General features: G+C 45.8%; 1 protein-coding gene across 6 annotated transcripts; it reads right to left on the bottom strand.

Annotated features, from left to right (window-relative positions):
• Positions 1–29117: 29117 nt before the first annotated feature.
• LOC123058866 (proteasome subunit beta type-5-B) lies at positions 29118–58577 on the bottom strand. Of its 6 annotated transcripts, none has more exons than XR_006427313.1 (6): positions 58039–58577; positions 54416–54514; positions 54223–54325; positions 29958–30090; positions 29622–29698; positions 29118–29532 (listed from the first exon to the last, which is right to left on the bottom strand). XR_006427313.1 is itself a non-coding variant. In XM_044481551.1 (4 exons), the coding sequence occupies exons 1-4, from the start codon at positions 58083–58085 to the stop codon at positions 30025–30027; spliced, it is 315 nt and encodes a 104-aa protein (XP_044337486.1). In that variant the 5' UTR covers positions 58086–58577; the 3' UTR covers positions 29738–30024. The 6 variants fall into 6 exon arrangements, 1 of the variants encoding a protein (XP_044337486.1); XR_006427314.1 differs by having other exon boundaries at positions 29118–29505; XR_006427315.1 differs by having other exon boundaries at positions 29118–29441.
• Positions 58578–72089: the final 13512 nt, after the last annotated feature.

Genomic DNA, 72089 nt, shown 5'->3' with positions numbered 1-72089 from the left:
TGCACGTGCATACTTACTAGTTCTAAAAGAAGTTGGTGTCATTGGAGGATCAGATGCATGGACACCTGCAGGACATGCTGCGGCCTCCCAGTCTCCCAAAATCTCCACTATATTGTGAACCAACCTCTGGTTGATTTCAGTGGGAGGAGACGTTCCCGTCGACTACGAGGCGCCTACGGTGACTTCGTAAAATCTCGGGATGATATGCCGGCTCAGTCTCTCGAAGGTGCTCATAAGGGTAGGGTGTGCGTGTGTGCGTTCATAGGGGTGAGTGTATGCGCGTGTATATGAGCGCTTATGTCTGTACTGATGCTTAAAAAAATCTCCACTATGTTTGCTCGTTTTTAATGGTTTTTCAACTGTTTTTATCATCTCCACCGAACGATAGTAGTTGTGCTGTTGTCGGTGTCCGAGTCCGCGGTGGGGCCAGACATAGTATCTCTGGGCGGCATCGCAAAGAGCGGTGAAAGCTTGTGAAGCCATGGCTTGTGATATGCATATAGTAATGACAATTGGGATGTGGATTTCCCTTTTGCCTCTGTCTTATGTCAGATACGTGTCGCATTGAGATGATGGGGGCGATGGCATTGCTGATGTGCGTTGGAACCATGGCTCGAATGTGTGTCGCAACCTTTATGAGACCTGGCCCTTAAGCATATCCTTCAACGCTTCAGTGGTGGACTAGCTAGGCTACACATGTGATGCGGTCGCCCATCTTCCAAGAAAGCAAGAGCAAGTTTTTTCATTCAAGAAGGATGATGTAGTGAAGCCTCAACTTGCAGTCCAATATGATTCAAGAAGCAATACCACTAGAAACTTTTCTATCATTGGGTGATGTAGTGAAGCTTCGACTTGCAGTCCAATTGCTTACTGCGTCTCCACTTGCACCGTAAAAAATTGCAGATGGACTGATTCAAACTTATAGAGTTCAATTGGTCTGAAGGTGTTGCTGTTTTATACCAGATCGTGAGAAAAAGGGGACGCGGTTCAGATTTGACTACTATGTGCCCTTAGATAGCTGACGTAGATGTTAGTTTTTTAACTACAAAAGTTAAATTCTTGGGAGTTTGGATATCAGGTATATACATTACTTCCATGTTGAATCAATCAACATGCCTTAGACAATAACATGTAATTGGGTGTTTGCATCCTGGTCTTTTCATTTCTTTCATTCCATGACCGTTGGAGCACCAGGTAAGACAAAGGCGTTTTCAAGTAATTCATCTCATCCAATAGCTTGATAGGTTTTTGCAGTAAGTCATCTCGTCCAATAGCTTGATAGTTTTTTCATTATTCCAAAAAGTGATCTGTGTAGAAGACTAAAAACAACATCATCCAGTAGTTGATATTTTGGTCGTTATTAAAAAAATTGGTATGCATTTTTATTGAAAACAATTGAATGTTGAAGCAACCGTGCTCTGAGGGTGCTTTCTATCCATGCATAACTTTGTAACGAAAACAAATCATATCTCCTTTACCCAATGATTTTTATCCAAAACTAACAATATTATTTCCTTTTTGTGGGTACTATGTCGATTATTAAGAGATATCATATTCATGAGACCTGCAAAGGGTAGACCTAGGAAGAATGAGAGATGCATGAGTTTATCATCCAATCCAAGCATAACAAAATGTGAGAATTACTATGCAAATGGGTGAAGAATTAACATGTTAATCATTTTTAGATAATAGTTAATATCTGACAGAATAACTTTGAACTAGCTACTGTGTTTAAAATAGAGTGTGACGTGGACCACTGAGTCTTGAGCGATAGGACTAGGAGTGTGTGATTTTCATTATCCCGTTGCAACGCATGGGCATGTTTACTAGTGACTATAAAATGATTATAAATCATCCAAGATTGATAATATAACAGCATGAAACAATCAAAAATTATAGATACGTTGGAGACGTATCAGCATCCCCAAGCTTAACTCCTACTCGTCCTCGAGTAGGTAAGTGATAAAAACAGATTTTTTGATGTGGAGTGATGTCTAACATGTCATATCATATTCTTTTCTTTATAGCATGGACAATTGGACTATTTATGTGATTCAAAGCAATAGTCTAGTGTTGACATAATAATTTAGATACTCAATCATATCAACAAGCAACCATGTCTTTCAAAATATCAATGCTAAAATAAGTTATCCCTACAAAATCATATAGTCTTGCCATGCTCTATCTTCTTAACACAAAGTATTTATCATGCACAACCCCGATGACAAGCCGAGTAATTGGTTCGTACTTTTTAATGCGCTTCAACTTTTTCAACTCTCACGCAATACATGGGCGCAAGCCATGGATATAGCACTATGGGTGGAATAGAGTATGATGATAGGGGTAAATATAGAGAAGACCAAAAGTAAGAAAGTCTCACATCGATGCGGCTAACCAACGGGCTATGGAGATGCCCATCAATCGATATCGACGTGGGGAGTAGGGATTGCCATGCAACGAATGCACTAAGAGATATAAGTGTATGAAAGCTCAATATGAAAAATAAGTGGGTGTGCATCTAATATGAAAATTTTCCACTAGTATATGAAAGTGACAACATAGGAGACTCTCCATATGAAAAACATGGTACTACTTTGAAGCACAAGTGTGGTAAAGGATACTAGCAATGCCCCTTATCTCTTTGTTTTTTCCTTTTTTTCTCTTTCTTTTTTTCTTTTTCTCTCATTTTCCAGAGTCTCATCCCGACTTGTGGGGGAATCATAGTCTCCATAATCAATTCCTTACTCGGGCACTGCTCTAAAATGAATAATGATGATCATCACACTTCTGTTTACTTATAACTCATAAAAATTACAACTTGATACCTATGACAAAATATGACTCTATAAGAATGCCTCTAGCAATGATCTAGCATAACATGTATGAAAAATTATGAACGGTGGCTGAGCCGCAAAAACTATGTCAGCTATATGATCATGCAAAGCAATATGACAATAAATGCTCAAGTCATCAAACGGAAGCGGTGGAAGTTGCATGGCAATATATCCCGGAATGGACATGGAAAATCCATAATAGGCAGGTATGGTGGCTGTTTTGAGGAAGATATAATGAGGCTTATGTGTGATAGAGCGTATCATATCACGGGGTTTGGATGCACCTGCGAAGTTTGCACCACGTCTCAATGTGAGAAAGGGCAATGCACGGTACCGTAGAGGCTAGCAAATTGCGAAGAGGTAAAAGTGTGTATATCCATGGACTCATATTAGTCATAAAGAACTCATATACTTATTGCAAAAGTTTATTAGCCCTCGAAGCAAAGTACTACTACCACTGGTGCGCGTCGGTCCTAAACAAACGGTTTTTAACCCCTTTCCACAACGGCATATGGAACCGTCTCCAAGTGAGTGTGGGCGATAGGGGGTCCTTCCCACACGACCCAGAAACCGTCGGGGATAGGGAGCCTTGATGCATACAGTTGTCCCTGTATAACCGTTTCCGATATCTCGAATATCCCAAACACTTCATCCTTGCTACTCGTTTGTGCTCGCATTGCCATCGCAGTCGGAGTTTTGTGGTTCTGCCTAAAACCAGACAGATTCTAGGCACAGGAGCTTTTCAGGCAGATTCTAGGCAGATTCCAGGCACGGGAGATTTACGGTGTCTGACACGTCACAAACAGTTCATGATTATAAACCGTGTGCGATAGGTAGACAATCACACACATTTAGTTTTCCCGCACCATATGTGATAGTGTCTGACATCACACACGCTTTGCGAACGAAAACTGTGTGCATGCTTGCACACGTTTCCTCTCTGTGAACCATCTCGGATTATGGTGTATATCGCAAATGTTTGTGTTTTACCAACCGTGTGTGCCGTAATGACCTGCACAATGTAATTTCGCCCTAATTTAATTGTTGCTATTTAAAATTGTACCTAATTTAAACTTGAAAGTAGGCTATAGCTTTTTTCATATCCATCAGGTTCAAACAACCAATGCATTATTTGATTCATAGGTACATATGTTTAAGAATTACATAAGCACCAAATAAAGAATGGTGTACCAGGGTTCTATACTTGTACTATTACATATTGATGAAGCTATGTACCTAGGGTAGGGTCATGGATCTGTTCAAGATACCCTCCCCAAGGACATCTCTAAAGGTACCAGGAGCATTCGAAGAAAAATCATCATCCACTCGACCATGAAGTTATGTTCCACTCGACAATCCTGAAGACACTCGACGGTATAGATAATCACTCAACTATCAGAAGATCTAGAGCCTCTCCACTCTGCAACGGTTGGGAATTAAGTCGTAGCTTTAATGGTCATTATGTATCTTTATTGCAGGCGTTACCAGTAACGTCTCCATCTTTATGTACCTTAAACCCTTTGTAACTGAGGGCGGGAGGGGTCTGGTGAACTCTATATAAGCCACCCCCCTCTTCAGGGACAGGGGTTCGCACTTTCTGTAACACACATGCATATAATTCACTCGACCGCCTCCGGACTCCGAGACGTAGGGCTGTTACTTCCTCCAAGAAGGGCCTGAACTCGTAAAACTCCCGAGTACAAGTCCTCCATAACTAAGATCTTGCCTCTACATTCCTACCCCCCATTCTACTGTCAGACTTAGAACCACGACAGTTGGCGCTCACCGTGGGGCAGGTGTCTTAGCAGCTTGTTGGAGAAGTTGCAATTTTTCCGATCCCCTTCATCATGGTTTCAGGCGGAGGTTTGGCTGAGGGCCGCGAGATCCGTCTCGGCGCGCTCGTATTTGTCGCCGACGACTCCGCTTGGCTTCAGGAGGCTCCACTCGACGTCGACGCACTCCCCGTTCGCGGGGCAACGCACTTTCGCGCGTGCGTCCGCGGCGTCCTCCTGCGGCAGCCGTCGACCCAGTATCGGTCGGCTCCTGTAGCCTCCCCCTCCCTGCAGCCAGCCGGAGCAAATGTTCCGGTCGATCGAGGCTTCAGCGGTGGGTAAGGCATGCGGTGGCTCGCCAGTCGGCCACCCCCCAGATCGCGGCAATTGAGCCCGACGAAACTCTACGGCATGTTCGATCTGTCAACTGGCTCCGTAGAGACTGCATCCGAGTGCGACAGCAGCGACCCAGCGGCGGAAGTTTTGATGGTCAATGGACCACACAGTCCTCCTGGCTTCACCCGTGAAGACGGAGGCGATGTGGGCGGCGATCCGTCGTGTGTTCATGAAGAGTACCGCCCCGAACCCCTCTCTTCGCAGCGGAGAGAAGAACTTCGCCGCCAGAACATGGATGCACTTCACACTCCTATCTTTGGAGAAACCCCTGAGGCCCAGGCCTTGGAGGAGGCGCGCCTGGCCAACTTGGCTGAGCGCACTCGACTGGAGAACCTCCAGCGCGCACTCGACGAGCGTGCTCCCAAATCCAGTCGACGTCAACTTTTTCCACTTCCGACTCAGGTACACCGAACTCCAATCCAGAATCTCGCAGCTGCGGCCCGAATAGCGGAGTCAATTCAACCTTCCCAGTCAGAAGTTGGTCGAGGTTTGGTGCAGATCCGGGCCTTGCTCCGAGCCGCGGGTGAGCAGAACACAGTAGTATCTCAGTCGCGGACTAGGATTCACAGCAGATCCGTGGTTGCAGACACAGTCCAGTCGGCTCACAGCCCAAGATCGCCCCCGAGGCATGAGGGACGTGGAGATCGACGAGATCAGTACAGAAGCCGCGAGCAGTATGATCACCGACTCGATCACAACGATCATCGTCGAGTGCCCACGCCTCCCCCAAGGAGTGGATTGTACGTGCCTCGGCAACAGGATGAAAGACGCCCTCACAGTGGTGGGCGAAGGATTCCAGTCGACCCCAGGGAACCGGGCTTTGATGCGATATCTATTCTCGTTCAGGGTCTGGTCGACAGAAACAGAGCTCACAGAGAAGGTCCCGACAGAGATTTTTCAACCAGCAGCAGAGTGCATGTCTCAGGTCCAGAGTGCTTCAGCAGAGCCATCAGGGATGCGGTGATTCCTCCCAACTTCAGGTTGGCGACTCGAGTCAGTAAGTTCACTAGAGAGTCCAAGCCTGATACTTGGCTTGAAGATTACCGAGTGGCGGTTCAGATCGGTGGTGGCAATGATGAGCTGGCCATGAAACACCTTCCTTTGATGTTGGAGGGCTCAGCCAGAGCGTGGCTGAATTAGTTAGCACCTGGTAGCATTTATACTTGGGAAGATCTTGCCCGAGTATTTGTCAGAACATTTGAAGGTACTTGCAAATGGCCGGCAGGGCTGATAGAATTACAATGTTGCGTTCAGAAACCGAATGAAACTTTGAGATATTATATCCAGAGATGAATCACATTGCACCACACGGTGGAGAATGTGTCTGATCATCAGGAAATTTGTGCCTTTAAAGAAGGCATCAAGTATCAGGAGTTGAATCTGAAATTCGGTCGGACAGGAGATATGACTCTGACTCGGATGATGGAAATTGCCACCAAGTACGCCAACGGTGAAGAAGAAGACCAACTCCGGAGTGGCAAGCACAAAACAGTCGCCCACGAAACCGGAGGAGGAAACTCCAGTCGGAAGCAGAAGCGCAAAGCCGAGCCAACCGCTTCTGGTGAAGCCTTAGCCGTGACTCAAGGAAAGTTCAAGGGGAAGCCCAAAGGGCCGTGGAACCCCAAGAAAGTAAAAGATCAAGATGGAAATGATGTGCTGGATTTACCATGCCACATTCACACCAAAAAAGATGAAGAGGGTAATTTCATTTACCCGAAGCATACCACTCGACAGTGTCGACTCCTAATCCATCAATTCCGAGAGAAACAGCCCAAGGAAAAGGAGAAAGAAGCAGACAAGGTTGAGGACGAGGAAGAGGATGATGATGGTTATCCCGATGTGAATTCCACTCTGATGATTTTCGCTAACGTTGAGAGTAAAAGTCGATTGAAAGTCATCAACAGAGAAGTGAACATGGTCGCTCCGGTGACCCCCAGTTATTTGAAGTGCTCCCAGACTGCCATTACATTTGACCAGTCCGATCACCCAATGCACATAGCCACCCCTGGGAGGCAAGCATTGGTGGTCGACCTAGTAGTCGAAGGCACCCGACTGACTAAGGTTCTGATGGATGGTGGCAGTGGCCTAAATATACTGTATGCAGAGACGTTGAAAGGAATGGGCATTCCGATGTCCAGACTTAGTGAAAGCAATATGAGTTTCCATGGAGTCATTCCCGGCAAGAAGGCTGCATCACTCGGTTAGATCGCTCTCGATGTGGTGTTCGGTGACTCCAAGAATTACCGCAAAGAAAAGTTGACATTTGAAGTTGTGGATTTCCAGAGTGCCTATCATGCTATTTTGGGCAGGCCAGCTTATGCACGTTTTATGGCTCGACCATGTTACATGTACCTCAAATTGAAGATGCCTGGTCCCAAAGGGGTGATCACTATCATTGGTAGTCATAAGAAGGCGGAAGAGTGCTTCCAGAAGGGCTCAAAGATCGCCGATGCACAGATGGCCGTAGTGGAATTGCAAGAATATAAAAAAATGCATATTCGAGTGATTTGTTGCGAGCCAAGAAGCCTGCCACGGATTCAGGATTCCAGTCGTCTGGCGAAACAAAGTTGATTCACATTCATCCGATGGATCCCAATGTTGCTCCGACTCACATTTCAACAACACTCGACTCCAAATAGGAAGAAGCGCTCATCCAGTTCCTCTGTGAGAATTGGGAAATCTTTGCATGGAAACCTTCGGACATACCAGGTGTTCCCAGGGGACTGGCTGAGCATCGTTTCCGAGTCGACCCAAAAGTGAAACCAGTCAAAGAACATCTTCGACGGTCCGCCGTACAGAAGAGGAAGGCAATCGGTGAAGAGGTGGCTCGGCTTCTGGCAGCTGAGTTTATCCGTGAGATTTACCACTCCGAGTGGTTAGCTAATGTTGTCATGGTCCCAAAGAAGGACGACTCACTTTGCATGTGCATCGACTTCAAACATATCAATCGGGCCTGCCCGAAAGATCACTTTTCTCCCCCTCGCATCGACCAAATAGTCGACTCGACTGCGGGGTGCGAGCGTTTGTCCTTTTTGGACGCTTATTCCGGGTACCACCAGATCCGTCTGTACGGGCCTAACGAGATAAAAACAGCTTTCATCACCCCATTTGGGTGCTTCTGTTATGTCACTATGCCATTCGGTTTGAAGAACACTGGAGCCACATTCGTGCGGATGATTCAGAAGTGCTTGCTCACTCAGATCAGTCGGAATGTGGAAGCATACATGGATGACATTGTGTTCAAGTCACGTAAAGGTTCCGACCTACTGGCTGACCTTGCTGAAACCTTTGCCAACCTCAGAAGGTATGATATCAAGCTTAATCCATCAAACTGCACGTCTGGAGTTCCAGGCGGAAAATTACTCGGTTTTCTCGTTTCTGAACGAGGGATCGACACCAACCCAGAGAAAGTGGGTGCCATACTCCGGATGAAACGCCCTGTGCGTGTGCATGATGTCCAGAAGCTTACTGGTTGCTTGGCCGCCCTAAGTCGATTCATTTCTCGCCTCGGTGAAAAGGCACTGCCCCTTTACCGACTGATGAAGAAGTCAGATAAGTTCGAGTGGACTCCTGAAGCTGATGCAGCATTCGCAGAGCTTAAAGCCCTGCTTTCCACCCAGCCGGTGCTTGCTGCTCCAATCAGCAAAGAGCCTTTACTGCTTTACATTGCAGCCACTGGACAAGTCATCAGTACAGTACTTACGGTCGAGCGGGAAGAAGAAGGAAAAGCTTACAAAGTTCAGCGCCCAGTATACTATGTCTCTGAAGTTTTGACTCCATCAAAGCAAAGATATCCACATTATCAGAAGCTTGTTTATGGGATTTATATGACCATGAAGAAGGTTGCACATTACTTCTCTGATCACTCCATTACAGTCGTCAACGACGCCCCATTATCAGAGATTCTGAACAATAGAGATGCAACTGGTCGAGTGGCAAAGTGGGCGATTGAACTTCTTCCCTTAGATATCAAGTTTGAGGCAAAGAAAGCTATTAAGTCCCAGGCAATAGCAGATTTCCTCGCCGAGTGGATTGAACAACAACTGCCGACTCAAGTTCACTCGGAGCACTGGACCATGTTCTTTGATGGTTCCAAGATGCTGAATGGTTCCAGTGCTGGGGTGGTTCTGGTATCCCCCCGAGGATACAAGCTCAGATATGTCCTCCAAATTCACTTTGATTCCTCCAATAACGAAGCAGGATATGAAGCACTCATGTATGGGTTGCGTATGGCCATCTCACTCGGCGTCCGTCGCCTCATGGTCTATGCCGACTCAGATTTGTAGTCAATCAAGTGATGAAGGCGTGGGACGTCAGAAGCCCAGCCATGACTGGTTACTGCAATGCGGTGAGGAAGTTGGAAAAGAAGTTTGAGGGGTTAGAGCTCCATCATGTACCCCGACTGAAAAATCAAGCAGCAGATGTTTTAGCAAAGATAGGCTCCAAGAGAGAAGCTATTCCCAGCAATGTGTTCTTGGAGCATATTCATGCACCTTCAGTTCAAGAAGATCCCTTCTCTAAAGAGCCCCCGCAGCCTAGGGGTGCCACAGATCCGACTGAAGTCGAGGTTCCAGCTGTGGTCGACTTAATCATGGAGGTATTGGTCATCACCCCCGACTGGACAGTGCCATACATTGCATATATCCTTAGGAAAGAGCTCCCAGAGGATGAAGAAGAGGCTCGGCAGATCGTCCGTCGATCCAAGGCCTTTACTGTAATAAGGGGTCAACTGTTCAGAGAAAGTGCAACTGGAGTCAACCAGAAATTCATAACACCTGGTCTGGCCCTTTGCTGTTTGGGGATTGGATATGGTTGGACCACTGAGAACTGGTAGGAGCGGCTTCACTCATGTGCTCGTAGCAGTCGACAAGTTTACCAAATGGATTGAAGCTAAACCTATCAAGAATCTTGAAGCCAGCACCGATGTCAGTTTTATCAGAGAATTGACATTCAGATATGGAGTTCCACACAGCATCATCACTGACAACGGGTCGAACTTCGATTCTGATGAGTTTAGAGCTTTCTGCGCTTCTCAAGGCAACACGAGTCAACTATGCTTCAGTCGCTCACCCGCAGTCGAATGGACAAGCAGAAAGAGCAAATGGCCTAATTCTCAAAGGTCTGAAACCCCGACTGATGCGTGATCTCAGACACGCAGCAGGCGCTTGGGTCGATGAACTTCCATCAGTTCTTTGGGGTTTGAGGACAACTCCTAATCGGTCGACTGGGCGAACTCTTTTCTTTTTGGTCTATGGAGCCGAAGCTGTTCTACCAAGTGACCTGCTCCACAACGCACCCCGAGTCGAGCTCTTCTCTGAAGAAGAAGCAGAACAGGCCCGGCAAGATTCAGTCGATCTCTTAGAGGAGGAAAGAGAGATGGCCTTGATCCGGTCGACCATTTATCAGCAAGACTTGCGTCGATTCCACACTAGAAACGTGAGGGGTCGAGCCTTTCAAGAGGGAGACTTGGTTCTTCGAGTGGATAAACAGAAGCCACACAAGCTCGCCCCTACTTGGGAAGGCCCCTTCATCATCTCCAGAGTTCTCCACAATGGAGCATACCATCTTTACAATGTCAAGCATCAGAAAGACGAGCCACGAGCTTGGAATGCGGAGCTGCTCCGCCCCTTTTATACTTAAATACTCGTTCGAATAAAGTGTAATAAGAAATACCTTTGTAATTTGTTTATCAAAGACAAGAGCTTTACAGTCCTCTGGCATGATTGTTGTTGCTTTTGTTTACGTCTGAAAACCCCCAGTGGGTGACTTAGCTGTGAATATGTTTCGCCTAAGTTTTCAAACAACCTACCGAGTGGTGAGCCAGCCTCCCACTCGGGGGCTTAGCTGCGAACCCGTTTCACCTAGGTTTTCAAAATCCTACCGAGTGGTGAGCCAGCCTCCCACTCGGGGGCTTAGCTGCAGTCCAGTACTCGCCTAAGTTTGTAAAATCCTACCGAGTGGTGAACCAGCCTCTCACTCAGGGGCTTAGCTGCAGTACAATACTCGCCTAAGTTTATAAAATCCTATCGAGTGGTGAGCCAGCCTCCCACTCGGAGGCTTAGCTGCAGTCCAGTACTCGCCTAAGTTTTAAAAGATCCTACTGAGTGAAGAGCAACCCTCCCACTCGGGGGCTTAGCTGCAATCCAGTACTCGCCTAAGTTTTTAAAATCCTACCGAGTGGTGAGCCAGCCTCCCACTCGGGGGCTTAGCTGCAGTCCAGTACTCACCTAAGTTTGTAAAATCCTACTGAGTGGTGAACCAGCCTCCCACTCGGGGGCTTAGCTGCAGTCCAGTACTCGCCTAAGTTTATAAAATCCTACCGAGTGGTGAGCCAGCCTCCCACTCGGAGGCTTAGCTGCAGTCCAGTACTTGCCTAAGTTTTAAAAGATCCTATCGAGTGGAGAGCAACCCTCCCACTCGGGGGCTTAGCTGCAGTCCAGTACTCGCCTAAGTTTGTAAAATCCTACCGAGTGGTGAGTAATCCTCTCACTTGGGGGCTTAGTTGCAGTCCAGTACTCGCCTAAGTTTGTAAAATCCTACCGAGTGGTGAGCAATCCTCCCACTCGAGGGCTTAGCTGCAGTCCAGTACTCGCCTAAGTTAGTAAAATCCTACCGAGTGGTGAGCAATCCTCCCACTCGGGGGCTTAGCTGCAGTCCAGTGCTCGCCTAAGTTTGTAAAATTCTACCGAGTGGTGAGCAATCCTCCCACTCGGGGGCTTAGCTGCAGTCCAGTACTCGCCTAAGTTTGTGAAATCCTACCGAGTGGTGAGCAATCCTCCCACTCGAGGGCTTAGCTGCAGTCCAGTACTCGCCTAAGTTTGTAAAATCCTACCGAGTGGTGAGCAATCCTCCCACTCGGGGGCTTAGCTGCAGTCTAGTACTCGCCTAAGTTTGTAAAATCCTACCGACTGATGAGCAATCCTCCCACTCGGGGGCTTAGCTGCAGTCCAGTACTCGCCTAAGTTTGTAAAATCCTTTCCCTAAGAGCTGCACCACAAGTACAACGTACGCTCCATCCCTACCCGCAAGGACGACGAGGTGCAGGTCGACCGTGGCCCTCTTCTCCGAGCTACGCCACAAATACAACGTGCGCTCCACCCTTGTCTGAAAGGAAGACGAGGCGCAGGTCGACTGCAACCCTCTTCTCTGAGCTATGCCACAAATACAACATGCGCTCCACCCTTGTCCGCAAGGACGGCGAGGCGCAGGTCGACCGCAACCCTCTTCTCCGAGCTACGCCACAGATACAACATACGCTCCATCCTTGTCCGCAAGGAGGACAAAGCGCAGGTCGACTGCAACCTTCTCCTCCGAGCTACGCCACAGATACAACGTACGCTCCATCCTTGTTCGCCAGGACGACGAGGCGCAGGTCGACTGCAACCTTTACCTCCGAGCTACGCCACAAATACAACATGCGCTCCACCCTTGTCCGCAAGGACGGCGAGGCGCAGGTCGACTGCAACCTTCTCCTCTGAGCTACGCCACAAATACAACGGAGCAGATCCCAAAATCAATCACAAGTATACTCAAAAGCAGTTCGGATAAATCCTAAAGTTCCAAGCAACAAATCAAAAGTATTCGAGCATCAAGCCCGAAGGAGTTTAATGGTTACAGCAACCACTCGGCATTCCAAGGCAAATTTAAGACAGGTTTAAATCTCATAGTTTGTTCACTCGGCAGGAGGAGGGCTGGCGGTTTCGACGAATTCGTCCAAGTCGATTCCATCTGCTATCCGAGTGGCAGCAGCGATGAAAGTCTCCATAAAGGACTAGAAGTCGTGCCTTTTGGTGTTGGCGACCTTGATCGCCGCCAGCTTGTCTTCACGAGCTTCCTTGAAGTGGACTCTGACCAAGGACAACGCCACGTCAGCACCACACCGGGCAGAGGACTTCTTCCATTCTTGCACTCGACCAGGAATCTCGTTGAGCCGAGCCATCCGAGATTCCAGGTCATTTTGAAGTGTCGCCCCTGGCCAGAGTGATGAGTCGATCCGTGAAACTGCCACCTTCAGGCGTGCGAGATAACTTGTGATGCTGGCGACACGGGATTCTAGTCGAAGCACGTTCATGGCAGTCTCGTCGCAAACCGGAGAAACGATAGGGTCTAGACTAGTCTCGATCCTTCCGGTTTCCTCTTCAAAGTTTTGGCAGAATTCTACAGTCAAAGAGTTAGTGAGTCGACTGGATAGGATTAACTTGCAAGCAGCAACGCAGTCGGATTAAAAGGAGTACCTTCTATCATAAGATAGAGCTTCTTGGCAAGAGTTCTCAGATAGGCTTCCGTGTCATTTCTCTTGCAGACCGTAGACTCCAGCTTCTCATTTAGGGCAATCTTATCCTTCTTCAGACGACTTACTTCTCGGTTAGACTCATTGAGACAGGACTTCAGCTTGTTCACCTCCCCTTCCAATGCTCCGACCGAAGCCAGCTTCTGGTCTACAAGGGCAGTCTTGTCTTGAGCTTCCTTCTATGCAGCTGCAAGGTCCAAGTCCTTCTTCTCCAGAGCCAACCTCATTTTCTCTGCAAAAGAAGCAATCGGATCAAACAAGAGATCAAAGAAATATCTTAAAAGATTATCAACATGAAGAGTCGACAGGCAGCTACCTTCCATACCAGCAGCTTCATCTTCGGCTTTCTTCAACTTTTGTCGGGCCAACTCCAAGTCGAGGTTAAGTTGCCTCTCCTTCTCCTCAAACTCGGCAAACTTAGAAATGAGAGAACAAGATTTCTGCAGGAGGTAAAAGACGTGTCAATCAACAAGATCAAAGGTTATTTACTTCCGAGTGAATAAAACTTAAAAGTTCACTTAGACCCCAGCCGACTGCCCGCAGTCGACTGCGGTCTCGGGGACTACACCCAGCGGGTGCACTTGGCATGCCCCCACTGATTGAGACCCAACTCGACCGGTCCGCCTGGGTCAAGTAAAAAAAGAAGAGAAAAGAACTATTCAAACCCCGGCCAACTGCCAGCAGTCGATCGCGGTCTCGGGGACTACACCCAGTGGGTGCACTTGACGTGCCCCCACTGGTTCAGATCTCATTCGACCGGTCCGCCCGGGTCAAGTGGAAGAAAAGAAAGAGAAAAGAACTCAGACCCCAGTCGACTGCCCGCAGTCGACTGGGGTCTCAGGGACTACACCCAGTGGGTGCACTTAGTGTGCCCCCACCGGTTCAGATCCTACTCACCCAGACCGAGTGGAAGAGCGCAAATACCAAAGACAACAAAACACCCAGTGGGTGTACAGATTCGACGCAAACAATAAGAGATTGTATGGAAGAAAATATTTCAGGTAGCATATCCTAATAGAACAAGGTCAGTCGAAAGTTTTCTTACCTGGACATTGGCCCGGAGAGCAGCGCTGGCGTCATAAGCAGCCTGGCTATTCTCGTGCACCGTCTTCATCCGCTCCATCATCATGTTAGCCTGACGGATGGCTTCCGCAGCCGCGTCCGATTGGTTTTTCGGAACGTGGTAGTTGGTGAAGAAGGGGGCAGACAACCCAGGTGCGGCAGCTTGGAGCTCCGAAGCATGAGGTTGGACGACTGAAGGGAACACCGGTACAATCGACGGTGCACGGCGCTCACTCGACAGTGGTACAGCGAAAGTTACAGAGGCCCCGCCTGCGTCTTCAGATTGTCGGGCGGTTGGTGTTGTCGTCGGTCCCTGCTGAGACGTCTTGCCACATCTTCATCATCATCTGGAAGATTGATGACGTTGGGTGGAGCTGCAGAGAAATCAGTCGACCCCAAGTGAATCGCTAGAAGTTAATCGACCACGTAATCAAGAACAAGATCATAAGAGTTTTTACCTGGGTTGGAAGTAACCGCGTCCTCCATCTCCTCATCTCGATATTGGTAAGAAGAAGTTCCAGATGTAGCAACACTGTAAATGTCAACATTCAGTCGGTTATGTTCTGTTGCTCGAGTCAACCAAAAGAACGGATCAGATGATTACCTGGAGATGGTGGGGACGGTCACTTTGATTCTAGGCAAAGCCTTCGGTGGTTTAGAGGAGGTGGCTTTCGATGCTTTGGGCGCAGGAGGTGGCACAGTCTTGAGCTGTTTAGATACCTTCTCAGTCGGCGCTGGGGAAGACGTCCGAGGGTGCTTCGAAGAATGCCTAGTCGGTGCGGCCTCCAGGACCGGGGCACTCGCCGGGTCTTGAGCGTGCTTGGACCTCCTCTCTCTGCGAGGAGGAGAGTTGACCTCTTCATCATCATTCGAGTCGTCGCTCTCCTCGTCCTCCTCTGCATCCGAGTGCCACTCGCCACTCTCGCCCCCGCTCGCCCCTTCCTCGACATCTTGCTCCTGCACTCCATTGGGCATCGAGTACATATCAATGAGAGCCTGAAAAGACAATGAACGAAAGAAATACAGTCGACCGTCAACAAGGTGTTACACAGTGAATCGAGAAGATACTTGACAATGCAGAATCATACCTGTTCCGGCTGGCGTGAATGGTCGAATGGAATCACCCTCCTAGACCCCCGGGGATTATCTTTGTTGCTGGTGATTTCTCTCAGCCATTTCTCCACCGTGTCTTCACTAACGTCCTCCGGGTGGATCCGAGTGGTGTCCTCGAGTCCCGAGTACATCCACATCGGATGGTCACGGGCTTGGAGTGGTTGGATGCGTCGACTGAGAAAGACCTCCAGCAGGTCCATTCCAGTCACCCCATCGCGGACAAGTTGGACGACCCGCTCGACCAATGCCTTCACATGTGCCTTCTCTTCCGGGATCACCCTCAAGGAGGAGGGCTTCTCCACTCGAGCCAAGGAAAAGGGGGGAAGTCCAGTCGACTGACCCGGGGTCGGCTGGTCCTTACAGTAAAAACCAGGTCGACTGCCAGCCCCGGACCGAGTCGGGAAGGATCATAGCTGGGAAGGTGCTCTTGTTCCTCATTTGGATTCCAAGGCCACCACACATCTGGATCACGTGTGTCCTCTCATCACTCGGGTTGGCCTTCTTGACCGACTGGGAGCGGGATGTGAATATGTGCTTGAAGAGACCCCAGTGCGGTCGACAACCCAAGAAATTTTCACACATCGACACAAAGGCAGCAAGATACACTATGATGTTTGGAGTGAAGTGGTGGAGTTGAGCCCCGAAGAAGTTCAAGAAACCACAAAAGAAATGATGGGGAGGCAAAGAGAACCCGCGGTCGACATGAGTGGCGAGGAGAACGCACTAACCCTCCAGCGGCCGCGGCTCGGTCTCGTTCTCTGGGAGCCGCGCAGATTCGTGGGGGATCAATCCCCCCTCAACCAGGTCGTCGAGGTCGTCTTGGCTGATCTCGAGCAGATCCAATCGCCCTGGATCCAGCCCGGTGGCAGGCCGAACCTTGACGAGGATCCACCCCGGCTGGTCCTCTTTCCTTTCGCCTTCGCGATTGCCTTCTTCACGCGCTCCAACGCCACCGTCTTCCCTTTCCCATGGCAGCGGACCGAGTTCAAGCGAGGCTACGACGCCGAGAGCGGAAGCAGGTGCAGTGGAGAAATCTGAGGAAGAAGAAAGAGAATGAGGGCGCACTGTTTAAAAGCCCGGTCCGGTGCCTTTTATAATGTCGCTTCCGAGTGACTGACTTGTAGGCCCGGACAATCTTATCAAATCCCGCAACAGTCGCACGCGCGATACGTGGCGAAAAAGGTGGCCTGGGAATCAAGACGACCTGCCTAATCCGTCCCGATTACCATGGCCTTGCCTGTTCGGCGCGCTTCCCAAAATTCGAATCCCGCGAAATCCGCGGACAACAGAACAACTTGTCAGATGGAAGACATCCTCTGCATCATCATTCGGAACTCTTCCGTAAAAGTTCACTCGACAAAGACTAAGAATGGAGCAAGGCGACTGAAAAAGAAGTTGGTGTCATCCCCTCAATTCATTGATCCAGAGCAAGATATACTCATAGCATGAAAAATGAGTCGGAAGTGTTCTCAACTCCTTCACTCAAACCCCGATCCATTCGGGGGCTAATGATGAAGCTATGTACCTAGGGTAGGGTCATGGATCTGTTCAAGATACCCTCCCCAAGGACATTCCTAAAGGTACCAGGAGCATTCGAAGAAAAATCATCATCCACTCGACCATGAAGTTCTGTTCCACTCGACAATCCTGAAGACACTCGACCGTATAGATAATCACTCAACTATTAGAAGATCTAGAGCCTCTCCACTCTGCAACGGTTGGGAATTAAGTCATAGCTTTAATGGTCATTATGTATCTTTATTGCAGGCGTTACCAGTAACGTCTCCATCTTTATGTACCTTAAACCCTTTGTAACTGAGGGCGGGAGGGGTCTGGCAAACTCTATATAAGCCACCCCCCTCTTCAGGGACAGGGGTTCGCACTTTCTGTAACACACACATATAATCCAGTCGACCGCCTCCGGACTCCGAGACGTACGGCTATTACTTCCTCCGAGAAGGGCCTGAACTCGTAAAACTCCCGAGTACAACTCCTCCATAGCTAAGATCTTGCCTCCACATTCCTACCCCCCATTCTACTGTCAGACTTAGAACCATGACACATATGGTAAACAAAGAGGCGACAGACATTCCAGTTGTTGAACAAGGTGAAGCGGAATGGCCTATTGTGCTCTCCTAGATGCAGAAGGCATGCAGGACTCTAGTCCAACCCCTTGTGATGGTCGGCCGCCAATCATGTAGTTTGAGAGGTAATCTTGAGTAAACTGGTTCAGGACCCACTGCAAAAGAAAAAAGATTCAGATATTGTCACCTAACACAACTCATTACGGGTAGTAAAAAGAAGGCTGCGGGGTTCTTACTGCAGTTCACTGTTGTCTTGTATAAAGTGTAAACAAATAGTTCGATTGACATCTTTTGACCAATTTTAGTAACAGGCAGAGGTTGAGGATGGAGGCGCCGGCGATGGCACGACCTACCAATGGTTTCGAGGGTTGTGTGTGTCTGTGTGAGCGGAGGTTGTGTCTGAGGAAATACTGCGACAACTGAAAATTTTACTAGGCGGGAGTAACAAGGCGGGGCTACTGAAAATTTGGATCAAGGGAGAGCAGATATTTTTGAGATTGCGAGGGATGCAGAGGCAGGAGTAAAATGCCGGGGCTACTGAAAATTTGAATCAAGGGACTAAAGCAGAGAGGGATGCAGAGGCGGGAGCTTTGGGGGAGCGAGCTAGTGTGCTTGACAGACCGGCTGTGTACTGTAGCCGACGCACCTTCTCGCGTAAGCCATAGGCGTACTATACACTGACGGTGCTCCAAGATATTTTTTACTACATCTCACACAGTTGGTGAGAATAAACTGTGTGGGATCTACTTGATTTGAATTACAAAATGGGGTCACAGTGGCAATGGACGGTGTTTGAATTGCTAGACATTTTATCTGCAGTGAACATGCAACTATATGTGTGTCATAAAAGAATTGGAATTATTCAGGGTTTCTTTGGACATTTCATACATTAAACTGGTTTTCTAGCCATTTCAGGTGCACAATTCAAAATTAAACTACATGCACATGCTCCGGTGCATACAAATTGGTTCAAAATCAAATCTGTGTCCTTCAGTGCATGCTTAGGTCCCATGAAAGAAATGAGAATGAATTTTTCGAGGTTCGTTTGGCCTTTTTTTATACATTAACTGGGTTTTCTAGGCATTTTATGTGCATAATTCAAATTTGAACTACAAGCATATGCTCCAATGCACTAAAGTTGGTTGAAAAATCACATGTGTGTCCTTGGGTGAATTTCTAGGTCCCATGCAAGAGATGGGAATGAATTTCAAATACCAGGGCACTGTTGATTGCCTGCAAAACGTTGAGATACCTGGTTTTTAAATTCTAGTAGATCCACAACTCTTTTGAAATTCATGAAACTTGGCATGCTATCATGGAGCGGCATCAACATGCCGTGGTGAAAATTTTGTCCCATTTGGTGCAGGCTTGGGTATAACCTTCTCACAAACCAGAGCTTCTCACAACAAGATGATGGTTTCGATAGGGAACGCACCACCTTTGGGGACGAGACAATATCCGTTGCCTCTTATTGTTTTCAAAAAATTTCTAGTGTCAACATAGAACAATAGGAGTGTTGTGTTCAATCTTGGATTTTTTTCGGGGTTTGTTTGGCCTTTTTTATACATTAACTGGGTTTTCTACGTATTTTATGTGCATAATTCAAATTTGAACTACAAGCACATGCTCCAATGCACCAAAGTTGGTTGAAAAATCACATGTGTGTCCTTGGGTGAATTTCTAGGTCTCATGCAAGAGATGGCAATGAATTTCAAACACCAATGCACTGTTGATTGCCGGCAAAACGTTGAGATGCCTGGTTTTCAAATTCTAGTAAATCCAAAACTCGTCTAAAATTCATAAAACTTGGCATGAGCGGCATCACATGCCGTGGTGAAAATTTTGTCCCATTTTGGGAAGGTTTGGGTATAAGCTTCTCACAAACTAGAGCTTCTCACAACAAGCATGATGGTTTTTATAGGGAACGTACCACCTTTGGGGACGAGACGATATCTATTGCCTCTTATTGCTTTCAAAAAATTTCTAGTGTCAACATAGAACAACAGGAGTGTTGTGTTTAATCTTGGATTTTTCTGGGGTTCGTTTGGCCTTTTTTATACATCAACTGGGTTTTCTAGGCATTTTATGTGCATAATTCAAATTTGAACTACAAGAACATGATCCAATGCACCAAAGTTGATTGAAAATGACATGTGTGTCCTTGAGTGAATTTCTAGGTCCCATGCAAGAGATGGGAATGAAATTCAAACACCATGGCATTGTTGATTGCCGGCAAAACGTTGAGATGCCTGGTTTTTAAATTCCAGTAAATCCAAAACTCGTGTGAAATTCATGAAACTTGGCATGCTATCATGGAGCGCCATCAACATGTCGTGGTGAAAATTTTGTCCCATTTGGGGCAGGTTCGGGTATAAGCTTCTCAAAAACCAGAGCTTCTCATAACAAGCATGATGGTTTCGATAGGGAACGTACCACCTTTGGTGACGGGACGATATACGTTGCCTCTTATTGCTTTCAAATTTTTTCTAGTGTCAACATAGAACAACAGGAGTGTTGTGTTCAATCTTGGAATTTTTCGGGGTTCGTTTGGCCTTTTTATACATTAACTGGGTTTTCTAGGCATCTTATGTCCATAATTCAAATTTGAACTACAAGCACATGCTCCAATGCACTAAAGTTGGTTGAAAAATCACATGTGTGTCCTTGGGTGAATTTCTTGGTCCCATGCAAAAGATGGGAATGAAATTCAAACACTAGGGCACTATTGATTGCCGGCGAAACATTGAGATTCCTGGTTTTTAAATACTGGTAAATCCAAAACTCGTTTGAAATTCATGAAACTTGGCATGCTATCATGAAACGGCATCAACATGCCATGGTAAAAAAAATTGTCGCATTTGGGGCAAGTTCGGGTATAAGCTTCTCACAAACACTACAAGAAATATGTCAACTTGTGACCCTCACTATTGGCCGCTGAAAGGTCATAGTTTTTCATTTGCGACCTTTTTGTGACCAAAAACAGAAGGTCAAAAGCTGGCGGTCGTAAACTGAAATTAGCGACCTTTAACAGAAGGTCGTTGAACCCATGACCTTTTGTTTTGGTCACTGGCGGTCTGCCCAGGCCACGTCGGATCCGACGTGGCAATCTGACGTGGCAAAATTACGACCAATTGAGAAGGTCGTTGGTAAGATTCAGCCCGGTCCAGTTCAACGCTTTACATGGGCCGAGCCCAACAATTCAGCCCATTTAATACATTTATTTCTGTTATTTTTTGTCAGCTACATGGGCCAAGCCCAACTGGTCAGCCCATCAATTTTTATGCATGTTTGGCTTTCAAGAATATAGATCAATTTTGTGCAGCCCATTTCTGGTTTACATTCGGCCTTTTTATACATTCAAATAATAATTCAATCCTGATGTTGGTCCAGTACTCTTTTCAGCCCATTCACATATTCCTACAAATGATCCTCCTTTTCGACAAATTTTGCAAATCATTTCATATTTCAGCACTAAATATGTTTACATCACAGGCCATAAAGCCGTACAAAATAGTATCACTTGTTCCTATACAAAACTATCAAATGATACGTACAACAAAACAGAATACAGAAAATTTAGTTCAGCAAAAATAAGTTTTCTTCCTCTTCCATCTTCCAGAACACAAAACACCTGTGAAAGTAAAGATGCCACAACAAAAATGGAAGGATCAGCCAATAGAAGCATATTGAGTACAAGGGAAACACGCACTGTGAAAATTTTGAAAGCACGAATATTTTTTATATTACCATAACAAACAGAAATGTAATCTGATTGCATAAGGCATATGGCATTATCAACAAGACAAAGCAAAATTTATAGTGCCAGCTCGGGAATAAGATAAATCAAAATTTATAAATCTATAGCATCAGACACAAGGTCTAAATTTATACTATGTTCCTTTAGAAGCAAGAGTTGGTTCATGTCTAGCTTTTATTGCAGATAACTAGTACATTTTCACACAAAAAATAGGAGCGACATATGTTTTAATGATCAACTCTGGTGTTTGCAGTATATATTCACAGCATGTAAGAATACTTTGATTAACAGACTAACCAACCATCAACTAACACTTCACAGTACCAACTAACACTTCATAGTACCAAAAAATGGGGTGGCGCTCACCACTTCAGATGTGCAGCAGCCATGAGGGCTTCTTCCTGTTCCACCTACAGCAGCGGCAGCTTCTACAAATCTGAGACACAAAACAAACGCAGGCAGAAGGAATCAGAGGGAGGGGAGATGAAGAACATGGCAGGCATTTATATGATGGCAGTACATATGAAACAAACAGCAGCCCATACTTACATCATCATGTGTATAACAAAATCACGGTCGCCTCTACAGACAGCACTACTAGAGTAGAGAGCCAAGCATAATAACTCTACCAGGAGACAGTGTAAACACAGAGTCACACCATTGATAGATTAAGCCTTACAACATGTTTGGTGGCTTAGTGGGCAGATGTATGCATGCACAAAAAGGGGGACAATTTTTCAATCAAACTGAAGAAAAACACACATCATTTAGTAACCAGTACAAATCCCGGTAGTTGTAGGTGCATGCATTGTGTAACAATGAGTAATCAATAGCATTTCAGAGTTGTGCAGTTACTAGTGTGTCGTCCTATGTTTACCACACCACACATGGGCATGAGAAAATTGCTAAAAACCACTGATCGTGTGCTAATCTACTTAGAAAATATGGCACATGATGGCAGGCAGTAGATATGAAACAAACAGGACTCCACACATGCATGTGCTATTATAATGTACAGAACAAAATCAGTCACCTCTACGACAGTAGTAGATACACAGCCATTATTTAGTCATTACAATTACAAGAAGCTCTTGACTCAAGGCTCCATACTTAAGAGTGCTAACACTAGATGTCCAAAGCAAGAAAGTTTCAGCTAGGTTTTGTCTTTTTTTTTCACTTTTTACACTACAGCCGTCAGGGTAAGAAAGTTCAACAACAGGCTGTACGTATAGTATGAGCAACACAGGACAGTAAAAACAGTGAGCAAAAGCCGAATGAATTGATTTATCTCTAACTAGTTGGTAACGAAGCATGGCACAAGAGATACATGTCATAATGCCTATATAAGATGCAAAAAATATATGTGCATCTCATATCAGACTAAGAGCCAACTCTGCATAACAGTTCTGAACTTCTGCCAAAACTGAACACAACATGTACCAAGGAAAATCAACACTTGTAGATTCATATCACAGTAATAGCCAACACTGCATAACAGTTCTGAACTTCTGCCAGAACTGAACACAACATATACCAAGGAAAATCAACGCTTCTGAATTAATATCAGACTAACAGCCAGCCAACACCGCGTAACAATTCTAAACTTCTATCAAACTGAACAAAACATACACTAAAGGAAACAATCAGCAAACAAGATGAAAAGTGTAACAACCTGAGGTTATGTCAATAGGATTTCCTCCGACACAAGTGCTCACTCCTCTTCCATGCTTTGGAGCCATCGCTTGAACTGTATCGGTGCCCGATTCACCACCGAAAGCACCAACCCCATCACCACGACGATTCATAGCGGAATCACGCGGCTTGAAACACCTCGCCCACGGATCCTCAGGCAGGCCTCGTGGACCAACATCACGCGGGCGAGGCACATTCTTCTTAGACCCGAGGTTATCAGAGGCTCCCTCTTGGAGCACCTTGAGCCCATGGCCACTACCCACATGGATCATGCTCCTGTCGGGAGTGGCGTGGTGGTGGTGCTGCTGCTGCCCACGGAGCTGCTGCATGAAGGACACCTCCATGGAGCTGATGTACATGTTGTGGGTGTCATTGGTCCATCCGGCCGACACCAGCCCCCCAACCTGATCACCCTGCTGAAGAAGAAGGTAGAAATCAGTTTAAGTTTTACAGGTGCAAAATCACATCAAACAGCTGTCCGACAGTAATACTGGACATCCAGATGTCCAAATGGTTATTATATACAGCATACACGATCTGTTTGCTTGGCTTTGTACTACTATGTAGCACTATGTAGCACTAGGACATCTTGAGATCATCGCAGATCAATCAAGTGCAGCACATGATCCTAGTTTCGGCATCACATCGAGTCCTAACTAACAATCGAATTAACAGATTAAAGCGCACAACACCTAGTGGACAAACCTGAAACACTGAATGAGTTTACAGTTAAGACTGAACTTTCGTACTCGACATAACCTGGTGCTGGTGGTGCCCTGGTCGATCGACGCCACGTACACCTCCTCCGCCTTCCCCTTCCCCGCCATACTCCTTCCCCTTCCCCTTCCACCACACGCCCCAGAGCAACCTCGCCAAAAAAACAAGCGCCGAACCCTCCGCCAGCGAGCGCACAGAGGGGGCGGCCGGAGCAGCGGACTGAGCCGGTGGAACAAGCGAGGATGCGGTCGGCGTTGAAGTGGGAGGCAGTGGGACGCAGATCCTGGTCGTCCTCCTCCTCATTGTCGATGTCGTCCATGGAGGTCACCTGCCAGTTCAAATCCAACCCAAAAAAGGGGATCAGACAAGGAAGTAGAGAGAGGATCGGGGCTGGGGAAGGGGAAGTAGAGACAAGGAAGTCGGCGTCAAGCTCGGCGTACTTGCCGGCCTTGAGGTAGCGCATGATGCGGCCGACGGGGAACTGGAGCCCGGCCTTGGACGGCCACGACACCGACTTGGTCGCCTTCGCCTTGTCGCGGCCAGCGACGCCTCCGGTGGAACTCATCGCCGATTCGCCTTTGGGGGAGGTCCGGACGCGGTTGGTGACGACGAAGGAGAAGACGATGAAGACGCGGCAGGAGCAGTGCCTCCAGTGCGATGACCGGCCGCTCTAGGAACCGCTCGCAGTCGGCGGCGGCGGCCCGGTGGCTCACCCAGATGCCGTCGCCGAGGACGACGAGAGGGACGAGGGGGATCTGGATCGGGGGAGAGGAGGGAGGGAGAGAAAGAAAGAAAGAAAGGAGGCGGGGGTGGATGGAAAACGGGGGACAACAGAGTTAGGGTTTCGCCTCACGTGGGGTTGGTGGGGGAGGCGAGGGGTGAGGGCTGCCCTTGGATCCAACGGTGTTTCGTGCATGATCTGTGTGTCTGGTCCACGGTCCAATTAGAACGCAATACAACATTATGATCAGCTAAATTGGTCGTGATAGATTTAAAAATAAGATGTTAAAATCATATGAGCTATTTTATGATCACAGAAATTCAAAAAAATAAAAAACCTTCTCATTGTGTGACCAATTGTGAACTAGCTTTCAGGAAAATAACAAACATGGAATGTCAAACAATGTTGCCCAAGGGAGTTTTATTTTTTTTGGACGAAAAAAATATTTTTCATTTTTCAAGTGCCCAAAATGAGTTTTTTTTTAAGAACCTGTCAAATAATTGTTGCAAAATTAGACCAAATCAAATTTCAAAATACTTGGCCATATTTAATGCATGATTGACCAAATGGTTGGGTGTCAAAAGTTTTGATCCACCTCTCATGAAAAAATAAATTTCTGTCGATTCAGCTGGAAGCGGGTCAAATTTGAACTGCAGCTGCCTCATAGTTTGCTCTTTATTTCTCCTAAAAAGCATTTCTAGGTACATAAGTATCTATTTAATCAGAAAAATACCAAAAAAATCCAAGATTCAACCACTAGCTAGGAACGGTCATGCCCGCCGTTTTGACCGCATTTTGAAACGGGCATGAAAAATAAAAAAATAAAAAATTAGAAAACCTTCGCATTGTATCATTATATATGTGACCAAGTTACCAGGAAAAATAATAAACTTGTAATATGACAATTGTTTTAAAAAATGCTCTCAGAAATGAGCTATCATGTGTAAAGATTCATGAGTTTCAAGCGAGATGATCAATCTTATGGCCACATTCATGGCATAGTTTGTTCAAATGATTTGATATTATGCACAAAGGTGCATATTGGAATGGCAAACAATGTTGCCTAAGGAAGTTTTCATTTTCTTTGGACGAAAAAATCATTTTCCATTTTTCGAGTGCCTAAAAGGAGGTTTTTTGTGAAGGACCTCCCAAATAATTGTTGCAAAATTGGACCAAATCATTTTTATAAAATACTAGGCCATATTTAATGCACAATTGACCAAATGGTTGGGTGTAAAAAGTTTTGATCCACCTCTGGTGAAAAAGACAAATTTCCGCCGATTCAGCTCGAAGCGGGACAAATTTAAACTGCGGCTGCCTCACGGCGATGAACGTGCCGCACTGAGCCGGCACGCCCGCGGCTTGGGTGCCGAGCTTGGAGTAGAAGAACTCCCCCTAGAGCTCGATGGTGGGGAGAACACCGAGGAAGCCTTCGCACAAGGTGACGAAGGCGGACAGCAGCACCACCGTGTTGGGGGTGAGGTGGTGCAGCTGGAGTCCGTAGAACTCAAGAAAAGAGCGGAAGAAGCTGCTTGCCGGCAAGCCCAGGCCGCATAGGCAGTGCGAGCGGAAGACGACCCGCTCGCCATCCTGCGGCGCCGGCGAGATTTCCCCCCTCCGCGCGAGGCGGACCCACACGAGGTCCTCGCCGGGCAGCCGACGCGTCTTGCGGAGGAAATCGACGTGATCGTCGTGGACCTCCGAACCGTCCCAGGTGCCGAAGTGCGCCGTAGGGGGCGTGACGGCGGAGGAAGAGCTCATTGTGAGCGGACCACCGCAGCGCTCGACGTAGCTTGAGGTGCAGCGGCGAGAGAGAAGAAGAAGAAGAAGCAATGAGGAGGAGGGACGCGCGTGCTCCGCCGCTTCCCCTCCTCCACCTACTTATAGCCTCATGGTTGCGAAGCCGAGGGGGCGGTTGTGGGATCTACTGCGCCCACTACCCCACGCCCCCACGTTTATCGTGCAAAGTTACTGCGCGCAGTAACTCCGCGGGAACCTCAAACGTCCACTCCGGCCGCAACGGATCCGCTCGCGCGCCGAGGCGCGGTAGTGGCGGGCCCCACCCGTAGGCATGTCCCGTCGCACATGTGGATGGCAAGACTGGCCCGGCCGCTTGTTGCCATGTGACGAGCCCAAAACGGGCGGCGGCCTGGAAGCTTAGCAAGCACGCCACTGGGATCCCGCCAGGGCATTCGAATTTTTTTTTGGACAAGTCAAATTGGGTGAGTCCGACTCTTGCCAGTCGGCCCGGCAGAAATCGAACGAGGTTTTTACCTCGGCTGGTTGTCCGCGGCGCCTCATCGGCTTCGGGGACTACTGTCGGAGTAATGGGCCACGGGTAGGCTAACCTGAGGCCAAAACCTTTCAAGACATCGGGGCTGACTGCGCCCCTCGAGACGACAAATGAAGAGCCGCCTTCTGGAGGACGGCTGAAGGAACAGTCGGCTGCCCGCATGCGTCCGAGTCCTAGAGGCGAGGTCAAGACCGGCCGACTCCCACCTGGCGGCTTTCAGAGAAGCCGACCACGGGGAGTCGGCCCACGGCACCAACAAAGCCCATGCCCTCATCAGGGGGGATGGGATAGGGAGTGGCAACAGTGAAGCCCACTCCCTCCCCTTTTTCAGGAGATGGCTAGGCCACAGTGCGTTGTACCAACGGAGATCTCCGCCTGACGTGGCACTGTTGCCATGCCATCCCTGACATCAGCAACAATGGGCGGAGTCCTGTGCCCATGACGGCCTGTCAGTACGGTCCACGGATGACGGGCCCAACCAGTCAGCGAGAGTCCAGAAGACGACAAGAGCGCCACTAGTTGGACCCGCGGGGAGCCAACCCCAGAAAGTCGGCCTGCCCCTCCCGCGGGTTCCCCGCGCCATTAACCAGACAAGACGGGGAGTGGTTACATGATCACCCGCCAGACGGCGGGGCTGTAGCCATGACCCCATGACCGAGCCTGCGTCATTAGAGGCACGGCTACAGTAATCAGCAGCCGGCAAGACCCGCAAGCGGCAGGTACGGCCTGTCGGCTCCGTACCAGACCGGTCGGCGGGGCCCATCAGTCGGCGGGCCCCAGCAGTCGGCGAAAGGGCCGGCAGGTGAAGAGACTGACGGCTGGGCCCTACGCCCAGACAGTTTACCATTGTACCCCTGGGGGTAGGCCTATATAAACCCCCCAGGGCACCCATGCAAAGGGTTCCGATCCATTAGAACTAGACCAGATCATAGAGGGGGGAGAGAACTGGCTCTGCCTTCTCCTACCTTCAGCATACAGCTCGAGGAGCGCCCTTGTATTCACTTTGCCTTAGTGATCATGCGGAGACCCCGCAGAGCAGGACTAGGGGTGTTATCTCCTAGGAGAGCCCCGAACCTGGGTAAAGTACGCCGGCGTTCGTGTCTACGCCTCATCCCGTTTTCAGGCACCGGCGACATTCTACTCACCCCCACTATGATAAACCATCCATTGGCATATGTCACACCCAACCCCCGACAACGACGCGATTGCGCTGCAGTCTGACGACCCCGAGAAACGGGTCTGGCCTTCGTACCTTGGCAGAGGAAAACCGGGCGACAATGGCGTCGGCGAGGGGCACTGCGGAGGCCGGGCAACCGACGAGCCTGTGCTCGTCGGGCCGACGAGCGTTGTCGAGAAGCTCGCCGGACGGCACATCCCATGCATGAGGAAGGCATGCAGTTTGTTGACGATGGCCTCCTTCTCGTCGACGTCGTTCTTGTGCCGCGCGAGCCAGGGGAGGACAAGCGCGCACGTCCTACCCATGCGTTGTCCGTTTCACCTTAAAAGCGGCCCAAACTAGGACCGGAGATGAGTCAAAAGCGGACAAAAAACGGACAAAAATCCTTTTGCGCCAGCACACCGGGCCATCTGGTATTTTCGTTTTACTCCAAACGGACACACCCGGACAAGATTGGGTCGCGTGGTGGAGTTGACCTTGGTGCGCGGCTCGCCCGCCCAGTTTCTGTCCCAATCCGCTCGCGATCCAGCCTCCCATCCGTGACCACCTCGATTGAGTGGAAGCCGCTCGTGCGTGACGCCGTCTTCTGGGTCGTCGCATCCAGCCATCCCGTCCATCTACTGTTTGGTCCTAACACGGCAGCCCACATGCATGTCATTGCAACACAAGGAGTCCGCTTCTGCCCCTGTTGTGCTCCACCCTACCTGCAGTTCGGCGCTACCTGCTGGATCCTGGCGTGAAGGTCGCTCGATCATGCCTCGCTCGCTGCTTTGACCGCTTGGTGCTGGCTCCGTTGACTGCTTCTTATCTTCAAGTACAAAAAAATAAGTACAATGTTTTCGTCCGGTACACTTCTCCCTTGGCGGTGTCCCTTACATCGGCCCCGTCTCGCATACACCTTTCTGCAGTTCTTGGTGCTCGTCTTCTGCTGACCGTGGATGGTCGCTCTTTAACGACTCCTCTCGTGAGTTGACCTCCGCACATGATGATTGTCACCTTACATCGACTACTCTCACGACTTGCATCGTTGATTACATGTCAAATCCTCACTCACATCCTTCAACTCAATCTACTGCATGCCACTCAGTAACCAGCTACAGGAAAATAAAACTACAACCTTTGTACCAAAATGTAAGACGTTCCCCTTTTTTGGAACGTCTTACATTTTGTTATGGAGGGAGTGCAAAGCAGTGTAACACCAATGATTACTTGGGAATGCCAAGACTCGACACATCTCTGAACTTTCTTCCAACTGCATAATTTGCAGGTGTCTTGAGATCCAATAATTTTAGCTGTTCAACAGTATGTGCCGAGCTTGAACATTGTCGTCCATCAGCAACAAGTCAAGATTAGGGTACTAAAAACATTACAAGTTCACGTTTCTTCTCACCAATCCTGAATTTTGGTTCTGATTCATGGCTTGGTCCATAACTGTAGTATAATAAGTTACAAATTGACCTCATAACATAATTGCATCCACCACACAAATAAGGTTCCCCTGCCTCATCTTTACAATTCTTGGACCATCAGCACCTAAACGAGCAACTCCCATCAGCACCAACCATAGGTGCCAGCTTAACATGATTGTTGAAGTTAACTTGCCAAGGAAACTCGAGGATAAGAGCTTGCATATATACAAAGGAAACAACATTTAACAATAACCGAAACTACTACATATGTGGAATAGAAGAATTATAGTATTTGTTTTTTTACCTGGAGTACAACCATTATCGCCAGAATGGCCACGAAGAAGTGATTCCCGCTAGAAACCTTGAATATGTTCAGCTCATCTGTTTCATTGCATTGAACTCATCAAACACCTTAGAAAAGAAAGATGAAATGATATGTATACCCAACTATGTTAACAACATATACTTCTGGTTCACATTCGATGAAATTATTAAATTACACCGGTACATCAGGAGGTAGCTACTCCTGAACTATAAAATTCAGAATTTAAGCTTCTAATCCTGAATAAATGAATACAGTAAACATGTACAGAAATTGCCAAGTTATGTTCTCTATTGCCCAAACACTCGCCAAGACTACCTTATCAAAGGATCAAGGAGATACTAGTAACTAGCCAAGTTAGGAGGAATGACAGCCATATCTTGCTTTATTTCTTCAGATCCAAACGCACGCTAAAGGCCTTTCTTCCGGATAAAAACTGGTCTGTCAAGCCCTGAAATAGTTACGCTGTACGTCAGATGTAGAAATACACATGTCACAATTGCAAGGACAAACATAACTGCTCCCCTCCTCAGTTTATCGCAAAAGATAAATTCCCTCTCTAATACATAATTAATTAATGGAGGCGGTATCCCTGAATAATCTCATAAATAATGGAGATGCACGTGTGATGATTATAAAATGGATTATGTTAACCTTTGAGTCCTTCATTTTCCATGCACGTGGGATTTCCCACAATTTATGCAGGGGCTAAAATATCATACTGTTGAGCACCAGAATCAGCTCTTTCAGTCCTCAGTTTCACAGGACCAATTTCATCTTATGACTGCCGTAAAATTCAGCACATACTACTAACGCAAATTTCACTCTCCAACTAAGATTTTCAATGAGGCACTCTTCGCTACTAATATTATCAAGCATAATCAAATATCTCACAATATCAGCAGGCAATCAACAAGGTGGACCATCAACATGCATTTTTGGAACTAGAATGTGGCACAGAGAAATATGATCAACAACTAGGGAGTGGAAATTATGCTCTTCTATTACAAAGGGATGACAGTTAGTACTTAGTACTCCCTCCGTAAAGAAATATAAGTGTTTAGATCACTATTTTAGTGATCTAAACACTCTTATATTTCTTTACAGAGCGAGTAGCATCTAAGGTCTAATATAAATAAAGGCTTGTGTGACTGACAGGCAAACAACAACCAATTAAAACAATATTTTTCTGCAGAACCTAAATATTGTACAAGGAACATCTTTACCTCTCGTGTGAAAGAAACCCTATGCACACAAGGTTAGACAATTAAAAATACATAGTTTATATTACCGGAAGTAAAAGGAATGCACCTTTATTTTGAAATGGAATATCTGAAAAGCCTACCATACAGGGAGATTCAAAAGAATTATCATGGAACCTTGATTTAAATCTTTTCAACTTGCTGATTGCATATCAAGGAGATCAAGGAGAAGAGGGTTAAGTCCTCTTGGTTTGTGGGTTGAGTCTACCAAAAATTCAGCAAATATTGACAGTCGTTCTCATTGCAATGGAAATAAATCCATCTGGAAACTGCTAGGAGCCAAGCATTGCTCCAGACAACATGAAACACAGAACAGAAGTTAAATTACTCATGTCATCAGATGGATAATCACATAATTTTACTTGTGACATTGGGGTAGAGGTGGGATGCAAATCCCCACAATGGCAAAGTGTTGGTATGGCGCTAGCTAAGCTTGTAATTACTGTTGCTCATAATTACTGTTGCTCCCCAAAAGCTCGAGACATTGCCGTTCAAATAAATCCAACTTGAATTCTGTGAAGTTGGCTAATGGCAACTAAACAAGAAAATTACGTGATGCACTGTATCTGGACTTCTGGAGTGAGCGGAGATTTGGGAGCATTACTGAAGAATATACGCGATTCTAAAGAATACACACGCAATGAAAAAGTGCTGAGAAACTCTGTCCTTGCCAGAATCCGCACCAGCCTCGAGGGGACGCAGGCTTTCCACCAGCAGGAAGATGCGATGCCCCAGGCCCGAATCCTCTGCAGTCGATTTCACACGCTGATGCCCACCCCCGAATCAACCGAGAGCAGAAGCACAACAGTAAGGATGCTGTAATGTGTCGTCGCGAAGCCGAGGCCCCGATTCCTCTGCGGCTGGAGCCAAGCGACGACGAGGACACCCAACGCAAAACCGCCCGCTCGCGGCCGAAACCGATCGACCCTCGCCTCCGACCTCGATGCTGCTGGAAGTGGAGCCCGCGTTTCCCAGAAACTGCAGGGAGGCTAGCTCGCAAGACCCACGACCAAATTTTCTTTTCCCCGCTAACATAAAAAAAATCATTGTCTGCCAGCCGTGGTGGGAATTGTTTTTTTCTTTTGGTGGGTCAACCGAACAGATACGAAGGGAGTCCGGCTCGGTAGGTCGTTCGATCGGGATGAAGAATAAGTTATTCTCTCTCTCTCTCTCTATATATATATAGAGAGAGAGAGAGCTGGAACGGGCTCCAAGAGGAGGAAGCAAGCGAGGGGAGGAGGCGGCTGCGCCATTTGCTCTGCTTGCTTCTCTGCACTTACGCGGCTCCCGGGGTTCTGGTCCAAGCCAGAGGGGAGCAGCCGCCGTTTGAGGCGCCCTGACTTCCCTTCGTCTTCTTTAGCAGCATGTGGTAGACAAGGGGAGATAAAGCCCCACAGTTCCGCACCTGCTGCTCCTTGCGCCCCACGCTGACCTCTCCTCCACCCGTGATGCATGCGCCGCCTAGAGCTCGGGCCTCGACGCTCCCTCCACCGCTAGCCTAATGACCGTCCCTACAACCCTGAGCGTCTCCGCCGACCCTGAGTATGCTAACGACATGATCATCAATGGCGACGACCCTCGGTATATTGCCTTTGTGAAGGGACGTCTTAGTGAGCAGCTTCTTATGTCTGATTTTGGCCTACTTTCTTGGGATAGAGGTCTCTTCTACCTCTAATGGCTTTTTTGTTTTCCAAGAAAAATATATCCAGAATCTTCTTGCTCATGCTGCTCTTACTGATGAGTGCACTGTTGAGACTCCCATGGAGCTCAATGTTCACCTTCGTGCTAGCGATGGTGACCCTTGTCTAATCCGACGTGTTATCGTCATCTTGTTGGGGGTCTTGTTTATCTAGATGTTACTTCTCCAGATATCTCCTATCCCGTCCATATTGAGTCAGTTTGTCTTTGCACCCACATTGGTTCACTATAGTCACCTCCTCCTCCTTCGTGTTCTCTGATATCTTCGTGGCACGATCTCTCACCGTATGTTCTTTCCCTACTCTAGTTCATTACAGCTTCAGGCCTATTCAAATGCTACGTGGACTATCCCTGGGATCGTCGTTCACTTTTTGCTTACTGTGTTTTTCTTGGTGGTTCTCTCACTGCCTCGAAGACAAAGAAATAGACTACAGTTTCATGTTTGAGTGCAGAGGCTGAGCCTCGAGCTATGGCTCTTTTGATGACAGAGGTGACCTTGTTACGGTGGTTACTTCAGAAGTTTGGTATTTCTGTCACTACACCTACTTTGCTCCTATTTGACAATACATGTGCTCATAGTGTTGCGCGCGACCCAGCGGAGAATGAGCTCACCAAGCATATTGGTGTTGATGCTTTTTTGTGTGTGCAGGTCTGCGAAATTCGGGTTATTGCTCCTCAGTATGTGCCTTCGGAGTTACAGTTGGCATTCTTTAGGAAGGCCCAAACTAGAGCACAACATGACTTCTATATTTATCTCTCCAAGCTCGGTGTTGTTGACCCACCATGAGTTTGAGGGAGGGGGAGTTAAGAGTTATATATTTAGTCGTGTACCCCTTTGTATTTTCCCCGCTCTATAATGTTTTTTTTTGCATATTGTAAAACACTTGTACCTTACAATGGCATATGGCCACATGGAAACACAGTTGCATATTTCCTAACAGGTACCTCCCTCCTTGTTAATGGCCAAAGACTTCTTAGCACATTGTCCTTTCATGTTCCTCAACATACCATGCAGCTCATTTCTGGTGGTCAGATTGTTGACTCTGGTTGTCGGGTAATTCTCGACTTTGACTCATGCTCTGCTTCGGACCGTCACACTGGTGCTCTCCTTGGTGCTGGCCCCCGATGTCATAACTCCCAGGGCCTTTGGGAGCTTGACTGGCTTCACTTTCCCTCCGTTGCCACCGCCGCCAGTCTCTCCACCTCTGTTGCCTTGTCTACCAGCTCTTTTCACCAATGGGATCATCGCCTTGGTTACTTGTGTTACTCTCGTCTCTCATCCTTAGTTCGGCGTGGTCTTCTTGAAACGTGTGAGGCCTTAATGCACTGACTCGAACCTTAGCATCTATGTTCGCCTTAGGCACCCCCTTGGTGATTGTCAACCGTATGTGGTCCTTTAGCTGATGAAAATCGCTTTGCTTTCCTCCAAAAGCTGAGTTGTGCTCCTCGCAACATGGTCCTCGGGTCGTTACCGATGACTTCAACTTGATCTAGCAGGCGGGGGCGGGTAAGAATAACGCTAACCTAGAAAGAAGATAGATGGGCAGATTTCACCGTTTCCTTGATGACCTTGGGCTTCGCGAGATCAACCTCATTAGGCGGGGCTACTGTTCGAGCAACGAGTGACGGTCACCAACGTTGGCGCAGCTAGACCGCTTGTTTTGTTCAACGAATTGGAGGTAATGACATCCTAGTTGCTTTTCAGTGCGGATACTCCATGGCATTAGATTTAGCCTGTACACCATGATTTTCACACCTAGGGCTCACCAGTCCCACTTCAAGGATATCTGGCCGAATTTTGATGGCTTCCGCCAGGTGGTTGCTGATGCCTAGCATGTGTCGTCGCACCTTCGCCAACTCTAGCTTTTGGCTGTCCTGCTAAAGCATATGGACAACACATTGCAGCTGTGGAGCGACCGGCATATTGGCAGCATCAAGCTACAACAGCTCATGGCTAAGGAAATCATTTTTCAGCTCAACGTGGTGCAAGAGTCCCGACAGCTGTCCCAAAAGGAGTTTAATCTGCACAAAGAGTTGAAGCTTAAGTTGCTTGGTTTGGCCTCCCTCAAGTGCATCATCCCCCGCCAGCCCTCCACTTGCACTAGCTAGCCGAGGGAGACGCAGACACGTGCTACTTCTACATCCATGCGTACCACTGCCACTGCCACTGCAAAAAATCACATGGTTGCCATCGCCCGTGACAGTATTGTGGCCTTGACCCATAAGGATAAGTAGTAGACGCTGGTAGACTACTCGTCCATCATGGGTTGCGCCATCCCTCGTAGAGTTCTTTTACCAACTCGCTTTGGAGATCATCAAAGATGAGCTTGCCGTAGTCGTCCACCAACTCTATTTGCTTATACCGGGTTGCCTCGTCGAGCCTAATGATGCCCTCATCGTCTTGGTGCCAGAGAAGAAAAACTCAAACAAGGTCGCGCACTTCCACCTGATATGTTTGCCGCATACCTTTGGCAGGCTTTTCTCCAAGTTGCTTGCTCTCCACATCATGCCTCGGCTCCCAGAACTAATCAAGGAAAACCAGAGCTCCTTCATGCTCACCACTAAGGACTTCCACATTAGACACATCGCAACCCTCGTGCTCAAGGTTGACACTGCGAAGGCATTCGATTCAGTCTCATGGCCCTTCCTCCTATGGTCTCACGGCACGCCGGCACTGGCAGCAGGTTCAACGAGTTGGTGTGGATGATTCTACCATAGACACCCTCAACAGGGTGCCCGAGAGGCATATTCTTCACCGTCATGGCCTGTGGCAAGGTGACCCCCTTTTGTCTTTGTTGTTTCTTCTTTGTGCTGCAAGTGCTCAACGCCTTGCTGATCCATGCGAAGAGCATTGTCATGTTAGAGCCATCGTGCTGGCGTGGCGTCAAGCACCTCATGTCAATGACAATGCCGACATGGTCCTCATCCTGTCTTCGATGTGCGGCAACCTGGTCTTGGTGGCACGTCGAGCTTATGCACCAACTTCGACAAGTGTTCCTTTGCACCAATCTATTGCAGCATCGCCGAGATTTAAGTGATTAAGCTAAGCTTCGCGTGTGCTTTCCCAGCGCTCCCGTGCACCTATCTTAGTCTCCCCTTGTGCAAGATTCACATGGTCCACATGTAGCCTCTTCTAGACAAAGTTCTCAACTGCATCCCCACTTGGATTGAGAATCTACTAAACATGGGAGGCTGGCTCATGCTTGTCAAATTAGTACTTCTCTCCATCCCGGTTTATCAAGCCATCGCCATGCAACTACCTCTGTGTTTACTTGCGGCAGTTGAGAAGTACATCCGTTGCCTGGTTGTGGGTTACTATGTGTGCTGCCTCGATCCCACATCTTGTCTTCCCTTGTTGGGCGGCCGCATCACCGCAGACTCAGGCACCACCATCGGCGAGCAGGAGCACGAGCAAGCGTCCTTTCGACCTTGTTCCGTCTGATGTCTGGGGTCCATCTTTATAGATGATTTCTCCTAACACACATGGATATACTTTATTTCTTCCAGGCATGGAGTCCGTGCGACGGAACATGGCTAATTTTCAGGGGCCATGAAATTCCTAGCACAAGGCAGTCCATAGCAAGCAGCAGCCAGCAGGCCCGCTACTCGATATCCAGCATGGGCCCGTAAGCCGCCCCGCTAGCGCTAGCGCATCTAGCTGTCCAGGCTGCATAGAGTCTCCCATGGAGCCCAGGCGTTGAGCAATCAAGGCATCGAGCCATCGAGGACACCAGGTCGAGTGGACGAGTCGTCTCCAACGCCGCCTCCTGCCCTCATCTCTTGTCTGTTCGCCTTCTCTCCTTTTTCTCCAATACGACGCTTGAAGCTCGGCGATCCTCCATCGGTCCATCCCCATCCAATTCAGCATGTGATGCTTCTATCAGCTGTCGGCCATCGATCCATGAGTTCCGCAGATTGCATTCCATCTATTTTACATCTTTTCTATACATGTTTCAAGATCCAAGTCATGTCTTCTCAGGATAGACAACATGAATCCGGTTACCAAAAGCATTTGAAAAAAAACAAAGAAGTTAGGTCGATTACAGAAAGGAGCCATGGATAAGTTTGTTGCAAAAGAACCACATGTGTCCTCTAATAATCAATCACAGGATCAAGGCCTCACGGTTGATAATAATGTTGACCCTAATGTTGACAATGATCATAGAGATGAACAAGCAGAGAGAGAAAATAATGATGAGGTTGATGATGATCTTATTGGTAACACAAACATTGATATGGATAATAATGGTGATAACACAAACGACGTGTGAAGCTCACCTTGATGTGTTGGAATCAGATGCACTCGCTGTAGCTCGACCGAGCTGTGCCCATGATCTGGACCGGCGCTCCCGCTGGCTGGCTGTACAGTCCGCTGCAGGTTTTAGAAGACGTGCCCCAACCTCCTCGTAGGTCCCGATCCAGGAGCAGATCGAGCCGCCACCAACAACAAGGTCGAGCCCGAACCTCGCCGGCGCAGTCCGACGCCGGCCGGTGACCCACTCCCGTCCGACGCGATGCCTCCACGGCTGCTCTCCTCTTCCCCCCTCTTTGTTCCTCTCATCTTCTCTCTTTCCTGCAGAACAAATCGAGCGCCGCCACCGTCGCCCTTTGCCTGCACGCCTCCGCGGCTGCCGAGGAAGCTCGCCTCCAAGCCCGCCGAGGAGGTTTGCACGAGATGCGGGAGGTGGGCGCCATTGACACCGGAGGATGCGCGACCGTGGAGTGCGCGAGGAGGCGCTTCGCTTTTTCCCTTGCCCTCTTTTTCTGTGGAAACTGGGCCACACGCAGCGCTGGGCCCGCCCTGCATGCGACCGCAACCAACGACGCGACGACCCCGACGAATGCATCCAGGGCAGCCGACGAGCGGGACCAGGACCAGCGACAACCCAACCGTCATCGCGGTAGGCCAAAGGTGGGTGCAGAAGCCGGGTGCACACGCACCGGCCGACCCCTCCGCAACTACTCCCCCAACGCAAGGCGCGAGCAGCGCGCCAGAGCGTCCCACCAAGAACTGTTGACCCAAGAAAACACTACCCTACCCCTTACACCATGGGACATGCAGACAGTGGCACCGGCGAGCGGGACCAAGGGCAGCACCAGCCCACCCGTCATCTGTACATCACAGGTGCGGCAGCAGAAAACGGGTGCATCAACGCCGGCCAATTCCTCTGTGGCTCGCCCATTCTGCACGACGCGGACTCTGCGTGACGAGACACGGGACGCAGCAGGACTGGCTCACCCGAGCAAAATTAACCCAGCCAATGAAAGGTATCGCCGAGCCCACCAGTCATCGTGCATCAACGAAAAAAGTCTGGGTCAAAACAGCCTGTAAAAATCAAACGACCGTGCACACGCGTTGACCTGACCAGGCGTGATCGAACGGCAAGAAGCGAAGTGAAATCGGGGGACGCTTGGGACGGCGGGTCGCCCCGGAACCTTATATGTTAAAATTTCCTGATTAGTCGGCACTTCAATTGTCTTCGTCGTTGTCTATATGGCCCTAAGCAAACCCCTCGTGCCTGGTTTGAGCGCTTCATCTTAGTGGTGATTGCGGCTAGTTTTTGTCGAGTGCTACACTTTTGGTCCACCATTCAACACGTGGTCGAACACTTCTACATATCGATCATCACTCGAAACGACTCTAAGTACATTGCCTTGGTGAAGCCTCGTCATAGTGAATTTCTTATCCGATCTTGGTCCCTTCGGTACTTCCTTGCGACTGAGGTTTCTTCTACCTCTAATGACTTCTTTATTTTCTAAGAGAAGTATGTCCAGGATCTTCTCACTAGTGCTACTCTTACTGATGAGCGCACGGTTGAGACTCCTATGGAGTCAACGTCCACCCACCTCCGCTCCCTACCAGTCTGGATGGGCATCCTTTGCCTTGCTGCGGGTTGCTACGAGCACTGTCTCAATCCCACATCCCGTGTTCCCTTTATGTGTGACACCATAACCGCATGCTCGAGCACCACCAATGGTGAGCAGGAGCTCGGACAGTCGACGCATACCTGGATTATGCACGGGACGAGCCGAGGACAGGCGCTACCTAAAGTACATGCCAAGGGCGCACAATAGGAGAACCTGGGGTGCTTATTCAAGCACGTGGCACACAACCCGCAAACAGGAAAAGAACACAAAGCCAGATCGGCGGGGTACGAAGAAAAAAGTGGCATGCCGGATCAAGTCCCTCTACTGCTAGTGCCTCCAGTCTCTGCCTCTGTTGCCATGTCTACCAGATATTTTCAAGAATGGCATCATCGCCTTGGGTCACTTGTGATCTCTCATCCTTAGTTTGACGTGATCTTCTTGGATCCGTCTCCGATGATGTCTCTAATACGTGGTCCAGTTACCTTATACTCATGGGGAGACAGTGTCTCAACATCCTTTAGACCTTGTTCACTCTGATCTCGAGGGATCATCTCCCTTTACCTCCGCTAGTGACTTCTCTCAACACACCTAGATATATACTTTATTTCTTCTCGAAGTAAGGTCTTATCTACAAACCTTTTGCTGCCATGGTTCACAGTCAATTCTCTACGCCTATTCATGTGTTCTATGGTGACTCTGGTGGAGTATAGCTCCAAGCTGTTGCGTGGAATCCTTGCTGAACAGACTTTGGTTCTCTTATCCTGGTGCTCATGCTCAAAATGGTGTGGCTGAGCGCAAGCATCGTCACCTTCTTGAGACAGCTCCTCCATTGATGGTCACTGCCTCTCTTTCACCGCACTTTTGGGCCGAGTCTGTCACCACTTCCATCTATCTCATCAACCTTCAGCAATCCACTGCTCTGCAGGGTGGCGCCCCTTTCGAGCGTCTATTTGATTCTTTCCTAATTATTCGGCGCTTCAATTGTTTGGTTGTGTTTGCTATGTCCTTGCCCACGTGAATGCACCAAACTGACTACTCAGTCCGTTGAGTGTGTCTTCTTAGGATACAACGATGAGCATAAGGGATATCATTATTGGGATCATGTTGGGCGTCGGATGCCTATTTCTCGGGATATGACTTTTGATGAGTCTCATCCCTTCTACCCGTGTCCATCTTCCTCAACCTTTCCAAGGGAGGAAATCTCTTTTTTTTAATCCAACACTCCTATCACTCCCTTATCCATTCGTTGTACTGCTCATGCTTCTCCGATAATTGCAAATCCAATGCCATCATCTCCTATGATTTCCTCACCTCGCTTATCACAGGATTCTACACCTTTATCGGTTGTGGCTTCCTTGTCTCCATCACCTGAGTTTATATCCCAATGATTTCTACTCATATTCTTCAATCTTTTCCTCACTTTTATATACATTGTCCGCGTGTTGTGAATGTGTCTACTGATGTGCCACTTCCCCTCTTGGCCTACTTATGGCTTGCTTCCTATTCCCAGCGTTGGCGCTAGTGTTCTTGAGCCAACTTCTTATCGTGATGTTATCCATACCAAATGGCACCTTGCGATGGCAAAGGAGATTGTTGCTCTTGAGCGCATCGCCACGTGGGATATTGTTTCTCTCCCTCGTGTTTGTCCCATCACTTGGTGGGAATGTTACGACTCACTTTATATGTTCCTTCTTTTGCTCATGTTCCTCGATTTTACTGCACTCGTGGTCCGCATGTTGTGGATTCTTCTGATAAGCCATCTCCCTCAACTATTATATCTTCTTCCGTTGGCAACGCACCGCCTCAAGCTTAGCCTACTTATGGCTTTCGAGCTCGCCCGCTTCTGCCTATTGACCGCTATGGTTACTGCGCAGCTCTTCCCGAGATGACTTCTTGCCGAGAGGTTGTTCATCCCAAATGGCTGCATGTGATGGCATCGAATTTTGATGCTCTTGCCCGCATCGGCACGTGAAATCTCGTCTCCCTTCCTCCTCGTGCTCCTGTCATCACTTGTAAGTGGGTCTACAAGGTTACTTAAGACTGATGATACTCTTGAGCGTTACAAAGCTTGTTTAGTGGTGAGAACACGGTCACGACTACAAAGAGACATTTACTCCTATATATATGGCCCACGTGACCACTCTTCGTGCACTTCCTTAATGTGGCTTCTATTCGCCGCTAGTCTGTCCCTCAGCTTGATGTCAAGAATGCCTACAAGTAGCCACCACCTAGGTTCTCTTCCTAATGGCATGGTTTGTCGTCTTCGTCGCCGTCTATATGGCCCTAAGCAAACCCCGCGTGCATGGTTTGAACGCTTCGTCTCAATGGTGATTGCGACTAGTTTTTGGCGAGTGCTCATTATCCTACACTTTCGGTCCACCATTCAAGTCGTGGTCGAACACTTCTTCTACATGTCGATCATCACAAGCAACGACTCTTACGTACATTGCCTTGGTGAAGACTCATCATAGTGAATTTCTTATGTCCGATCTTGGTCCTCTTCGGTACTTCCTTGAGATTGAGGTTTCTTCTACCTCTAATGATTTATTTATTTTTTAAGAGAAGGTATGTCCAGGATCTTCTTACTCATGGTACTCTTACTGATGAGCGCACTGTTGAGACTCCTATGGAGTCAACGTCCACCTTTGTGACCACCTTTGCTGCCTACCATTCTGGATGTGCATCATTTCCTTGCTGCGGGTTGCTACAAGCATTGTCTCAATCCCACATCACATGTTCCCTTTATGTGTGACACCATAACCGCTCGCTCGAGCACCACTGATGGTGAGCAGTAGTTCGGACAGTCGACGTGTACCTGGATTATGCGCGGGACGAGCTGAGCACAGGCGCTACCTAAAGTCGAGGCCAAGGGCGCATAGTAGGAGAACCTGGGGTGCTTAATCAGGCATGTGGCACACAACCCGCAAACAAGAAAGGAACACCCAGCCAGATCGACGGGGTACGAAGAGTGCACACGCAAGTGGGATGCCAAATCAAGTCCCTCTACTGCCAGTGCCGCCAGTCTCTGCCTCTGTTGCCTTGTCTACCAGATATTTTCAAGAGTGGCATCATCGCCTTGGGTCACTTGTGGCTTCCTTGTCTCGATCACCTTAGTAGACCTTCATCAGTTGTGGCTTCCTTGTCTCGATCACCTGAGTTTATCCCGATGATTTCTGCTCGTATTCTTACATCTTTTCCTCGCTTTTATATACAATCGTCCGCGTGTGGTGAATGTGGTCTACTAATGTGCCACTTCCCCTCTCGGCCTACTTATGGCTTGCTTCCTCGTCCGCTTCCGCCTGTTGACCGCCTTGGTCTTCCAAGCGTTGGCGCTAGTGTTCTTGAGCAGACTTCTTATCGTGATGTTATCCATACCAAATGGCACCTTGCGATGGCAGAGGAGATTGTTGCTCTTGAGCGCATCGGCACGTGGGATATTATTTCTCTTCCTCCTCGTGTTCGTCCCATCACTTGGTGGGAATGTTATGACTCACTTTGACTTTTTATATGTTCTTCTTTTGCTCATGTTCCTCAACTTTACTACACTCATGGTCCACATGTTGTGGATTCTTTTGATAAGCCATCTCCCTCGACTATTATATCTTCTTTCATTGGCAACGCACCGCCTCCAGCTTAGCCTACTTATGGCTTTCGAGCTCGCCCGCTTCTGCCTATTGACCGCTATGGTTACAGCGCAGCTCTTCCTGAGAAGACTTCTTGTCGTGAGGTTGTTCATCCCAAATGGCTGCATGTGATGGCATCTAAGATTGATGCTCTTGCCCTCATCGGCACGTGAAATCTCATTTCCCTTCCTCGTGCTCGTCTCATCACTTGTAAGTGGGTCTACAAGGTTAAGACTGATGATACTCTTGAGCGTTACAAAGCTCGTTTAGTGGTGAGAACATGGTCATGACTACGAAGAGACATTTACTCCTATATATATGGCCCACGTGACCACTCTTCCCACACTTCCTCAATGTGGCTTCTATTCACCGCTAGTCTGTCTCTCAGCTTGATGTCAAGAATGCCTACAAGTAGCCACCACCTAGATTCTCTTCCTGATGGCATGGTTTGTCGTCTTCGTCGCTGTCTATATGGCCTAAGCAAACCCCTCGTGCCTGGTTTGAGCGCTTCGTCTCAGTGATGATTGCGGCTAGTTTTTGGCGAGTGCTCCTTATCCTACACTTTCGATCCACCATTCAACTCGTGGTCGAACACTTCTTCTGCATGTCGATCATCACTGGCAACGACTCTTAAGTACATTGCCTTGGTGAAGGCTCGTCATAGTGAATTTGTTATGTCCGATCTAAGTCCTCTTTGGTACTTCCTTGAGATTGAGGTTTCTTCTACCTCTAATGACTTCTTTATTTTCGAAGAGAAGTATGTCCAGGATCTTCTTACTCGTGCTACTCTTACTGATGAGTGCACTGTTGAGGCTCGAGTCAACGTCCACCTTTGTGACCACCTCCGCTCCCTACCAGTCTGGATGGGCATCCTTTGCCTTGTTACGGGTTGCTACAAGCACTGTCTCAATCCCACATCTCGTGTTCCCTTTATGTGTGACGCCATAACCGCACGCTCGAGCACCACCAATGGTGAGCAGGAGCTCGGACAGTCGACGCGTACCTGGATTATGCACGAGACGAGCCGAGGACAGGCGCTACCTAAAGTCGAGGCCAAGGGCGCACAGTAGGAGAACTTGGGGTGCTTAATCAAGCACGTGGCACACAACCCGCAAACAGGAAAGGAACACCTAGCCAGATCGGCGGGGTACGAAGAGTGCACATGCAAGTGGGATACCGGATCAAGTCCCTCTACTGCCAGTGCCGCCAGTCTCTGCCTCTATTGCCTTGTCTACCAGATATTTTCAAGAGTGGCATCATCGCCTTGGGTCACTTGTGATCTCTCATCCTTAGTTCGACGTGATCTTCTTGGATCCGTCTCCGATGATGTCTCTAATACGTGGTCCAGTGTCTCAGCATCCTTTAGACCTTGTTCACTCTGATCTCGAGGGATCATCTCCCTTTGCCTCCGCTAGTGACTTCTCCCAACACACCTGGATATATACTTTATTTCTTCTCGTAGTGAGGTCTTATCTATAAGCCTTTTGCTGCCATGGTTCACACTCAATTCTCTATGCCTATTCATGTGTTCTATGGTGACTCTGGTGGACAATATATCTCCAAGTTGTTGCATGGAATCCTTGCTGAGCAGACTTTGGTTCTCTTATCCTGGTGCTCATGCTCAAAATGGCATGGCTGAGCGCAAGCATCGTCACCTTCTTGAGACAGCTCGTCCATTGATGGTCACCGCCTCTCTTTCACCGCACTTTTGGGCAACTCTGTCTCCACTTCCATCTATCTCATCAACCTTCAGCAATCCACTGCTCTGCAGGGTGACGCTCCTTTCGAGCGTCTATTTGATCGTTTATTCGGCGCTTCAATTTTTTGGTTGTGTTTGCTATGTCCTTGCCCCGCGTGAACGCACCAAACTGACTTCTCAGTCCGTTGAGTGTGTCTTCTTAGGATACAACATTGAGCATAAGGGATATCATTATTGGGATCATGTTGGGCGTCAGATGGCTATTTCTCAGGATATGACTTTTGATGAGTCTCATCCCTTCTACCCGTGTCCATCTTCCTCGACCTTTTCAATGGAGGAAATCTCTCTCTTTTTGAAATCCAACACTCGTATCACTCCCTTATCCCGTCCTTCTCTGATTATTGTAGATCCAATGCCATCATCTCCTATGATTTCCTCACCTCGCTTATCACATGATTCTACACCTTCTATCACATTGTGGCTTCCTTGTCTCCATCACCTGAGTTTATATCCCGATGATTTCTGCTCATATTCTTCAATCTTTTCCTCACTTTTATATACATTGTCCGCGTGTTGTGAATGTGCCTACTGATGTGCCACTTCCCCTCTTGGCCTACTTATGGCTTGCTTCCTCATCCGCTTCCGCATGTTGATCGCGTTGGTCTTCCAAGCATTGGCGCTAGTGTTCTTGAGCCAACTTCTTATCGTGATGTTATTCATACCAAATGGAACCTTGCGATGGCAGAGGAGATTGTTGCTCTTGAGCACATCGGCACATGGGATATTGTTTCTCTTCCTTGGGTTCGTCCCATCACTTGGTGGGAATGTTATGACTCACTTTGACTTTTTATATGTTCCTTCTTTTGCTCATGTTCCTCGATTTTACTACACTCGTGGTCTGCATGTTGTGGATTCTTCTGATAAGCCATCTCCCTCGACTAATATATCTTCTTCCGTTGGCAATGCACCGCCTCAAGCTTAGCCTACTTATAGCTTTCGAGCTCGCCCACTTCTACCTATTGACCGCTATGGTTACTGCGCAGCTCTTCCCGAGATGACTTCTTGCCGAGAGGTTGTTCATCCCAAATGGCTGCATGTGATGGCATCGAATTTTGATGCTCTTGCCTGCATCGGCACGTGAAATCTCATTTCCCTTCCTCCTCGTGCTCCTCTCATCACTTGTAAGTGGGTCTGCAAGGTTAAGACTGATGATACTCTTGAGCGTTACAAAGCTTGTTTAGTGGTGAGAACGTGGTCCTGACTACAAAGAGACATTTACTCCTATATATATGGCCCACATGACCACTCTTTGCACACTTCCTCAATGTGACTTCTATTCGCCACTAGTCTGTCTCTCAACTTGGGGTGCTTAATCAGGCACGTGGCACACAACCCGCAAACAAGAAAGGAACACCCAGCTAGATCGATGGGGTACAAAGAGTGCACACGCAAGTGGGATGCCAGATCAAGTCCCTCTACTGCCAGTGCCGCCAGTCTCTGCCTCTGTTGCCTTGTCTACCAGATATTTTCAATAGTGGCATCATCGCCTTGGGTCACTTGTGATCTCTCATCCTTAGTTCAAGGTGATCTTGGATCCGTCTCCGATGATGTCTCTAATACGTGGTCCAGTTACCTTATACTCATAGCGAGACAGTGTCTCAGCATCCTTTAGAACTTGTTCACTCTGATCTCGATGGATCATCTCCCTTTGCCTCCGCTAGTGACTTCTCTCAGCACACCTGGATACATGCTTTATTTCTTCTCGTAGTGAGGTCTTATCTATAAGCCTTTTGCTGCCATGGTTCCCACTCAATTCTCTACGCCTATTCATGTGTTCTATGGTGATTCTGGTGGAGTATATCTCCAAGCTGTTGCATGGAATCCTTGCTGAGCAGACTTTGGTTCTCTTATCCTAGTGCTCATTCTCAAAATGGTGTGGCTAAGCGCAAGCATCGTCACCTTCTTGAGACGGCTCGTCCATTGATGGTCGTCACCTCTTTCACCGCACTTTTGGGCCGAGTCTGTCTCCACTTCCATCTATCTCATCAACGTTCAGCAATCCACTGCTCTACAGGGTGACGCTCCTTTCAAGCGTCTATTAGATCCTTTCCTGATTATTCGGCGCTTCAATTGTTTGGTTCTGTTTGCTATGTCCTTGCCCACGTGAACGCACAAAACTGACTGCTCAGTCCGTTGAGTGTGTGTTCTTAGGATACAACGATGAGCATAAGGGATATCATTATTGGGATCATGTTGGGCGTCAGATGGCTATTTTTCGGGATATGACTTTTGATGAGTCTCATCCCTTCTACCCGCATCCATCTTCCTCGACCTTTTTAATGGAGGAAATCTCTCTTCTTTTTTTTTAAGTCCAACACTCCTATCACTCCCTTATCCAGTCGTCGTACTGTTGATGCTTCTCTGATTATTGTAGATCCAATGGCATCATCTCCTATGATTTCCTCACCTCGCTTATCACATGATTCTACACCTTCATCAGTTGTGGCTTCCTTGTCTCGATCACCTGAGTTTATCCCGATGATTTCTGCTCGTATTCTTACATCTTTTGTTTGGTTCTTTTCCTCGCTTTTATATACAATCGTCCGCGTGTGGTGAATGTGGTCTACTGATGTGCCACTTCCCCTCTCGGCCTACTTATGGCTTGCTTCCTCGTCCGCTTCCGCCTGTTGACCGCCTTGGTCTTCCAAGCGTTGGCGCTAGTGTTCTTGAGCAGACTTCTTATCGTGATGTTATCCATACCAAATGGCACCTTGCGATGGCAGAGGAGATTGTTGCTCTTGAGCGCATCGGCACGTGGGATATTATTTCTCTTCCTCCTCGTGTTCGTCCCATCACTTGGTGGGAATGTTATGACTCACTTTGACTTTTTATATGTTCTTCTTTTGCTCATGTTCCTCGACTTTACTACACTCGTGGTCCACATGTTGTGGATTCTTTTGATAAGCCATCTCCCTCGACTATTATATCTTCTTTCATTGGCAACGCACCGCCTCCAGCTTAGCCTACTTATGGCTTTCGAGCTCGCCCGCTTTTGCCTATTGACCTCTATGGTTACAGCGCAGCTCTTCCCGAGACGACTTCTTGCCGTGAGGTTGTTCATCCCAAATGGCTGCATGTGATGGCATCTAAGATTGATGCTCTTGCCCTCATCGGCACGTGAAATCTCATTTCCCTTCCTCCTCGTGCTCGTCTCATCACTTGTAAGTGGGTCTACAAGGTTAAGACTGATGATACTCTTGAGCGTTACAAAGCTCGTTTAGTGGTGAGAACATGGTCATGACTACGAAGAGACATTCACTCATATATATATGGCCCATTTGACCAATCTTCCCACACTTCCTCAATGTGGCTTCTATTCACCGCTAGTCTGTCTCTCAGCTTGATGTCAAGAGTGCCTACAAGTAGCCACCGCCTAGGTTCTCTTCCTAATGGCATGGTTTGTCGTCTTCGTCGATGTCTATATGGCCCTAAGCAAACCCCTCGTGCCTGGTTTGAGCGCTTCGTCTCAATGTGATTGTGGCTAGTTTTTGGCGAGTGCTCATTATCCTACACTTTCGATCCACCATTCAACTCGTGGTCGAACACTTCTTCTGCATGTCGATCATCACTGGCAACGACTCTTAAGTACATTGCCTTGGTGAAGGCTCGTCATAGTGAATTTGTTATGTCCGATCTAAGTCCTCTTTGGTACTTCCTTGAGATTGAGGTTTCTTCTACCTCTAATGACTTCTTTATTTTCGAAGAGAAGTATGTCCAGGATCTTCTTACTCGTGCTACTCTTACTGATGAGTGCACTGTTGAGGCTCGAGTCAACGTCCACCTTTGTGACCACCTCCGCTCCCTACCAGTCTGGATGGGCATCCTTTGCCTTGTTGCGGGTTGCTACAAGCACTGTCTCAATCCCACATCCTGTGTTCCCTTTATGTGTGACACCATAACCGCACGCTCGAGCACCACCAATGGTGAGCAAGAGCTCGGACAGTCGACGCGTACCTGGATTATGCACGGGACGAGCCGAGCACAGGCGCTACCAAAGTCGAGGCCAAGGGCGCACAGTAGGAGAACTCGGGGTGCTTAATCAAGCACGTGGCACACAACCCGCAAACAGGAAAGGAACACCCAGCCAGATCGGCGGGGTACGAAGAGTGCACAGGCAAGTGGGATGCCAGATCAAGCCCCTCTACTGCCAGTGCCGCCAGTCTTTGTCTCTGTTGCCTTGTCTACCACATATTTTCAAGAGTGGCATTATTGCCTTGGGTCACGTGTGATCTCTCATCCTTAGTTCGACGTGATCTTCTTGGATCCGTCTCCGATGATGTCTCTAATACGTGGTCCAGTGTCTCAGCATCCTTTAGACCTTGTTCACTCTGATCTCGATGGATCATCTCCCTTTGCCTCCGCTAGTGACTTCTCCCAACACACCTGAATATATACTTTATTTCTTCTCGTAGTGAGGTCTTATCTATAAGCCTTTTGCTGCCATGGTTCACACTCAATTCTCTACGCCTATTCATGTGTTTTATGGTGACTCTGGTGGAGTATATCTCCAAGCTGTTGCGTGGAATCCTTGCTGAGCAGATTTTGGTTCTCTTATCCTTGTGCTCATGCTCAACATGACGTGGCTAAGCGCAAGCATCGTCGCCTTCTTGAGACGGCTCGTCGATTGATGGTCATCGCCACTCTTTCACCGCACTTTTGGGCCGAGTATGTCTCCACTTCCATCTATCTCATCAACCTTCAGCAATCCACTGCTTTGTAGGGTGACGCTCCTTTCGAGCGTCTATTTGATCGTTTATTCGGCGCTTGAATTTTTTGGTTGTGTTTGCTGTGTCCTTACCCCTCGTGAACGCACCAAACTGACTTCTCAGTCGGTTGACTGTGTCTTCTTAGGATACAACGATGAGTATAAGGGATATCGTTGTTGGGATCATGTTGGTCGTCGGATGCCTATTTCCTAGGATAAGACTTTTGTAGAGTCTCCTCCCTTCTGCCGCATCCATCTTCCTCAACCTTTTCAACGGAGGAAATCTCTCTTTTTTTTAAATCCAACACTCCTATCACTCCCTTATCTCTGATTATTGTAGATCCAATGCCATCATCTCCTATGATTTCCTCACCTCGTTTATTACATGATTCTACACCTTCTATCACATTGTGGCTTCCTAGTCTCAATCACCTAAGTTTATCCCGATGATTTATGCTCGAATTCTTACATCTTTTCCTCACTTTTATATACAATCGTTCGCGTGTTGTGAATGTGTCTATTGATGTGCCACTTCCCCTCTCGGCCAACTTGTGGCTTGCTTCCTCGTCCGCTTCTGCCTGTTGACTGCCTTAGTCTTCCAAACGTTGGCGCTAGTGTTCTTGAGCCGACTGCTTATCGTGATGTTATTCATGCCAAATGGCACCTTGCGATGGCAGAGGAGATTGTTGCTCTTGAGCGCATCGGCACGTGGGATATTGTTTCTCTTCCTCCTCGTGTTCGTCCCATCACTTGGTGGGAATGTTCTGACTCACTTTGTTGCCAACGCACCGCCTCTAGCTTAGCCTAGTTATGGCTTTCGAGCTCGCCCGCTTCTGCCTATTGACCGCTATGGTTACTGCGTAGCTCTTCCCGAGGCGACTTCTTGCCATGATGTTGTTCATCCCAAATGGCTGCATGTGATGGCATCGAAGATTGATGCTCTTGCCCGCATCGGCACGTGGAATCTCATTTCCCTTCCTCCTCGTGCTCGTCTCATCACTTGTAAGTGGGTCTACAAGGTTAAGCCCGATGATACTCTTGAGCGTTACAAAGCTCGTTTAGTGGTGAGAACTTGGTCATGACTACAAAGAGACATTTACTCCTATATATATGGCCCATGTGACCACTCTTTGCACACTTCCTCAATGTGGCTTCTATTCGCCGCTAGTCTGTCTCTCAGCTTGATGTCAAGAATGCCTACAAGTAGCCACCACCTAGGTTCTCTTCCTAATGGCATGGTTTGTCGTCTTCGCCGATGTCTATATGGCCCTAAGCAAACCCCTCGTGCCTGGTTTGAGCGCTTCGTCTCGGTGGTGATTGCGGCTTGTTTTTGACGAGTGCTCATTATCCTACACTTTCGGTCCACCATTCAACTCATGGTGGAACACTTCTTCTACATGTCGATCATCACCGGCAACGACTCTTAAGTACATTGCCTTGGTGAAGGCTCGTCATAATGAATTTCTTATGTCCGATCTTAGTCCTCTTTGGTACTTCCTTGAGATTGAGGTTTCTTGTACCTCTAATGACTTCTTTATTTTTGAAAAGAAGTATGTCCAGGATCTTCTTACTCGTGCTACTCTTGCTGATGAGTGCACTATTGAGACTCGAGTCAACATCCACCTTTGTGACCACCTCCGCTCCCTACCAGTCTGGATGGGCATCCTTTGCCTTGCTGCGGGTTGCTACAAGCACTGTCTCAATCCCACATCCTGTGTTCCCTTTGTGTGTGACACCATAACCGCACGCTCGAGCACCACCAATGGTGAGCAGGAGCTCGGACAGTCGACGCGTACCTGGATTATGCACGAGACGAGCCGAGGACAGGCGCTACCTAAAGTCGAGGCCAAAGGCGCACAGTAGGAGAACCTGGGGTGCTTAATCAAGCACGTGGCACACAACCCGCAAACAGGAAATGAACACCCAGCCAGATCGACGGGGTACGAAGAGTGCAAACGCAAGTGGGATGTCGGATCAAGTCCCTCTACTGCCAGGCCGCCAGTCTCTGCCTCTGTTGCCTTGTCTACCATATATTTTCAAGAGTGGCATCATCGCCTTGCGTCACTTGTGATCTTTCGTCCTTAGTTCGACGTGATCTTTTGGATCCGTCTCCGGTGATGTCTCTAATACATGGTCCAGTGTCTCAGCATCCTTTAGACCTTGTTCACTCTGATCTCAAAGGATCATCTCCCTTTGCCTCCCCCGGTGACTTCTCTCAACACACCTGGATATATACTTTATTTCTTCTCGTAGTGAGGTCTTATCTATAAGCAGTTTGCTGCCAAGGTTCACACTCAATTCTCTACGCCTATTCATGTGTTCTATGGTGATTCTTCTGGAGAGTATATCTCCAAGTTGCGTGGAATCCTTGCTGAGCTGGCTTTGGTTCTCTTATCCTGGTGCTCATGCTCAAAATGGTGTGGCTAAGCGCAAGCATCGTCACCTTGAGACGGCTCGTCCATTGATGGTCACCGCCTCTCTTTCACCGCACTTTTGGGTCGAGTATGTCTCCACTTCCATCTATCTCATCAACCTTCAGCAATCCACTGCTCTGCAGGGTGACACTCCTTTCGAGTGTCTATTTGATCGTTTATTCGGCTTCAATTTTTTGGTTGTGTTTGTTATGTCCTTCTTACCCCTCGTGAACGCACCAAACTGACTTCTCAGTCTGTTGAGTGTGTCTTCTTAGGATACAACGATGAGCATAAGGGATATCGTTGTTGGGATCATGTTGGTCATCGGATGCCTATTTCTTAGGATATGACTTTTGTAGAGTCTCCTCCCTTCTACACGTGTCCATCTTCTTTGGCCTTTTAAGTAGAGTACATCTCTTCCCACAATTTTCCCGACACTCCTACCACTCCTGTTGAGCCCTTATCCAGTCGTCGTACTGCTCATGCTTCTCTGATTATTGTAGAACCAACGTGTCATCTCCTATGATTTCCTCACCTCGCTTATCACATGATTCTACACCTTCATCACCGGTGGCTTCCTTGTCTCCATCACCTGAGTTTATCTCGCGATGATTCCAGCTTTTATTCTCTCATTTTTTTCCTAACTTCTATATAGGTCGTCTGTGTGTTGTCGATGCATCTAATGATGTGCCAACTTCCCCGTCTCAGCCTACTTATGGCTTCCGTCCTCGTCCGCTTCGTCCAGTTGACCGCCTTGGTCTTCCAAGCATTGGCGCTGCTGTTCTTGAGCCGACTTCTTGTTGTGATGTTCATACCAAATGGCACCTTGTTATGACACACGAGATTGCTGCTCTTGAGTGCATCAGCACGTGGGATATTGTTTATGTCCCTCCTCGTCTTCGTCCCATCACTTGGTGGGTCTACAAGGTTAGGACTCACTCTGATGGTTCTTTTGAGCATTAGAAAAACTTGTCTTGTGGGTCATGGCTTTCAGCAGGAGCATGGTCCTGATTACCATGAGACTTTTGCTCCTGCAAAACCGTATGCTTGTGGCCTCTGTTCGCCACTGGTTCGTGTCTAGGCTTGATGTTAAGACTGTCTTTCTTAATAGTGAGCTATGTGAGGAGGTTTACACACAACCACCACCTGGGTATTCTACTCCTTACGACATGCTTAGTCGTCTTCATCGCTCTCTCTATAGCTTTAAGCAAGCCTCCCGTGCCTGGTTTGAGCGTTTTGCCTCTATGGTGGATGTTGCTGGTTTTCAGCGAGTGCTCAAGATCCGACGTTGTTTGCCCTTCTTTCTGCTCTTGGTAGGACTCTTCTTCATGTTGATGACATGGATCATCACCGAAGCAGACCGTGAGTATATTGCCTTTGTGAAGGCATGCTATGCAGTTTCTTATGTCTTATCTTGGTCCTCTCTGCTACTTTTTTGGGATTGAGGTCCCTTCTTGGTCCAAAATAATAATTCAGGATCTTCTTACTCATGCTGCTCTTAAAGATGAGCGCAATGTTGAGACTCCAATGGAGCTCAATGTTCACGTCCTGCTGCTGATGTTCATCCATTGTCTAATCTGACGCTTTATCAACATTTTATTGGGAGTCTTGTCTATCTGCCTGACACTCGCCCGGAAGAAGAATTCTCACAGCGTCGTCGCTCCACTTTCCTACTCTACCTTCCACTATATGCTCTGTGGCATTGTCGTCGTGGCCAGGATGGTGGCAAAATCACTAGTGACGATGTCGCTCGCATGATGTTGCTAGAGCCTTCATCCTCTCAAGTGGCATGAACAGCCGAATGGGACAATGCCACCATGGATGTTGGCATTCCCTCTGTTGCATCGTGAAGTGTTTGGGAGTGAGACTAAGAGTTATACGGGGAAGGAGATGATGCCTACCGTATTAGCGGAATGAGGCCTAAACAAAATCGTTGAGATGAGTTATAGGCCCGCTACCAAAATGGTTGGCGTATTCTTCTCCAAAGGAACACGACCGAGTGGGATATAATCATACTCTATCAAGCCCAAATTATAATCTTCTTTTTTTACCCTGCTTCCAAATAATAATGACCCAAACACTAAACATAGCATTGATCATAATTCTTTATACATCACAACATATCCTTAGAATCTGCTAACATCTAAGGCAAATTTGAAAAAAAGAGTTTGCGAATTAAATAAATGCTCATAAATTCAAAAAATATGTTTGTGAATTTGAAAAATGTTGCCAATTCCAGTAATGTTCACGTATTCAAAGAAAATTCCCGGATTAAAAAAATGTGAATTCCAAAAATGTTCACGTATTCATAAAATGATCACATATTAAAAAATGTTCACGTATTCAAAACAAGTTGATGAATTCAAATAATGTACATGAATACAAAAATTGTTAAATGTTCGCGTCAAATTCAAAAAATGTGCGTGGATTCTAAAACAATGTTCACAAATTCCAAAAATGTTATCGTGTTCTAATATTCAAGACAAGTATGAATTCCAAAAATGTTCCTGAATTCAAAAAAGTGTTAAGGAATTCAAAAAATATTCACGACAAATTCAAAATTGTTCACGGATTCTAAAAACTATTCACAAATTCCAAAATCGCTCACGTATTCGAAAAATGTTCACATATTCAAAAACTATTCAACCATTGGAAAAGGTTCGAAATTTTCAAAAAATATTCACGAATTTGGAAAATATTCGATAATTCAACATTTTAGCAAATTCAAAAATGTGAATTGAAAATTGTTCACAAATTTGAAAAAGGTTCAAAAAATTAAGAAGGAAAAAAGAAAAGGCGAACACGAAGAAAAACATAGCGTTGACCATAATTTTTTATACATCACACCATATTTTTTTAAATCTACTAACATGAAAGCAGTATACAAAAAGAATAAATCTACGCATGTACCTTACATGTACCATTATAATTATATTGTTTTAGAAATCCTAGGTAGGTTTGTCTAGATGTCTAGACCCATGTCTATACTCTACAGCACCTTCTATACTCTACAACAATGTACGTTTGGTGTGGGCTAATTTATCACCATCGTCTCGACGGTAATCTCTATTCCCAACCTAGGGGTGTGCATTACACGATGGGGGGAAAATCTCTGAACTTCACCAATAAGTAACTCAAATAAACAGTTATGTATGTGATTTCAAAAGAAAGATATAAATGGCAAGGTGTTTAACAAATCTGCATGCATGTTGTATACAAATATCAGGATAGAAACTAAGAAACGGAATGCATACCACCAGGAACACAGCCACCACTAGCTCTGTCACAGAATATTGCGTGATAAAAGCCCGCCATGCTAACTCAGCAGCTTCCTCAACTGACATGTTGAATTTGTAACTGAAATGTAAAGCACAAACATAAGGGATGCAACTTCAAGATAATATAAACTGTGAGCAAAGCCACATATAGAGGTATAAAAAAACTTACCCCTCATCCAAGATACCATAAGCATACAAAGAACTACAGAACCGGCTGCTTCCCTTGAGCCTTGCACCCTCGCTATCAACATAGTACCAAGACCAGACCCTAGAAAAAGAGCGGAATTGTTAGGCATAGACCTAAGTACTGCTTAATGACACTAAAATATGTCAAAGGGCCACTCGCAGTTCCATCAAATCCAACAATCATTCTACCGATTGGAAGTACCATCCCATGGTATGAAAATAAAGGATATTAGCCAACGGTCTTTAAAGAACCAGCAATAGAAATCCTTGCTTGTTGATGAGCTCATGGAGCTCATGAACCTCATGAACCTCTGAAGGAAGAAATTATTGTTATTCCTACTATCTTTAGTTCTTTACTATTAAAGGGGAGTGCGGTTGTGATGGTAGGCTGTGGTACGTCGATTCGCATGTTCGTGTGTCGCTTCCTCGCCTCCTCTCTCAAACAAATACTTGTCAACGAGTGGACCCGCCAGCTCTCTTCCCTGCCTCATCAACTCGCTAACCCCGATCTGATTTCTTCTTCCTCTCTCGTTAAGAGCGAGCGCGGCCACAGCTAGGGTTACTATCGCGTCCAGCCGTTGCCGCCTCACACCGCTGCCTGGGTTGCTATCTGACACACCAACTAAGAACTGCAGTGTCGAACACAAGCCTAGGTCGCCCTCGTTTGTAGATGCAAGATGTAGCTCGCCATCTTCTATGTCACGTACGACCTTCATCTCTACCTGCTTCCCAGTGTATCGAACAGAGGCACCATGGCAGGACTCAAGGTGTAGCAGCTACTCTAGTTGTACATGAGCCATGGGTTCAAGAGAGGTTCTTGAAGAGAGTCGATTTGTTAAGCCTTCCCTGGTATTTGTCTTCAATACCAATGTATTATTTTCTCATCACTAAGCTTTTGTCTCGCTCACTACTTGTTTCTTGCACTATATGGCCAGATCTAGCTTCTTCATTTATCCATGATTTTTCTTTAAAGTCCACCGACTAAACATACAAGAGCTTGGCAATTCTTTTTGGCTGCAGCTAAAACTTTATATTAAAGTGAACTTTAGTTTTGTTGGTTTCTTGTTCATAGAAACCGGCAGCAAGAAATAAGGCTAGATTAGCCACGGCAACATCAGCCAAGTTTATGAGCATGTACCTGGACCCTCTGTATGGCAGTTGATCCATCTTACATTAAGATTAAAGTCATCTACATCAATATATTAATTTTGCTCCTGGTATGCATCTCTTGGAGAAATCTTAGGGCAAATATTTTCTTATTTTTGCTTTCTTTAGAAATCTTGGAGAAATTTAGTGTAGACACCTTCAGTTCTGTAACATAGTTGAATGTAAAAATTACTACAATAAGCATTGTATCACAACAGTGGGCTAATTCTGTAAAGAAATGCAATGATGTAATGTTCTTGGTTAAACTTCAGTTATATATTATACTTAGTAATGCAAATTCAAGAATTAAGTTTGCAGGCATGTCTTCATTGTAGTCCTGATAGATATTTTGCTTTTCTGTATTTACGTGCATTAATAGAGTTACTAATATTGTTTCGATATTTTGTTAGTAGAAGACTGGATTGTGTCTACAACCAATGCGCATCAATACGATCCAAAAATAGGCAATTCGAGGTGGATTTCACTTGTGGTAGAGAGAAGCCGCACAGTTCAGATAGCAACACGGGACTTTATGGTCACAGATAGATTGTCGTGGAATAACTCAATTGATGGGATGTAGGATTCACGTCGGTGCAGATTGCCGAGTACCATGCAAATGAAATGTTGGTTGCAAAATTCATGATCTGCCTCTTTGTCGAGTAAAATTGATAAGAGTTATAAAGTCGAGAAATATTTTTCCATCGATCTTTTAGTCTAGCAAGTAACATTTTTCCCGCCATTCTTTTAGTAAACAATATAATTGTTTGTGCAGCCACAAGTATGCTACCTTCCGTTTCATAAACAGATGTCCTACTACGAAACATGCAGTAAAAAAGATAGCTCGATGTAAACAATATAATTGTTTGTGCAGCCACAAGTATGCTACCTTCCGTTTCGTAAATAGATGTCCTACTACGAAGCATGCAGCAAAAATTATGTAAGTTTGACTACTACAATATAAAAGATGGTTCACATTTGTAAGATAAATGTTATTTTTGATTTATCATGTTCTGAGTTTATCATGACTGTAAATTACAGAACTATTTCTGACCAAGAGAGAGAGATATGTGAAACTCATGATTTAGCTCATTTAAATATCACAAAATTATTTTAGGAGAGACCATCTAGCGTACTCAATTGTGGCGTTGGTCGTGCTATTATTTTATGAGTTTATTTTGATGTCTACTTATTTATTTTAAAATTAAAATCAATATTATGGGTAGCAGCACATTCACTGGTGATGCAAGAACATTCCAGCTTGCCTGAAGAACAAAAAGTTCCATTATTTTGTGAGTCTATACAATTGTTTGCTTGCATTGTATATTAAACTTCATGTGAATTTGCATCACTTGCACTTTAATCCTTACTGGATATATACCTATACTAACTGCCAACCCCAAGAAAATTCACACGCTAATTATTAAATAAAAAGATCTGAATCATGATTATTTTTTGTCCATACAAGATAGTTAGAGTGTAATCAACTATACAAAGACCCTACATTATCAATATATGCAGATGAAGAATACAAGACTTGCACTCAGTCCTGCTTGGTTCCTTTCGTTTGTGCCACATCCATTGGAAGTGAGTTTGATAAAATGTGAAAGATTCAAATCCAACGTTGATATCTTCTTTCCAGAATGATGCTTTGTTGGTCTTTTTCACCTATTGTCTCACATGTTGAATATCTAGAGCATACTTAGATTTGCTATTTCTGTATTTTGTTTTTGTAGACTTAGTATAAGGAGTAAGGACACAGAGAAATAATATTTGAAAAGTGCAGGTTGAAATATAATTGACAAAAAACATATAAGGAAAAAGGTATTACTAGAGATAGTCATTTATGATGTCAAATTCTCTCCCCTCACGATTCTTGGCTTGTTGCCTTAGGCTGATGACCCACCTAATAAAAATAACTAATAAATTTGAATTACAACGCATAATGTGAGTTTTATCTCTCCGTCAAGACATGTATCCTTCAATAGTGTACTAGACCTTATGTAGAGAAAGAAAGATAGAGAGGACTAGTTCTTGTTAATTTTGTCAGAGAGATGGAGAGACAAACATGGAAAGATGGGAGACACACAAATGGGAGAGATGGAACATCAGGGGGACTTCGCTGCTGCTTCTTGATCTGCTTCGGTGAGCGAGGAGGTAAGAAACGGGGACATAGAGGAACATTGGGCTTAAAATTTATAGAAACTCGAAGATTGACAGCTGGAAGCTATGCTGCTTTCTGTTCCCATCGAATTTTGTGTGCGCAATTCGGTTGGGCATTACGTCAAACATGTGGAAGGCATAACACACATGTATTATGGTTCACCACCAATAGACAGCAACTCCAACGGCATGCGGTAATCAAGAAATTTAGAGCAATGGCATGCAGTAATCAGAATATTTAGGTCAAAAGAGGGAATCAAGTCATGACCAAGAAAACAGATCAATGATGATGAAACTTACATCTCGTCGTGGCTTCGTGCTTGGAGATGAGGCGTGCAAAGAAACATGGAGAGGAGATACGCTGGACGTCGCTGAGCTGATGCAATTGTTTCCCACAGGGCTCAGTTTGCCGTCCATCGCTCTTGTATGAGGAGCCGGCAGATAGCGGCGTAGCGCCCCTCAGCCTGCGCTAGGGGAGAACACGGCAGAGTACAGAGCCGTGGACGTCGAGGGGAGACGGCAGATTGGAAGCACGACTCGATTGCTGATCTGCGGAAGAGCGGCGCCACGGCCCACGCCGTCGAAGCCGGCAGGCAGCGAGAGCGCACCGCGAACGCAGCTTGTCCCGTGAGGAGGACAGCAGGCCGGCAACCTGTCGTGGCGCCGCCGCGACCCGGTCTGATCTGGGATTTGGATCGAGGGACTCGAGTCCTTTTGCGGCTTGCGGAACGGGCAAAGAGTCCATGCCGATGACGGGAACCATGGGGGCGGGCTTGAGCAGAGTTCGTGTCGGAGCAGGAGTTCGTGGCGGCGGTGGGGACTGGTGAGGAAGGAGGGGATCAAAGCTGCCGCCTGTGTTGTGGGCTTCGACGGTTTCTTTTACAGAAAAACGACCTAGCGGAAAACCGGGCCGACAGCAGCTAGACACGGGAGAAGGCCCAAATGGATCGCAGGCCCAGCCAAGCGACAACCGCAGCGGACGACCAATTGTAAGGAATTTCCTATATGACGCTCGTTCGTATTTTTTAAATTTGATCACTTTTTACAAATAGTAATTTCAAAAAATATTCAATTTTTAATATGAATGTTAAATATTTTTAAATTTAGTTTAGAATTGTAAAGATTGTTTTAAATTTAAAAAATATAATAAAAAACACAATTAAAAAATGATCACATTTTTAAAAAATTGTTCATCATTTTCAAAATTTGTTCGCATGGTTCAATTTTTTTTTGAACATTTCCTGGAAACCATGAACAATTTTTCAAAAGACAAATAATGTTTGAAAAACAGAACATTTTTTGAACAGCATGAGCAAAATTTTGAAATTTCAAACTTTGGCTAGCAACAGTCCTTAACCAGTGAGAGGTCGGTAGTTCGATTCCTTGTGCGTGCACTGCTTTTTGTGAATTGTTGTTGCACTACACTACCAGCAGGGCGAACGGGCATGCACGCCAATGGGTCGGCCCAATCGAGGGGTCAAATAGGAGCTTACCGGTTGTAATGCAAGCTCAGTCGAACAACACCAAAAAACGTAGTCGTTGGCATCGCATTTTCCCTCTCTCCAGGTTTTGTCGCTTCTCTCGTTGCTCCGCCGACGTTTTAGTTTATCGTTTCTCCTCCCATATAGGGTCTTGTTCGGGCTGACCAGGGGTTGTGCTATAGTACCAGCAGGGCAAACGGGCGTGCACGCCAATGGGTCAGTCCAGTCAAGGTGTCAATTATGAGCTCCCCGGTTATCACGCAAACTCAGCCGAATGATGACAAAATAAGCAGACAATGGTATCGCCTTTTCCCTCTTGCTAGGGTTTGTCTCTTCTCTCATCGCTCTGTCGGTGTTTGTGTTTATCTCTTCTCCTCTCATTTGCGATCTTGTCCGGGCTAACCAAGGGGTGGTCTCGTACTCTCGTACGACTTCCCAGCCTTTGTGAGCTATGGTTTGGATTATGAGGAGGGAATTCAGCGGGTTTATTCAATCTTAGGTAAGATTGGATCGCGGTAGCTACTCTCATGGTGTTGGGTGATTGGGCTTCATTGTTTGAATTGTGAGAGAAAGAAAAAACGTCAAGCCATGACGCGGGATTTGTATCTTTTTGGAAAATAGGCTTTTGCCCCACTTTATAGATAAAGTCAATGTCAAACAACCAAGTTCAAACACAATACAGGTACAAGTACACCAACATCAAGTCTGCTGGGGCACCAGCTCAATAATAGGCCCACACACACACAAGTTAAGAATAGAGGGTATACCAATCCGGATTCGATGGAGGTTGTGGCGTCAGGCGCTGAGCAAGAGAGTGAGTCTAACTGATAAGAAGTCAATGGTGTCGGGCTCCTGTTTCTTTCTGTGGACCTTCCATTTGATTAGTCCCTTTAGTGATCTGGTAAATGAGCATAAAGGATTCTCGGCTTTTTCACCAGAGGTGACCCTGAGTTATCGAACCCACGAGAGGACGAAGCCCTTTAAGCAGGGGTTTCTAACAAGCTTTTGCAAGAGAAATAAATTCTAGCTTTTGACCAGATCGTAAATCAAGCTGACACTAAAAACACTTATAATAAAAATAGGCATGGGTATGAGGACTTATGCTTACAACCATATATTTGTATTGGGATTATTATGATATTAATCTATGCCCTAGAAGTCACCCATCGAGATGTGCTTGCTACTTTTGAAGTGGGGGTGATACATCTCCGTCGTATCTACTTTTCCAAGCACTTTTGCCCTTGTTTTGGACTCTAACTTGTATGATTTGAATGTAACTAACCCGGACTGACGCTGTTTTCAGCAGAATTGCCATGATGTTGTTTTATGTGCAGAAAACAAATATTCTCGGAATGACCTGAAACTCCATGGAACATCTTAAAAAAAATAAAAAATCCTCGCCAAAGATGAAGACCAGGGGGCCCACACCCTTCACACGAGGGTAGGGGGAGCCCCCCCCCCCTAGGGCGCGCCCCCTACCTCGTGGGCCCCCCGGATGCCCTCCGACGCCAACTCCAACTCTATATATTTGCTTTCGGAGAGAAAAATCAGAGAGAAGAAATCATCGCGTTTCACGATACGGAGCCGCCGCCAAGCCCTAAAACCTCTCGGGAGGGCTGATCTGGAGTCCGTTCAGGGCTCCGGAGAGGGGGATTCGTCGCCGTCGTCATCATCAACCATCCTCCATCACCAATTTCATGATGCTCACCGCCGTGCGTGAGTAATTCCATCGTAGGCTTGCTGGACGGTGATGGGTTGGATGAGATTTATCATGTGATCGAGTTAGTTTTGTTAGGGTTTGATCCCTAGTATCCATTATGTTCTGAGATTGATGTTGCTATGACTTTTCTATGCTTAATGCTTGTCACTAGGGCCCGAGTGCCATGATTTCAGATCTGAACCTATTATGTTTTCATGAATATATGTGAGTTCTTGATCCTATCTTGCAAGTCTATAGTCACCTACTATGTGTTATGATCCGGCAACCCCGAAGTGACAATAATCGGGACCACTCCCGGTGATGACCATAGTTTGAGGAGTTCATGTATTCACTATGTGCTAATGCTTTGTTTCGGTTCTCTATTAAAAGGAGGCCTTAATATCCCTTAGTTTCCAATAGGACCCCGCTGCCACGGGAGGGTAGGACAAAAGATGTCATGCAAGTTCTTTTCCATAAGCACGTATGACTATATACGGAATACATGCCTACATTACATTGATGAATTGGAGCTAGTTCTGTGTCATCCTATGTTATGACTGTTACATGATGAACCGCATCCGGCATAATTATCCATCACTGATCGGGTGCGTACGAGTTTTCCATATAATGATTTACGCTTATTTACTTTCCCGCTGCTACTGTTACAATCAGTACAAAATATCAAAAACATTACTTTTGTTGTCTTTACTTTTGTTGCCGCTACCACCACTATCATATTACTTTGCTACTAAACACTTTGCTGCAGATACTAAGTTTCCAGGTGTGGTTGAATTGACAGCTCAGCTGCTAATACTTGAGAATATTCTTTGGCTCCCCTTGTGTCGAATCAATAAATTTGGGTTGAATACTCTACCCTCGAAAGCTGTTGCGATCCCCTATACTTGTGGGTTATCAAGACAAATTTCTGGCGCCGTTGCCGGGGAGCATAGCTCTATTCTTTGAGTCACTTGGGATTTATATCTGCTGGACACTATGAAGAACTTGAGAGATCCAAAAACCAAGATCTATCCCTCAGCTACGAGGGGAGGTAAGGAACTGCCATCTAGCTCTGCACTTGATTCACCTTCTGTTATGAGTAAGTTTGCGACACCTACACCTGCTTCTGCTATTCGTTCTGATATGTCACAATGTTATTGATGATGCCACTTCTGCTATGCATGATACTTATGATGAAACTACTTCTATGCCTGATACTACTGTGCCCCTTGGTGAATTTCTTGATGAATAAATTGTTAGGGCTAGAGAAAAAGAAATTATTGAATCTGAATACGATGATGATAGTGATGATGAAAATATGCATGTTATTCCTGAGGGCTATCTTTTTGATATGGAATCTTTTGCTGCTATTTTAGCTTGCAAAGATAGATATGAGCTTAAGAGGTTATTAGTTAAATGGAACAAAGAATCACTTAGAGATAAAATGAAACCCGACCCTGCTACTTCACCTATATGTGTTCCTGATAAGGATTATGAATTCTCTATTGATCCTGATATAATTAATTTGGTTGAGTCTGATCCGTTTTATGGCTATGAATCTGAAACTGTTGTGGCACATCTTACTAAGTTAAATGATACAGCTACCCTGTTTACTGATGATGAGAGATCGCGTTACTTTTATATACTCAAAATATTTCTGTTCTCATTAAAGGGTGATGCTAAGATATGGTTTAATTCTCTTGATCCTGGTTGTGTGCGTAGTCCCCAGGATATGATTTATTACTTCTCTGCTAAATATTTGCCTGCTCATAAGAAACAAGCTGCTTTGAGGGAAATATACAACTTCGTGCAAATTAAAGAAGAGAGTCTCCCACAAGCTTGGGGGAGGCTTCTCAAGTTACTTAATGCTTTGCCTGACCATCCTCTTAAGAAACCTGAAATACTTGATATCTTTTATAATGGACTAACCGATGCTTCCAGAGATTACCTGGATAGTTGTGCTGGTTCTCTTTTCAAGGAAAGAACACCATATGAAGCTGAAATCCTATTGAATAATATGTTGACAAATGAAAATAATTGGACACCTCCTGAGCCAGCTCCTGAGCCAACTCCTGCTCCAATTACTGAACCTATTCCTAAACCAACTCCGAAGAAGAGAGGTGTTCTATTTCTCAGTCCCGAAGATATGCAAGAGGCAAAGAAATCTATGAAATAAAAAGGTATTAAAGCTGAAGATGTTAAGAATTTACCTCCTATTGAAGAAATACATGGTCTTAATTCACCGCCTGTTGAAGAAACATATCATCTTAATTCTTTATTTATTGAAGAACCTCCTGATCCCGATATCCCGACACAGGTAGTAAAGGTAAATTCTCTCTATAGATATGATAAAGCTGAAGTCCCTCCTACTAAAATTGCTAGGCAGTGCTTGGATGAGTTTGATAACTTTATGTTTAAGCAAGACGACTTCAATGCTTATTTTGGTAGACAATTAAAATAAAATGCTTATATGATTAGACGCTTGGGTGATTATATGGCTAATATTAAAGGTGAACTTAAACTTGTTAGCAAACATGCTTCTATGGTTACCACTCAAGTAGAACAAGTACTTAAGGCTCAAAAAGAAGTGCTTGATGAAATGAATAGTAAGAAAAATGATTATGCTGTTAGAGTGGCTACTAGAACTGGTAGAATGACTCAGGAACCTTTGTATCCTGAAGGCCACCCTAAGAGAATTGAGCAAGATTCTCAAAGAAATAATATTGATGTTCCTAGTTCTTCTAAAAAGAAGAAGAAGAAAAATGATATAACTGTGCAAACTTCTAGTGAACCTATTGCTGAACCACCTGATAATCCAAATGATATTTCTATGTCTGATGCTGAAACACAATCTGGTAATGAACATGAACCTAATGAAAATATTAATGATGATGTTCATGATGATGCTCAACCTAGTAATGATAATGATGTAGAAATTGAACCTGCTGTTGATCTTGATAACCCACAATCAAAGAATCAACGTTATGATAAAAGAGACTTTGTTGCTAGGAAACATGGTAAAGAAAGGGAACCTTGGGTTCAGAAACCCATGCCTTTTCCTCCGAAACCATCCAAGAAAAAGGATGATGAGGATTTTGAGCGCTTTGCTGAAATGATTAGGCCTATCTTTTTGCGTATGAGATTAACTGATGTGCTCAAAACAAATCCTTATGCTAAATATATGAAGGATATCATTACTAATAAAAGAAAGATACCAGAAGCTGAAATTTCCACCATGCTTGCTAATTATACTTTTAAGGGTGGAATACCAAAGAAACTTGGAGACCCCGGAATACCTACTATACCTTGCTCCATTAAAAGAAATTATATTAAAATTGCTTTATGTGATCTTGGAGCCGGTGTTAGTGTTATGCCTCTCTCTTTATATCGTAGACTTGAATAAGCTGACACCTACCGAAATATCTTTGCAAATGGCTGATAAATCAACTGCTATACCTGTCAGTATTTGTGAGGATGTGCCTGTTGTAGTTGCAAACGTTACTATTTTAACAGACTTTGTTATTCTTGATACTCCCGAGGATGATAGTATGTCTATTATTCTTGGAAGACCTTTTCTTAATACTGCAGGGGCTGTTATTGATTGCAACAAAGGCAACGTCACGTTTCATGTTAATGGTAATGAGCATACGGTACAGTTTCCGAGGAAACAACCTCAAGTTCATAGTATCAACTCCATTGGAAAAATTCCATCGATTATAATTGGAGGTTTTGAATTTCTTCTTCCTACTGTCAAGAAGAAATATGATATACTTATTATTGGGGATGCGCATATCCTCGTTGAGGTAACTTAGTGTTATTTGAAATTTCTCCAGTTTCATGATTATCGGAACGAGTTTGTTAACAAGACTTGATCAACCTTGTTAGTGGATTCTTTTTTATGAGCATGAGATGGATGAAACTAGAAGCAGAACCTTCTGTACCCTCTCTATACTTTCTGTTATTTATATTAAATAAAGTAAAAATAGTATTTTTCTGTCTGTTTCCTGACTTATCCGTGCAACATAAAAATATCTCGAAAATAAAAGTCCTCAGAATGACTTTTTCGGGAATATTTGAGGATTTACTGTGCAAAAATTACCGTGGGAGGAGCTGCCACCTGGCCACGAGGGTGGTGGGTATGCCCCCCCTCTAGGGCGCGCCCCCTGCCTCGTGGGCCCACGATGGCCCTCCTCCACTTATCCCAGCACCCATCTTCTTCCTCTGTCTCACACAAACCCGAAAAACCAACTCAAGCATGAGTTCCAGCCACTTTTGTTGTGATTTTCGATCTCCTTGCTCAAAGCACCTCTCGCAAAACTGCTTGGGGAGATTGTTCCTTGGTATGTGACTCCTCCATTGGTCCAATTAGTTTTTGTTCTAGTGCTTTATTCTTTGCAAATTTGTGCTGCATAGGTGACCATGTTCTTGTGCTTGCATGCCAAATTTATATGGTTCCAAGTAGTTCTAATGCTTGATATAGGCTCTAGGCACTTGTAGGAGTAGTTGCTATCGGTTTTATTGAGTTTGGTTTACTTTTATTTTGAAGTTACTAAAAAATTTAGAATTTTTCAGAGAAAAACATTATGCTTAGGAAGATGTTCCAAGGTGGTTCCTCTAAGAAGCAAGGACCCAGGATTGCTATGCGCGATGCTGACGAGGATCCACCAAGAGACGCCCCAGTACGGCCTTGCGAATGGCCGTCGGAAAATTTTATGGACTGTGCGGGAATTAAAGAAGAATTCAAAGCATATTTGCGCAATGCCGGTCTTGAGGATTTTGAGGCTAACAAATGCCCCCAGTATCATGATCTCACAAGTTCATTTGTGAGGAGGTTTGAGCATTCATCTTCGCGTAATTCTCCTTCAGTCATGTTTGATCTTTATGACAAATCTTATACCATGGACCTAGAGGATTTCACTCTTGCATGCAAACTTCCATCATGGGGAAGTATTAGGGACCCCCCTAAATCTGAATTTAGAAACTTTCTTGCTAGTATAACTGTAGGGGAATCTAGAGATATAACGCAGGCTACCATAGGGAGCATTCACTTTCCTGCTATACATTATTTTTGCTCTCTTCATCGATAGATGCATAAATGCTAAGGATGAAGCATGTCACATGTGTGTCCCTGATCTTAGAATTCTTAGGAGTGTTGTGTTAGGAGACCAATCTTATCATATGGGAGCCATTGTAGCTCGTAGGTTGCATCATAATAGACATAATGGAGATTTCTTTGAAGGAATTTATGCAACCTTCTTAGCTCATTTTCTTGAGATAGACATTCATGAGGGTGATACGGAGTTGCCTCTTGCATATTTAGATTATAACTCTATGGCTTCGCATCAATTTGTCGAGAGGCCTGAATCACCTCTCTTATATCGTTTGATTTTTGATAAACAACATGTTTTCCGTATTACTCTCCCTCCTCCTGCCTTATTTGATTCACAGACAAAAAGAAGATATGTTATTACCAGAGAGGAGGCAGAAGAGTACGAGAGGAGAGCGGAGGCAGCTTGACTCCACGCTGAAGCTCAGTGGGCGATAACCGCTGCACATCAGTATGATCCCGACTATTCTTCCTCATCACAGTACGACCCCAACAACTATTATTATGGATATCCGCCAGGCCAGCCGTGGCCATAGACCAACTTAGGCCAAAATCCTAAGCTTAGGGGAGTACATATTTCTCACCGACATTACATTTATGTTCACACACACTCATTACTAGATGTCGGTGCTCATACTTTTTCACTGTGATATCCATGCTAGTTTATTTTCTTTTTCCTGCTTTGTTCTTGTGTGTTTGTTAAACCTTAAGAAAAACCAAAAAAAATAGTAGTAGTTTATTTTTCTGCTGTAGTAGTAATAATTAAAAAGAAAACCCAAAAATATTTCCCGTTCTTCTTTTGCTTGTTGGGAGCTTTCCCATGTAAATAGTTTTATTTCTTTTCTTTTCTTTGGGGGTCAGTAGGAGAAGACCGTAATTAAATTGTTGAAGTGGCTCTTATATGCATTATTGTTGATTTAACCAAGAGCCCATATTGCTTTGTCTTCTCCTGTTTATTGAATGCTCGCAAATTCCAGCTTAGTCCAATGCACGTCACTCTTATTATTATTCACACCGTTCGGTCGTGCAAGTGAAAGGCAATTATGATGATATATGATGGACTGACTGAGATGAGAAAAGCTGGTATGAACTCGACCTCTTTTGTTTTTGTAAATATGATGAGTCCCTCATTCTTGATTCAGCTTATTATGAATAAACATGTTTGCAATGACAATTAGAGATCATAGTTGCTTGTGCCATGCTTGATTAGCTATGAGTTATAATGATTTACCTTGTGTGCCAACATGCTATTGAGATGATTATGATGTGGTATGATGGGGTGGTATCTGACACGTCTCCGTCGTATCTATAATTTTTGATTGTTCCATGCCAATATTATTAGACTTTCATATACTTTTTGGCAACTTTTTATACTATTTTTGGGACTAACATATTGATCCAGTGCCCAGTGCCAGTTCCTCTCTGTTGCATGTTTTTGGTTTCGCAGAATATCCATATCAAATGGAGTCCAAACAGGATAAAAACGGATGGAGCTTATTTTTGGAAAATTTGGAAGGAAAATCAACGCGAACCAGTGCCCGAGGTGGTCACGAGGGAGGGGGCGCCCCCCTAGGGTGCGCCCCCTACCCTCGTGAGCCCACCATAAGGCGGTTGACGCTCTTCTTTTGCCGCAAGAAAGCTAATATTTGGAAAAAAAATCACGGCGGAGGTTTCAGGCCAATCGGAGTTACGGATCTCCAATATATACGAAACGGTGAAATAGAGCCAGACAGAACACAGAAACAGAGAGAGACAGAGAGACAGATCCAATCTCGGAGGGGCTCTCGCCCCTCCCGTGCCATGGAGGCCATGGACCAGAGGGGAAACCCTTCTCCCATCTAGGGAGAAGGTCAAGGAAGAAGAAGAAGGAGGGGGGCTCTCTCCCCCTTGCTTCTGGTGGCACCAGAGTGCCACCGGGGGCCATCATCATCACCGCGATCTACACCAACACCTCCGCCATCTTCACCAACATCTCCATCACCTTCCCCCTATCTACAACGGTCCACTCTCCCACAACCCGTTGTACCCTCTACTTGAACATGGTGCTTTATGCTTCATATTATTATCCAATGATGTGTTGCCATCCTATGATGTCTGAGTAGATTTTCGTTGTCCTATCGGTGGTTGATGAATTGCTATGATTGATTTAATTTGCTTGTGGTTATGTTGTTGTCCTTTGGTGCCCATCATATGATTGCGCGCGTGGATCACACCCTGGGGTTAGTTGTATGTTGATAGGACTATGTATTGGAGGGCAAGAGTGACAGAAGCTTCAACCTAGCATAGAAATTGATGCATACGGGATTGAAGGGGGACCAATATATCTTAATGCTATGGTTGGGTTTTACCTTAATGAACATTAGTAGTTGCGGATGCTTGCTAATAGTTCCAATCATAAGTGCATAGAATTCCAAGTCAGGGATGGCATGCTAGCAGTGGCCTCTCACACATAATACTTGCTATCGGTCTAGTAAAGTAGTCAATTGCTTAAGGGACAATTTTGCAACTCCTACCACCACTTTTCCACACTCGCTATATTTACTTTAGTTGCTTCTTTACCTTAACAGCCCCTAGTTTTATTTTTGTGCTCTTTACTTTCTTGCAAGCCTTTCCGAAAACACCTACAAAGTACTTCTACTTTCATACTTGTTCTAGGTAAAGCGAACGTCAAGCGTGCGTAGAGTTGTATCGGTGGTCGATAGAACTTGAGGAGAATATTTGTTCTACCTTTAGCTCCTCGTTGGGTTCGACACTCTTACTATCAAAAACTGTGGCGATCCCTATACTTGTGGGTTATCAAGACTTTTTCTGGCGCCGTTGCCGGGGAGCAATAGCGTGGGGTGAATATTCTCGTGTGTGCTTGTTTGCTTTATCACTAAGTAATTTTATTTGCTGTTCTTAGTTGTCTCTTATCTTTAGTTATGGATATGGAACACGAAATACCAAAAAAATTAGGTGTACTTGCTACTCATGGAGATGGGGAACCTCTAAAGCCCTCGATGCTGGTTATGTGAAAGATATTATGTACTACTTTAATAATCCTGAGAAAACCCATTCAATTATGTAATGGGAGTACGTTGGATCAACGTGAATACTTTAGGGATTACCGCTTGACACAAAAAGGGAAACTATTATGGGATCAAATTCATATATTGAAGTGGTATGCTAGACAACTATGCGTGGAATATGATTATACTTGTTGCTCTAAGATGAAGGCTCCACACCTTCCCTTTTCATGCAAATTTAATGATAATAAACCCTTAGCCTCTTACGCTAATGGTATATATGATTACTATGATGTGGAACAAATAGAAGAATTTGTTGCTTTTATGGGTGCTTATGAAATTGAATCTATATTTAAAGAGTTTGATGATATTGATGATGCTTGTTATAGATATGAAAATTTAGCTATCCTCAAATATTGCTATGAGAATTATGAATACAATTATGAAATTAATGCACTTATTCAGAAAGTCTCCGCTGTCCAAGAAGAGACTAATATTTTGCAGGAATCGATGGAAGAAGAAACTGATGAAACTGTGAGCTCATTGGATGAAAAAGATGATGAGGAGAGCGAAGAACAAAAGGAGGAAGAGCAGATTGATCACCCGTGCCCACCTTCTAATGAGAGTAACTCTTCAACTCATACATTGTTTAATTCCCCTTCGTGCTTACCGAAGGATGATTGCTATGATGACTGTTATGATCCCTATGATTCTTTTGAAATATCCCTTTTTGATGATGCTTGCTATACTTGTGGCCAAGATGCCAATATGAATTATGCTTATGGAGATGAACTTGCTATAGTTCCTTATGTTAAACATGAAATTGTTGCTATTGCACCCACGCATGATAGTCCTATTATCTTTTTGAATTCTCCAAACTACACTATATCGGAGAAGTTTGCACTTATTAAGGATTACATTGATGGGTTGCCTTTTACCGATGCACATGATGATTTTGATGAGTATAATATGCATGTGCTTGCTGCTCCTACTTGCAATTATTATGAGAGAGGAACTATATCTCCACCTCTCTATGTTTCCAATATGATGAAATTGCAAGAAACTGTTTATACTATGCATTGGCCTTTACTAGGTGTGCATGAATTGTTCTTTTATGACATGCCGATGCATAGGAAGAGAGTTAGACTTCGTCATTGCTTGATATATGTTGCTTTTTTCTCACTACTAAATTACAAATCATTGTTAATTAAAATTGGCTTTGATATACCTTGGGATCCGGGTGGATCCACTACTTGAGCACTACATGCCTAGCTTAATGGCTTTAAAGAAAGTACTGCCAGGGAGACATCCCAGAAGTTTTAGAGAGTCATTTATTTCTGTTGAGTGCTTTTATATAGTTTTAAAACAACAAAAATAAAGAGGGGAACCCAAAACTTTTTCAAAAAGGAAAGCGAAAGTGAGAAAGACAAGCATTGTTGAAGTGGGAGCTAGCCTTGAACTTTGTTCATGCTCACGGAAACTTTGTGAATCTTGATTACAGAAACTTTTCGATAAAAATAATTATCCCCTTGTACAATTCCATTGTATTATAAAAATAATCTTCCAAGGTTTGCCTTTAGGATGTTTACATTTGCTTGATGGTTTGTACGGTGCAGGACAGAAACTTTGGCTGTAGTGCACGATTTTACATTTTTAGCTGGAACTTCAAATGGTTCTGATTCTTTTTGCAATGTCTTAATATAAAAATTTCTTATTTTCACTAATTTTGGTAGAATTTTTCAGGTATCAGAAGTATGGTGAATGTTCAGATTATTACAGACTGTTCTGTTTTAGACAGATTCTGTTTTTGATGCATAGTTTGCTTGTTTTGATGAAACTATCAATTTATATCAGTGGATTAAGCTATGAAAAAGTTATATTACAGTAGACACAATGCAAAAACAAAATATGAATTGGTTTGCAACAGTACTTAGAGTAGTGATTTGCTTTATTATACTAACGGATCTTACCGAGTTTTCTGTTGAAGTTTTGTGTGGATGAAGTGTTCGATGATCGAGAAGGTTTCGATGTGAGAAGAAGGAAGAGAGGAAAGAGCTCAAGCTTGGGGATTCCCGAGGAACCCCAAGTAAATATTCAAGGAGACTCAAGCGTCTAAGCTTGGGGATGCTGGGAAGGCATCCCCTCTTTCTTCAACAAATATCGGTATGTTTTCAAATTCGTTTCGTTCATGTGATATGTGCAATCTTGGAGCGTCTTTTGCATTTAGGTTTTCATTTTTCTTTTATGCACCATGATGGTATGAGATGGTCCTTGGTTGATTTATAGAATGCTCATTGCACTTCACTTATATCTTTTGAGTATGGCTTTATAGAATGCTTCATGTGCTTCACTTATATCATTTGAAGTTTGGATTGCCTGTTTCTCTTTACATAGACAACCGCCATTTGTAGAATGCTCTTTTGCTTCACTTATATTTGTTAGAGCACGGGCATATCTTTTGTAGAAAGAATTAAACTCTCTTGCTTCACTTATATCTATTTAGAGAGATGACAGGAATTGGTCATTCACATGGTTAGTCATAAAATCCTACATAAAACGTGTAGATCACTGAATATGATATGTTTGATTCCTTGCAATAGTTTTGCGATATAAAGATGGTGATATTAGAGTCATGATAGTGGGTAGTTGTGGATTGTATAAATACTTGTGTTGAGGTTTGTGATTCCCGTAGCATGCACGTATGGTGAACCGCTATGTAACGAAGTCGGAGCATGATTTATTTATTGATTGTCTTCCTTATGAGTGGCGGTCAGGGATGAGCGATGGTCTTTTCCTACCAATCTACCCCCCTAGGAGCATGTGCGTAGTACTTTGTTTCGATGACTAATAGATTTTTGCAATAAGTATGTGAGTTCTTTATGACTAATGTTGAGTCCATGGATTATACGCACTCTCACCCTTCCACCATTGCTAGCCTCTCTAGTACCGTGCAACTTTCGCCGGTACCTTAAACCCACCATATACCTTCCTCAAAACAGCCACCATACCTACCTATCATGGCATTTCCATAGCCATTCCGAGATATATTGCCATGCAACTTT

The sequence above is a fragment of the Triticum aestivum genome, chromosome 1A, assembly GCF_018294505.1.
Source record: "Triticum aestivum cultivar Chinese Spring chromosome 1A, IWGSC CS RefSeq v2.1, whole genome shotgun sequence".
In the NCBI taxonomy this organism is placed as follows: domain Eukaryota; kingdom Viridiplantae; phylum Streptophyta; class Magnoliopsida; order Poales; family Poaceae; genus Triticum; species Triticum aestivum.
This window is presented reverse-complemented; position numbering and strand designations above follow the sequence as displayed.

What these genes read in the sequence shown, in the direction of transcription:
- LOC123058866 (XM_044481551.1), bottom strand. Translation starts at nt 58,085, where the DNA reads ATGTTTCTTTGCACGCCTCATCTCCAAGCACGAAGCCACGACGAGAT. An exon ending in TATGGTATCTTGGATGAGGG is followed by an intron (nt 54,326 to 54,415) that starts GTAAGTTTTTTT and finishes TTTACATTTCAG; the next exon opens with TTACAAATTCAACATGTCAG. An exon ending in TGGTGGCTGTGTTCCTGGTG is followed by an intron (nt 30,091 to 54,222) that starts GTATGCATTCCG and finishes TAACTATTTCAG; the next exon opens with GGCTTGACAGACCAGTTTTT.